Source organism: Nicotiana sylvestris, chromosome 8 (genome assembly GCF_000393655.2).
Source record: "Nicotiana sylvestris chromosome 8, ASM39365v2, whole genome shotgun sequence".
In the NCBI taxonomy this organism is placed as follows: Eukaryota; Viridiplantae; Streptophyta; class Magnoliopsida; order Solanales; family Solanaceae; genus Nicotiana; species Nicotiana sylvestris.
In genome coordinates, this window is record NC_091064.1 from 2477514 (window position 1) to 2549602 (window position 72089).

The 72089-nt window shown below is 35.4% G+C and overlaps 6 protein-coding genes and 1 pseudogene across 6 annotated transcripts; 2 read left to right on the plus strand and 5 right to left on the minus strand.

The window, feature by feature from the left end:
• The window catches only part of LOC104232301 (uncharacterized), a 3932-nt pseudogene extending 1168 nt beyond the window's left edge, over positions 1–2764 (minus strand).
• Positions 2765–6020: 3256 nt separating this feature from the next.
• LOC104232299 (uncharacterized) lies at positions 6021–7998 on the plus strand. Its single transcript, XM_009785470.2, has 2 exons — positions 6021–7337; positions 7840–7998. The coding sequence occupies exons 1-2, from the start codon at positions 6171–6173 to the stop codon at positions 7885–7887; spliced, it is 1215 nt and encodes a 404-aa protein (XP_009783772.2). The 5' UTR covers positions 6021–6170; the 3' UTR covers positions 7888–7998.
• Positions 7999–21060: 13062 nt separating this feature from the next.
• Positions 21061–24784, plus strand: LOC104232298 (trifunctional UDP-glucose 4,6-dehydratase/UDP-4-keto-6-deoxy-D-glucose 3,5-epimerase/UDP-4-keto-L-rhamnose-reductase RHM1). The gene is made up of 4 exons (XM_009785469.2): positions 21061–21103; positions 21238–21377; positions 22404–23991; positions 24091–24784. Exons 3-4 carry the CDS (start codon positions 22417–22419, stop codon positions 24538–24540), a joined length of 2025 nt encoding a protein of 674 aa, XP_009783771.1. The 5' UTR covers positions 21061–21103; positions 21238–21377; positions 22404–22416; the 3' UTR covers positions 24541–24784.
• Positions 24785–25640: 856 nt separating this feature from the next.
• Positions 25641–29975, minus strand: LOC104232297 (zinc finger BED domain-containing protein RICESLEEPER 1-like). Its single transcript, XM_009785468.2, has 4 exons — positions 29790–29975; positions 26350–28378; positions 26181–26246; positions 25641–26090 (listed from the first exon to the last, which is right to left on the minus strand). The coding sequence occupies exons 2-3, from the start codon at positions 28319–28321 to the stop codon at positions 26191–26193; spliced, it is 2028 nt and encodes a 675-aa protein (XP_009783770.1). The 5' UTR covers positions 28322–28378; positions 29790–29975; the 3' UTR covers positions 25641–26090; positions 26181–26190.
• Positions 29976–31181: 1206 nt separating this feature from the next.
• LOC104232296 (protein trichome birefringence-like 42) lies at positions 31182–35945 on the minus strand. Its single transcript, XM_009785466.2, has 5 exons — positions 35618–35945; positions 33620–33791; positions 32719–32894; positions 32474–32632; positions 31182–31556 (listed from the first exon to the last, which is right to left on the minus strand). The coding sequence occupies exons 1-5, from the start codon at positions 35896–35898 to the stop codon at positions 31265–31267; spliced, it is 1080 nt and encodes a 359-aa protein (XP_009783768.1). The 5' UTR covers positions 35899–35945; the 3' UTR covers positions 31182–31264.
• A 4387-nt stretch (positions 35946–40332) lies between these two features.
• On the minus strand, positions 40333–42078 carry LOC138874478 (uncharacterized). Its single transcript, XM_070152937.1, has 4 exons — positions 41773–42078; positions 40765–41460; positions 40525–40674; positions 40333–40362 (listed from the first exon to the last, which is right to left on the minus strand). The coding sequence occupies exons 1-4, from the start codon at positions 42076–42078 to the stop codon at positions 40333–40335; spliced, it is 1182 nt and encodes a 393-aa protein (XP_070009038.1).
• Positions 42079–47215: 5137 nt separating this feature from the next.
• LOC104232295 (uncharacterized) lies at positions 47216–50831 on the minus strand. The gene is made up of 3 exons (XM_009785465.2): positions 49898–50831; positions 47729–47846; positions 47216–47645 (listed from the first exon to the last, which is right to left on the minus strand). The coding sequence occupies exons 1-3, from the start codon at positions 50737–50739 to the stop codon at positions 47427–47429; spliced, it is 1179 nt and encodes a 392-aa protein (XP_009783767.1). The 5' UTR covers positions 50740–50831; the 3' UTR covers positions 47216–47426.
• Positions 50832–72089: the final 21258 nt, after the last annotated feature.

The following is a 72089-nucleotide window of genomic DNA, read 5'->3' on the forward strand; positions in this document are numbered from 1 at the left end:
TGGTAGAAGTAAAGGGACTCTGAAAGTTTCCCAACATCAAGTTCCCATGTTCTAGGATCACCTATCCAGCCTTCACCCTTCTTTGTTGGATATCCATATTCTCTCCAAACTGGATGAGGCAAAATTTGCAGAATTTCCTGAGGTTGGGGGTTGCTATATGGATCACACAAATTATAAGGTTTCTCAAGATTTTCAGCATTTCCTGGAGAACAGTAGTAGTGATAAGCCTCATAGGGGAAGTTGCTTTTGTCCGACCGATGGACACGAGTTCTATTGGGGAAGGTGTGGTAAGGTGGACATGATCTTAGGTTATTCAGATTGCACCATGAGTCTATAGCAGGATTTATGATCATCTCGCTGTATCGAGTAACGTCTGTTGTGACATCGCCATCGCAAGGTTTGCCATTGTTCTTCCAACAACCACCAATGTCCATGAGGTAAAATTGGCTCCTTTGTCCTCCACCTTTCTTTATCTCCAATGTGAATTTTACTCTGAAATTAGGTGAAGAAGGGATCTGGATATAGTTGTTAGTATAAATGCTAACTATATGGTAAGAAGCAGACAAGAAATTGGAGATTTGCATGGTGAGGAAAGGAAGATAGAATGCTACTAATGTGATCAATTTCCCTTCTTCTGGTGGAGAGAAGATAATGAAGGATAGTTTTGGGTTAATTTCACGGATAGTCATCCAACTTTTAGTTTATTGCAATAAAGTTATAAAAATATTTTTTGTAATGAAAAAATAACTCAACTATGTCTATGTATCACTTGAAACACAAAAGAAATGCCTCAAAGTGCTAAATTCGGTCCCGAAGACACAAGTAAGTGTTACAACTTCAACAACTCACCTTACATAATATTCACGCGATTCTATTTAAAAGAAAAAACAAAAACTCATATTTTGACCCTTAAAGAAAACTCATGATGTGCTACATGGTGAAAACCATCGGGTATTAGGTTGGTCGGAAAATGGGATTTTTCGTTACTTTTAAGTGGCGCCACATGAATATTATGTAAGGTGAGTTGCTGAAGTGTCCTATATATGACAATTTTGTAGATATGGCAACCTACTTGCATTTTCCGGGACTTGATTTGGCATTTCTTTGCATATTTCATTTTATGTGATATATAGGCATAGTTGAAATGATCTCAAAATAATTTTAACTAGTATACAAAATCTTCCAGGAAGGGAAACCAAAGACTTACACTTTTCATCATTCCCCTGGTTTGATAATGGTATCCACCAGAAAATCCCATTGTGGCATCTGATCTTAAATACAACATCAACCATGGATATTTTTTTGATGTCTTCAACACATGATGATAGATCCAACTTTTCTTCTTCCCAACTTCTTTCTCCCACCTCACTGCATAATATGATGTATCATTATCTACTTCTGCCTTGTGAACATCAGCATCCAAATCCCAAGTTCCATAAAAACTTCCCTTAAGTTTATTGCCTTCTTCTATTCTTGTATAGTTGTGATAAATCAGTGGCATGTTCATGCAACCTTCGCCGAAGCAAGGAAATCCGGAATCTGGTGGAAAGGGATATGCTTTTCTGCCATTTTTAGGACATATAGCAGCTAATGTGTCCATGTTTCCACTCTTGAGCATTATCATCCAAAACTGCCAAGATTTTGGCTCATCTTGGACTTCACATCTATTGCCAAGATATATTTCTTTCCATGCTGCATATTGATCAGCAGATAATGTCCATAAACCTTGAGAAAAAGCATTTGATATGCCAAGCTTGTTTTCTTCTTCATTTACCCTGTGAATTAACCTAACTTTATACATATTATACCAAGTTAGTATAGTATCCACTAATAGTGCAGTGACTGTTATGTTATCAGTACAATTTAACCTGCTATAGTAATAGAAGTAACTTGTCTTATTTTTCAACTTACTAATTCCAATTTATTATGGATATTACATAAATAATCTGATAGTGTAAAAAAACTTTTAAACTATCAGTATATAGACGTCATAACTTTTTGTTATAGAAGCGGAGGCTTGAAGCAATAATAAAGTTATCTTCATGTGACCTATTGGTCACGGATTCGAGCCGTAGAAGCAGCCACTAATGTTTAGGGCAGGCTGTCTATATCACACATTCCTCGGGGTGCGGCCTTCCTTGGACCTTACGTGAATGTGGGATGCTTTGTGCATCCGGTTGCCATTTTTCTTTTGTTACTCATGTTCTTAACCTCTCTTTTTCTCATATTCTTTTTTTTGTTTGGAGGGGGGGGGAGGGTGAGGCGGGACTTGAAAACTCTGAACTTATAGCTGTTTATATTTCTGAGGCAGGCAATCCATGGCCTGATATCCAGGCACTGAAAATATAACAATAAGAACTACGCCTCAACCTCAAGTAAGTTAGAGTCAGCTATATGAATCCTCATTGTCGATGTCGCTTCAGTTAAAGCTCATCGTCGTTCAATATTAGATAGGAGGCACTGAAAATAGATGGAGTTAAAAGTAGTAAGAACTCACTAGGGGTTGTAGAATTATCAATGTCAAAGCAGTCTGCTTCTCTGGGACTTCCCATATTTGGAGCTTCTTCACCAACCTCATTGCACTGATTCCATGCCTCAATTGCTATTCTAAGATCATCTTTTTTTCATTCCAGGGTCACCAACAGCTGATACATAATCTTGTCTACAAAAAGTTGGGCTGGAAAAGGTAATTGCAACAATAAGTAGAGCACAAAATTGCTGCAGGAGCATTATTAGCAGTTAGATAAATGTGGTAACAGCTAGGCTATTAGTCGTAGGTAGTTGGTTATCGCTAACCACAATAGGTAGAATATATAGACAGCAACAACAACAATGACCCCGTAAAATCACACTAGTGGGGTCTGGGGAGGGTAGTGTGTACGCAGACCTTACCCCCACCCCGAGGGAGTAGAGAAGTTATTTCCGAAAGACCCTCGGCTCAGGAAGACGAAAAGAGACAATATCAGTACCGCCAATAGAAATCATAAGAAAAATAACATTATGAAAATGAGAAAGTAGATGCAAAGCAAAAGTAATAGACAATACATAGACCCTGCACTATGGAAAATGAAAGAATAGTAAGACGCAACATTGCCACTAACTGACTTCGGTAAAAATCCTACCAGACTAGCCTCACAAAGGTACGAAGGAAAGACTCAACTACCTCCTAATAGACATGACAAAAAGCTCAACAGTTTGGCCTAATGTTCAATGAAGTTGGTCAAAATTATCGGAGACCGGGGTTCAAATTTCAGGAGACAAAAAATACTAGATGATTTCATCGTATTTGCCTAAATCTTGGTGTGCTTGAGTTACTATACCTATATTGGTGTGAGGTAGCAAGTATCTGGCGGAATAATCGAGGTATTTTTGACATAAAATACATTGTTGAACTAGAAGGGTTAATGTGTTGTTTACAAGTAATGCAGATATTCTCAGCAATTCTCCAATTGTTGACTTTGACAAGAAATGGTTGGTAAGAAAATCTATAATACTTCTTCGTTTGTCAGCAAGTTTAATGAAGCATATTGTAGCAAGAAAGCAGAAAACTATTAATGTGCACTTTTATGATAGTGTCACTATGTTTGTTCTGAATAAATCATAAATCTATACATTGGATTTTGTTGATAAAAATTAATAGCCTTATTTTCATTAGGTAGTCAAGCAAAATTTATGAGTTTTTCACATCACTGCACGAAACGTCTCTTTGAATCTGGCATGCTCAATACAGTATAGGTGTAATCAAGTTTTTGTTAGAAACTATGTTGCTCGAACTTTCTAAAAATGTTGTTGCACTTGTATCGGATCCTTCAAAAATCTTTGGAGGATCCGATACGCACCCGATAATGTTTTTGAAGAATCCTAGCAACATGTTAATGTGATTTTGTTATTTGCCCCTAAAAATGTGGTTTTGTGACAAAGATTTAAATGCTATGTGTAACATTTCATCTATGTTAAGTTAATGTAAAATTAAAAGGCTTAAATGCATTCTTTTCACTAGCAACTTTTTAAACACCAAATATTTTTTTTTATGTATGTCTTTTACACACCACTTTGTCTACGTGGTACGCGCTCGCTCACTCACCTGATGAAACCTTATGGTAATATAGAAGGTTGCCCATGAAAATAGAGTGTGTCAAAGGAATTAACTACACATTAAACAACAACAATAATAAACTTAGTGAATTCTACTGGGGAGCGAGGTCTGGGGAAGGTAGTGCGTACGCGGACCTTACCCAATTTTATATATATTTCGGAATATACTTATAAAAGCCCAATAAAGATGGCCTCAGAATAAACAAAAAAAAAATGTACATAAGGCACAAACTGAAAAGCACTAAGGCATCTACGCCTAGTCTTCACTAAGGCCCGACTCAGAGCCGTCAGAGTCGTCGGATCCCTCGGAACCTTCAGAGCCTTCGGCACCTTCATAAAGCTTTTTTGCCTTGGCCTCGGATCTTTTGGCTTCCTCGATCTCGGCCGACAGGTCAAAACCTCGGGCGTGGATGATTATAAACTTACTTGAAAGAAAAGAAGAGTAGAAATCTTGAACTTTAAACGAATAATGTAGCACAGAATCCCACGACTTTTGTCGGATTTTTACCTTCTATAATCGGCAATCATTTTTGCATGAAGAAGTAGGGTTAGAGATGTTTCGGTAAAATAAGATGTGGTCGCGTGTTCTTTGGGTTAAAACGAATTAAAAGGGAGGCCCGCATTCGCGTAGGGATATGGGCCTGGGGTGAGCTTCTTCTTCTTCTTCGCGTTCGCGAGATGGACCCCACATCGCTACCCCAATATATTATAGCTAATAGGGCACAAGTCTTTCATCTTTACTGTAGGATTAAAATAACAAATGGAGTGGAGTGCAAGTCCTGCAACTGTAGGACTTTTATCTACGACCATACTATAGTCATGGGCTGTCCAGTTTTTCAGCTTAAAGATCTGTGCAAGCTCGAACTTCGATTTACAGCTCCATAAATTTTATTGGGAAGATCTTCGATTCATATATTTTTTGAAAATGCTGGAAATTAATTATTTTAAGAAATTCAAAAACCAGAAAAATACTTGAGGATTTAGAAGTAAAACTTATTTAGACTTATTAAAAATTTTGTTATTGTAAAGATTAAAATTCTATGCATTGATCGTATACTTAGTTCATTTTAATATAATTACACTTCTTGTAAAGGTCGTAAGTAACCTATTGCAGGGGCTGAGGGAGATTGTTACATATGTGTTTGACTTAACATAGTGATTTTAGCTCAAACCGTGTATATATTCTAAGATTTTTATTAAATATGTACAAATTTTTAAATTTTGAGCACATTTATTTGCATTTGAAGTTATTGTCCTGGAATCTCAAATCTATAAAAAGTTCAAATCCATGCTCAGCCCTCCGAGCAAGGGTAACATATTAAACCACAATGATAATCTAAATGTGTGTGTGTGTTTAGGCGAAGTATGGTGGCAAAACTGAGGCGAAGTCAGAAATTAAAGTTTATGGGTTCTGAATTTGCCACAGAACCCATAGTTCGTCTTAGTTACCTGGTTTGCAATTGAATATTTATACATATTGAATGAATTTCCTATTATAAATACAACGTTTAAGCAAAAGTGACTGGGTTCGGCCGAACCCGCACGCTATAGGCTAGCCCCGCCTGCGGGCAAAAGCCAAAAGCATAATGACAGAATATATATCGTTATACAGTCAAACCTCGCTATAACAGCCTCGTTTATTCCGAATATTTTTGGCTGTTATATTATAACAGAGAACATATATTATAACATAACATGATCATTAGTTCCAAAAAAGTTTAACTTTTATACTGAAATGTTATTATATAGGAATGCTGTTATAGAGAGGTATGACTATACGTATAAATAAGTGTATTCTTTTATTCCTACATGATATATCTCGTGAAAGGCTTTTATTCCCTCCAAAACGGTGAGTAAATGCTAGCGGCTAATGGCTAAAACAATAGGCACAAATCAAAATTAAAGCATCTGCTGTCGGTGAATCTCACAAGAAGACTTATAACAATTATAGAAAGCAATCTCTCTTCTTTCTTTTTTTTACAAATATATTATCCAACAACTCAATTCTCTTCTCTTTTCATTTACTCGTTATAGCAAATTCTTGAATATTTGTGGACATTTCTTGAAAAATAACAATGGATGCTTTATGGAATTTGGAAGATAAATGGAAACTGTCAACTCAAGAATCTGTTGCATTTTTAGTTTGCACTTGTTGTTTAGTTATTGGTGTTTGCATGGTTACTGTTTTGATCAAAAGAAGAGCAGCAAATAGGAGAAAAGGGTTAGTAAGTCAAGAACCATGCATGGATATAGAATGGTCCGAGCCAAAGTTACTGGGGTTGAGTAGTACTACTGTGAAGAAGGTGTTGAAGAGCTCGGTAAGGTGGAGCAGCGCGAGCAAGTGGGAGGAGAAAAGAAGCAGGAGTCATACGGAGAGAGTTTCTCCGTTGCTTGTTGCTGAAGGTCAACTTGAAGGCGATTCTTATAGGTGGCAGAGCCATAATTCGGATTCGCCTGTGTGGCAAAGGCCTGTACTTTTGGGTGAAAAGTGTCAGACGAAGAGTGTTACTCCGTTATCCGTTGTTGGAGGACAACTTGAAGGCGATTCTTGCAGGTGTTTGGATTTACCTGTGTGGCAAAGGCCTATGATTATGGGTGACAAGTGTCAAACAGAGAAAGTTTCTCCTTTACCTGTTGTTGGAGGTCAACTTGAAGGCGATTCTTGCAGGAGTTTGGATTTACCTGTGTGGCAAAGGCCTATGATTATAGGTGACAAGTGTCAAACAGAGAAAGTTTCTCCTTTACCTGTTGTTGGAGGTCAACTTGAAGGCGATTCTTGCAGGTGGCATAGCCACAGTTTGGATTTACCTGTGTGGCAAAGGCCTATGATTATGGGTGACAAGTGTCAAACAGAGAAAGTTTCTCCTTTACCTGTTGTTGGAGGTCAACTTGAAGGCCGATGGCAGAGCCACGATTCTTCGTTGCTTGTTGCTGGAGGTCAACTTGAAGGTGATTCTGCTCGGTGGCAGAGCCATCGTTCAGATTCGCCTGTGTGGCAAAGGCCTATACTTAAGGGTGAAAAGTGTCAAACAGAGAAAGTGTCTCCATTGTTTGTTGTTGGAGGTCAACTTGAAGGCGATTCTTTCCGTAGGCAGAGCCACAATTCGGACTCGCCTGTGTGGCAGAGGCCTATACTTATGGGAGAAAAATGTGAGCTTCCAAGATTCAGTGGGCTAATTCTCTATGATGAAAGAGGAAGGCCAGTGCATCATGTTGACAATGACCAATTCAGCAGTTATCAGGTAAAACATAGAAATTGTTAAAAGACAAATAAATTAAAGATAGAAATTTTTATAACATTTTTAAAACAAGAGTTCAAATTTTATGCCTATATAATCAAATAAAATCAAATCACTTATTATAAAATTATAAGTAAATCTCTATCATAAACGATAATTGATAACTTGATAAAAATGATAAGTAACTTGCTATCGGAAGTTAAACACTGATAGTATAAAAATCTTTGCATTATCCATGTATATAACTTATATCCGAATTAGTTTGTGATTGCGATATAGTTGATTTATTATTCGAAATATTATAATTGTACCATGTGTTAAAATTCTGATCCATTGGTCTGGTAGCCGAAAAAGTGTATAAAAATTATTTGTATATAACATACAGAATGCATATATATACAAAAAACATACAACTTTTATATATTTTTTCGACTATTATTGTTACAACGGCTATACAACGTCATTTCCAATATTTTTTTAACTCACTTTTGCACCATTATTTCAGGAAAAAGCAGATGTTGTTGGGAGAACTACCCTTAGGGACTTGTTTTGACATTTCTGAAATATGTCACCAATTTTTGTATATGAAATAGATTTCAATTACCTCCTATTAGCTTTTGGATGGTTACTTTGAAAATGGTGTCCAATGTATTATCTATCAATTGAGAAGGAAAAATGAAGCAAATGTAGAATCCAGAATTTTGAGTAAATTAGTAGTATGTGCAATTTTATTTTATTTTTTTGGTTATAGGAAAAAGGATTAATGTTTACCTCCGAAATTGATCAAATTTGCCCTTCGTTAACTTTTGGTCTAATATTATCTCGGTTGTTAAAAAAAAAAAAACTTTTTTTGCCCTTTACCCCCAACGGGGATACAACCCGAGGATAATTTTAAATTACAGACAAAAGTTGAGGGGTAAATTTGAATTTTTTGTGAAGAATTTGGATACGTGGAGTTCACTCAGTTCACACTTAAATTACGTTAATGGCAAGAATAAATACAAGAGGATTAGCTAACAGCAAGAATATGAATTGACCGAAAGGGTAACAGAGACATTTCCCTCTATTATATGTGTTTAAATTGTTTTTACACATATATGGTTTGAACTAAAACCAATGTTTTAAAAGGAGGGGCGTGAGGCGAGGTGCTTTACCTCTGACGAGGCGAGGCGTAAGTCCTGAGACATAGGGCGTAAGTCCTGTGGATCTTTAAATTTTACTAATTTCAAGAATTTTAAGATAGTATAAAATAAAAAATAATTATAAAAATTACATTAAAATCACAAAATTATATCAAATAATCTATTTAAAATATTTATAAATTATAATTCAACTACGAATAATACGAAAAGTATGACATATCATAATATGCAAATTAGCTGCAACGTCGTTACAATTCAAACATCAAAAGTAATGTATTCAATACGAAATCTTATATGTATCTCTTAAGGAGTAATGAATCTTGAAAGAATATCGATATTATAATTTAATATTTTTCTTAAAATACTCCTTTTATTTAATATGCTTTCTATTTGAAAGAGAATTTATATAAAAACATAATTCACAATTTAAATATGATTATCTAGCATCATTTATTTTTAAGTTTCAACAAGTAAATAAAGTGACACATAATTCACCATACAATACCATGATAACTAATTATTTGTAAATAGTTACTAGCTAATACTGAGCTATTAAATTAATAAGTATTGTATCTTGTAAACGTGAAAAAAAATAATATTTAAAAAAATAATTATAAAAAAAATTATGGACTATTATATAGTAAAGAAGCAACAAAAGTTAATAAACAAATACTTTTTTAAATGAAATATTTATTTAAAATTAATTATCATAGCAGTCTTAGTGGATAACGTGCAATAATTTTTATTTTAATTATGACATAAAATACTCTCAACTTAATATTTATGATTAAGAAAAAAATAATTTTGAATAGTCAACGATTTATTAAGAAAATTTGAGGATTTACAAAGTTAGTTACATACAACAATTGCATAAAGTTTTATTAGGCGAGCCCAGTATGTTGGGTGTTGGTTGTGTCTGGGGCATAAGCCCTGATAGCCGAGGTGTAAGTCTTACGGAACTAAGCCCCACACATACTTATGGTACGTGTTTGTAATATTTGACACAAGATATTCGTGCAACGCACGAATATAGAGACTAATTAATCAAAAAGGCTTTAAATAGCCAATTTGAAAACAAGATTTGCAGAATAAATATTCAAATTCAAAAACCTAAACTATCTTAACTAATTTATCCTATCAAATTAAGATTTAAACAAAGACTCCTCCTGCGACTAAACATAAGCTATATGATGAAGTTCTTTTTGTTCCTGGCACTGCTTATCTCCCATTGTTCGATCCATCGTTCTCTGGAAGAGTATCACAGAGAGTTTAATTTTTATGCACTAAATATATATATATTTTTAAAAACACTATTATGGACAACTAATTGTGTTGCTGTGAATGTCTAGAAAGGTAGAAATACCTCTCGTAGGTTAAAGGATAAAGAAATCCATGCCCTTGGACGAATTTAATTACATCAATATCATCCAACTCTCTAATTGCAGGTGAACAAATTAAAATTAACAATCACACTGACCATATATAGATTTCTTATGATGACCAATTACTTGTCAGATCTACCCATTGGCGCAAAAAAGTTGGGAAGAACGAAAAAAGAAACTTGAGAAAATTGAATATAGATTTCATATTATGATCCAAGAGATTTGAGAAATAAAAGATAGATCTTCAAGAATTGGTCCTAGCATATCGAGTTATTTCACTACAACCACGACGATAGGGATTAATTTCCAGGTGTGAACTGCAATCGTAATAAGAAGCTCCTCGTACATTACATGGAATACTATCGGCAGAAAGTGCTGCATAGCTAATATAGCTATCTTTGGCTTGTAGTATTCGTCTGGCACCTGTATTGGAGCCTGCAATTGCAACTGCATGGTCGCAAAACATGCTTGTAAAATCATGACCAAAGTTGGTATAACGATATTTGTGATCATATGAAGATGATGATATAGGATCAATAATCATCGCTAGAACTAAAAAGAAGATTATCTTTAGTCGGAGATCCATGGTGTTATTTTAGTGTTTGTGTTCGTGTGATAATTAATGGTTAGTTGTTGTGAAGTGTGGAAGGTGAAGAAATGGAGATTTTAAAAAAATTTGATACATTATGTATTTGATAAAATCAGAAGAAAACAAAAAAAAGAACAATGAAAAGAAAGTATTTAATAAAACAAATTCATATCGCATAGTGAACCTCCATAGGAGTTAGACTAGGAATGTCATTGGTCGTCTATTGATGTAGGGTTTTACCTTCTAGTTATGCTATACCAGCCATCTATTTCGTATTTCGTATTTCGTATTCTGTATTTCATATCTCTTATATATTGTTGTTATTTTTATTATGCATTTTTATGGTACTAATATATCATCTCCTATTGCTTTTTTGAGCCGAGGGTCTCCTGGAAACAGCCTCTCTACCCTTCGGGGTAGGGGTAAGGTCTGCGTACATATTACCCTCCCCAGACCCCACTTGTGGAATTATACTGGGTCGTTGTTGTTGTTGTTGTTGTTGTTGTATAGTGAACCTCCATATCCTATCAACATATATAGATTCTCTAGCAAAATCAAAATCTGGAATAAAAAAAAATCATAAAGAAAGCATGCAACTAAAATTTCCTGGAAGTAGCAAGAAATTTACTATGAACAAAACATACTTTTAACAAAAAATTATCCTTTTTTTTTTTTGGCTTGGTTCAAATTTTCTTTGAATTCAACTTAGCCTCTATGTTTTGTAATGAAAGTCTCTCACTGGAATCAAAAGTATGTTCACATACCACAAATTAAACCTTTTTTAAATATACATGTGTGCACCCAAGTTCAAAGAGTTCTATAATGCAATAAATATTGCAGTGCACCTTCTTGTGTTAGATGTTGAATTCTCAATTTGTATGCATGTCTAGTGTCCTTTCTTGTCTTTTAATTAAGTTTTTTTTTTCTTCTTTTTCCTTTTTTTTTGTTTGATTTATTCATTCAAAATTTTCAAATTTAACACATTGAATTCCTTTATTTCCTTTTTGTCATCACAAAAAGTTATATAATTAAAAGTAATAGCAGCGAATGATGTAGCATGGTACAATAATCCCAATATTTTTGATACAGAATATAGATATATAAGTTACAAATCACTAAAATTATAAGAAAAAAATAATTTAATCTATAATTTCTAAATGGTAATGAATTCATGGTAAAAACTTAAAGGTTAAACCCATCAAATATAAATTTTAAATTCACCTCCTTGTAATTGTGCACCCATCTCTTTGGAATTCTGGATCCGCCTCTGCATAAAAGTACGTTAATATTTTAGGGATATTTTTGTCACATAACATTTAGCATAAAATATTCGTGCTTTTATAATAATAATATATATATATATATATATATATATATATATATATATATATATATATATATAAGAACGAGTGTCTCTTCTCTAAGAGTTCTTCAGGAAGTTATGTGTTTTATCTCCTTCTTGATTCCTCTTTTTGTAGTCAATCCCCATTCACTATAAAAAAAAAAACAATGAAATTAGCTACGAACTCCAATGATAATCTGTCGTTAAACCTAACTAACATAATTTCTTAATAATATATGTTATTCCGTCGCTAAATAAAATTAGTGACGGATTTTTTTTAGCTACAGAAATTCCGTGGCTAATTCCTATTTTTTTTAGTAGTGGTTGGACTTGATTTATTTTAATTGTTGCTTATTAAATGTTGGACTTATATCCTTCTAAAAATGGAAAATTGTTAACTCTTTATGTACTTTGTTTCCCTTTTCTGAAATCTTCATTATTCCAATTAGACATTAGATTTTCATCGTTTTCACTTTATTAAGTAAATTGTCATGACCCGCCACATTATCATGTCACGTAGGTGTCACTTGATATATATTTTTGCCATATGAAAGGGCTACATAAGTTAGGAAAAAGATCTTGGTAGAATATTCTAGAACTATGGAGAATTTCCTTAGAAAAGTTCTAGATATTTATGCATTTGTAGGAAGGTTCTAGAGAAATATAGAGGTTTCCTTAGGAAGACCCTAGAACCCTATAGAATTATTAGGAAAGTCCTTAGAAGAATCTAGCTGTGTAGAATATTCTAGAGAAGAGACTTAGTTGTAAATATGGAAGGACTTGTAGAACAATTATTATTTACATACTAGCCCCTAGGCGATTAGTATAAATAGGGGCATTCATTTATAATTTATCAACCAGGCAAACAATTCAAGTTCTCTCTAATACAAAGTTTCCTTGAACAATTCTCTTGTGTTCTTTCTTCCATTCTCTTAGCGATCTTGAAGGTAGTAAGGCTGAGTTGGCATAGCAAGAACATGAGCAAGTTGTGCAAGATCGTAAGCGAGTTGTCAAGTGCCGCACATGTACTTAATTAACAACTAAGGACGTGACAAAATAACATAAAAAAATATAAGGAAATATGTCGAGGTGCTTTTCCTTTACCAGCATGTAAAATCCTATGATTGAGTATTTCTGACCCTTGTGAACATCTTTTCTTAATATATTTTCTGGCTCGGCTCCGATAATGCAATTCCGAGAGGTGAATTAAGTATTCATTGCATAATGGGGGAGGCGATGACAAATGATCTAGGATTTGAGTTCTTAGTCTTAAGGTAACATGGTAGCATGTTAGACGGTTGTAATGTACAATATAGCATGTTACATTTGAATTTAAGTAGTAAAATGTTTTTTTTTAAATAAATAAAAAAGAAAAAGAAAAGACAATCACTTTAGGAAAGACACGTTACTAATATTGGCAATATTATATTATGGGCCTCTTAAACTAATATATTACTCCACTCTTTTCACTTCGAATAGAATGATGACTATCAAATCAAAGGTCAAACCTTCTAATCTTTGATTTCAATTCAGACACTAAAATGACAAAAAACTACACCAAAAAGTACTTGTAAGTTGTAAGACATAATGTTTAATTTGAAAAAAATTAATCATACCGTACCAAAAAGATTTCAAAGAGTAAACACTTAAAATAAAGAGTAAATGAGAAATGGAGGGAAAAAAATATTTGAATTTCTTTTTTTGACAAAGGGACATTGTCCCATATTGGAGAAAGAAAAAAGTTTTGATGAGTATATATACAATTGCTTTTTTTTTTTAGCTCTTAAAGAGTTAAGAAGAAAGCAAATCTCGCACCGCCGTCGTTGTTCGGCTCGACTTTGGCTTATTAATATTAACGTAATATTATTTTAATCAAATTAACCGTTTTTGTAACGGTAAATTAATTTTCCTCCGCGTTTGATTTTCCTGTTTTATTTTGCGTAAATAGACATTTACGTAATGATCGTAGTTACGCGAACAGTCATAATAATCATTCTGAAGAGTTGCACCTCTTCGTTTGAACCCAACCTGTTGACTATAAATAGTAGACCATTCCCTCAGATTTTTCTTACGAAAATTCTGAAATCTCATTCTTTCTTCTACATTGTTTTAACTACAATAAAGCAACAGTGAGTGTGATTTGTTGCCGCTATTTGTGTTCGTTAAAACACTGAGGTTTGAAGTATCGGTATACCAGTGTGTACTCCGTTCTATCCTGAGAGGAAATAATCCATAACCTCCGGTACTAGGAGGGGATTAAGTTCCTTAAAAAAATACTATGAATTTAGTGGGCTCGAATTCATTTCTGTTTCGTCTACATTTCTGATTTTATATTGTTTTTCCTTCTCCAAAATTATTTTGCCAATACATAGTAACAAGCAATTGTTCAATTTCTCAAATAATAATGTTTCCATACAAAATGAAAGAAGAAATAATTAATCAGTTTAATGAAACTGGTATGGAGCATAATTTCAGACAATAACAAATGCAGGAGTTAATTTTATCCATGGTCACTGAACTTTTGTGTTTGTTACCCAAAAGTTATTTTTCTTCTTTTGGTTACATAAAAATCATTCAACTTTGTGTTCATTACACAAAAGTCATTTTTCTTTCTTTTGTTACACAAAAATTATTTTACTTTGCTTTAGTTATCACAAAAGTCATATTTTTACATGAAAAGTCTATTATGCCCTTGTTATTATATAAACCTTCATATTTATGTAATATCTTCTATATTCTATACTATATAATATCCTTTTACCTATGTATTTTATTTATAAATAAAATAACTTAATATTATTTTATTTATTCTTTTTATAATATATTTGTATATTTAATTGTTTCTTAACGTTAATTTCAAAATATATTAGTAGCATTATTAAATTTTTCAGTAACTTTAATATTGTCACGACCCGGATTTTTCACCCTCGAGAGTCGTGATGGCGCCTTCTGGTGAAAGCTAGGCAAGCCAAATTATTCTAATTACTTAACCTTTTCCAGTTTTAAACCATTATCAGTGATGAATAGATATTATGCAAATAGCGAAAATAATTAAGCGGAAGACAAAATATGATAATTAATCGTAATACAACTGTGGAAGTCTAAATACAACTCTACCCAGAATTTGGTGTCACGGCTTCACAAACGGTCTAAAAACACTACATACAAAGTCTGAAAGATGAAATATACAATGTTTCTGAAATGAGTAGGAAACAAGATAAAGGAAAGGTAGGAGGTGACGCCAAGGCCCGCGGACGCCTGTAGGACTACCTTGGGTTGCCTGTCGGACTGAAGGCAACAATCTCACTGCAGTCCGAAGTCTACAGCACTGGGATCTGCATAAAAGAGTTCAGAGTGCAGTATCAGTACAACCGATCCCATGTGCTGGTAAGTGTCTAGCCTAACCTCGGCGAAGTAGTGACGAGGCTAGGACCACACTACCAAATAAACATGTGCAGTTATATCATAAAATAGCGAAAATAGAAGCATATAATTGCAATTAAATTGGGCAGGGGAAACATGCTTTGGGGATAACAGATAACAACAGAATATCAAGAGAATATAAAGAAATCAAAATCCAATTACTAACACGGATAGGGAAAACAAATGCAGAGTTCACTTTCGTTTCACATCTCGTTGCAGGCGTGCAACCCGATCCCATTTCATGTACCTCGTTTTAGGCGTGCAACCCGATCTCATTTCATATATCTCGTTGCAGGCGTGCAACCCGCTCTCATTTCTTTTATCAACACCAATCATAAAAGGGTCCTGGCAAGGGAACAATAATATGACAATAACATCCCGGCAAGGGAACAATAATGGTAATAATATCCCGGCAAGGGAACAGTAATGATAATAACATTCCGGCAAGGGAACAATAATGATAATAACATCCCGACAAGGGAACAATAATGAAAATAACATGTGAAGCGCAATAAACCACAATGGAGGCATAATAATTACAATACAAGACTCACGGACATGCTTGACACCAACGTATAGATACTCGTCACCATGTCTTTACGTCGTACTCGATAATTAACACGTAGCAATTAAGACACGACTCCTAATCCCTCAAGCTAAGGTTAGAACAAACACTTACCTCGATGTCACGAACACAATTCAAGCCTCTACTATCACTTTACCTCGTGATTCCACCACCAATTCACTCGTATCTAGCCACAAGTTACTTAATTACATCAATAAATGCTAAATGAATCAATTCTAATACATGAAAATGAGTTTTCTAAAGTTTTACCCAAAAGTCAAAAATCGCCTCCGGGCCCACATGATCAAAATCCGAGGTTCGAACCAAAATCCGATTACGCATTCCCCCACGAACCCAAATATATAATTTGTTTTGAAATATGACCTCAAATCGAGGTCCAAATCCCCAATTTTTGAAAAACTTATGTTCTACCCAAAACACCCAATTTTCCCCATGAAAATCATTGATTATGAGTTGAAATCATGTGAAAAGATGTTAATGATTGAAGAAAACGAGTTAAAAATGACTTACAATCGATTTGGAAGAAGAGTTGTCTTTGAAAAATCGCCCAAGAGTGTTTTGGTTTTGAAAGAGTGTGAAAAATGGGAGATTTTCGGCTAAGTATAAAAATTGCAGGTTGCAGATATGAGAATTGCGAACCCCGACCTCTGCTATGTTCGCATTTGCGAACAAAATATTGCATTTGCGACCAAGTAGATTTTCCGGTCTTCTTCGCATTTGCGATAGACCTCTCGCAAATGCGAAATCGCATTTCGCATTTGCGACTAAGGCAGTAGCTGGGGGGAATCGCATTTGCGATGGGAACCTCGCATTTGCGAGATAGTGCTGGCCTGGGCTAGTTCGCATTTGCGAGCCAGGCTTCGCAAATGCGAAGTCTGCAGGCCTGCAATACATCAGTTCAAAATCTGCAACATCCTAAGTCAAAATTTCACTCTGTGGCCTATCCAAAACTAACTCGAGCCCTCGGAGCTCCAAACCAACCATGCACACCAACCTAAAAACATCATACGGACTTGTTCGTGAGTATAAATCGCAAAAATAAAATCAACAACTATGAATTTAGCATCAAAATCATGAAATTTCTTAAGAACTTCAAACTTGCCAAATTTCTCAAATAAGGTCCGATTCACATCATTTCAAATCCATTTCTTACCAATTGTCACAGGCTCGACTCAAATCATGTATAAGACCTGTACCGGGTTTCGGAACCAAAATACGGGCCCGATACCAATGGTTTCAAACACATTTCTCTTTCAAAAAACTCATAATTAATTCAGTAAAATAATTTCTTTCAAAATTCATTTCTCGGGCGTGGGACCTCGGAATTCGATTCCGGACATACGCCCAAGTCCCATATTTTTCGACGGACCTCTGGGACCGTCAAATCATGGGTCCGGGTTCGTTTACCCAAAATATTGACCGAAGTCAAATTAATTCATTTTAAAGTCAAAATTCATCATTTTTCATAGATTTTCATATAATGGCTTTCCGGCTACGCACCCGGACTGTGCATGCAAATCGAGGTGAGACGGAAAGAGGTTTTTAAGGTTTCGGAACACAGAATTCATTTCTAAAACAAGTGATGAACTTTTGGGTCATAACAAATATATATTAGTAGAGAAAAAAATCGACAAGTACATTTCCGTGAGAAAATTCGCAGGTAAACAAACAAAGAAAATAATGAAAAAATCATATGTTAATCTGAAGAAAAATCCCTAGGTAACTCTACATGTGAATTTAGCTGGAGATATTTTTTAGGGGATTTACCTAAATAATTGGTTATTTTATGCTACTGAAATTCGGGAAAAATCGTTAAAAAGAATCGACCAAAGTTGGTCGGTAATGACCAATAACCGTCCAAAACGCGACCATTAACGTGTTGCCGGTATTTTGATGGTCGGAAGGTCCTACCGACCATAGTTGGTACTACCAACCAACTTTGATCGGTCAATTAAATTAAAAAAAAAAAGAATTGGTGAAAAAAAAAGTTGTTTCATAATGCTACTAATATATCTTGAAAATTAAAGTTAGAAAATATTAAATATACGAATATATTATAAAAATAATAAATAAAATAATATTAAGTTATTTTATTTATAAATAAAATACATAGGTAAAAGTATATTATATAGTATATAATATAGAAGATATTACATAAATATGAAGGTTTATATAATAATAAGGGCATAATAGACTTTTCAAGTAAAAATATGACTTTTCTGATAACTAGAGCAAAGTAAAATGATTTTTGTATAACAAAAGAAAGAAAAGTGACTTTTGTTTAATGAACACAAAGTTGAATGATTTTTACGTAACCAAAAAAAGAAAAGTGACTTTTGGGTAACAAATACAAAAGTTCAATGACCATGGATAAAATTAACTCCAAATGCAGCGGATGTGAATATTTTTCTTCGGCATAAATTCAGCATTGATTTATATAATAGTTTGTCTGCAACCTTTCATTGTTCTCAAAAATAATATATGCATAAGTTATGGGAGAATTTATGTGTTTATTTTCTGCATAATAATATGGAATAAAAATGCAAGTACTGGTAATACATGGATTAAAAATACAAAGATAATAGAAGTAACCCTAAAAAAAGTATAACAAACTTTTGTGTTGTTTAAAAGTAAAATTTTATGTTATATATAATTATATATAAATTTGTAACGGAAAATGGCCAAATATATTCATGTACTATCAAAAAAGATTTAAATATATCTTTCGTTATACTTTGAGTCCAAACATATCCCAGTCGTTATATTATTGGTTCAAATATACCCCTTTTCCGTTAAGTTTATCCAAAGTGGACATCCAATCTTACATGGCACTAACATTTGATGAAGTGGATGGCACATGACTTGCTACCTCAACCCCCTATGACATCCACCTCATCAAATATCAGTACCATGTAGGATTGAATGTCCATCTTAAACAAACTTAACAGAAGAAGAGCATATTTGAACCAATAGTATTACGACAAGAGTATATTTGGACCCAAAGTATAACGAAAAATATATTTATATTTAAATATTTTCTCATAGTACAAGAGTATATTTGGCACGTGCCGAATTCGTAATATAGCAAATAACCATTCAACAAAAACTAATACCTGCACTAATTTTTTTTGTTACCTGCATTATAATATTTACATTATTAATCTATGCACTAATTATCATTTCATAACTTGTCTCTAAATCAAACTGACCTCTTAGGTTGTGACTCACTGGTTAATGGAGTAGGATTTGATACCCCAACAGAAGAGGAAAAAATTAGACAATTTCTTTTCATTTATCTAGCTTCGATAGATACTAATTTTTAATATTTATGCGGGTGGAAAGTAACAAATATAGGGTGTGTTTGGTATGAACCAAAATATTTTTCGAAAAATATTTTTCAATTTTTTCATGTTTGGTTGACTTAAATATTTTGGAAATCATCTTCCTTATGAACTCATTTTCCTCCAATTGGAGGCAAATGTTTTCCTTATCAAGAGAAGAGAAAATATTTTTCAATACTCATTTTCAACATTTCCCACCCTATTCTCCATCCTTACCAACCCACCCCACACCCACCCCACCCCTCTCTCAAAAAGGCTTTTTTTTTTTAAATTTTAATTTTTTTTCCGTGACGGCCCACCCTGCTACCCCCCTACGGACCCAAATTTTTTTTTTATAATTTCAAATTTCTATTTTTTTTCATTTTTCTGCACCACCCCCACCCCACTCCCCCCACCCCCACCCTCGCACAAAAAAAAGTTTTTTTTTTTACTTTTTTCTTTTTGTAATTTTAAATTTCTACTTTTTCGTTTTTCTGCACACATCACCCCCTCCGCCCTGCCCTTCCCCCCTCCTCTCTCCGGTTTTTTTTTTTTTAAAAAAAATATATTTTCAGTTTTAGTTTTTTCATCTTTCAGTTTAAAGGTTCGAAATTTTACAAGTTCCAATGTTATGAGTTCGGAAGTTTATGTGTTTGGAAGTTTAATGGTTTAGAAATTATAAAGTTTACGGGTTCAAAAGTTTGAGGTTTCGAAAATTTAGCGGTTTGGAAGTTTATGAAATTTGTGGGTTCGGAAGGTTTATTTGCAACAAAATTTATGCAGAGAAAAATAAAACTTCAATCACAAACAACTATAAAGAAAAAAGAATTTGATTGATAAACATTGTAGGTTACAACTCTGTTTATCCCTTGATTCTTCCTCCGACTTATTTTACGTGATTCGAGGGCCTTAGCGGCGTATTTCTCGAACGTAGGATGATGCTAACCTTCCTCAGATGTATTTGATCTCCATGAAAAGGAAGAACATCCGTTGATCACTTCGGCGGCTTTGAGAGAGACAATATTTAATGTCTTTGATCTCTCTATGAATATTCCATGATTTTTTATGGAATTTCGAGATCATCTTTGAAGCATACATGTAGCCTTATTTATAGGCATAAATTAGGGTTTGGGTGAAGAAGCCACCAAGTAACCCTAATAAACTCCTAATTTTTCAAGAGTTGTTTTGAAATTAGGACTTATCTTGATCTGTTAAAATTTTAGTGTCTACAAGGTTGTTGGTTCGAAAATTTATGGCTTCATGTTCATTATATTTAAATTATTTGTGAATATTCTTGAGAAGTTATTTTCCTTAATTTGCATACCAAACACCGAAAAATAAATAAGATTAATACTTATTTTCCAAGAAAACATTTTCCTATGTACCAAACACACCCATACTCTCTAGGTGTGAAATCTTGTCTGAACATCGCCATTAAGAATAAGACGAAATTATGATACACATTTATCTCAGCTTTTTGTTCCGAAAGTTGCACCAAACCATGCTAATTTATTATGGTCAATTAATTTAATAAGATGAGAATTTATATTATTTAACCCTGATTAAATAATAGAAATTTATGTGTAAACACATATGATAGATCTATTAATTTAATGTAAGCATCGTATAAAATATATTTTCATCGAACATGCACTCTAATTGTTGAATCCCAACCTTGGAGTAACAATAAGATTGTGTCACTGTGACATATAAGTCACTGTTTCGAGCTGTGAAAGCAGCCACTAATACTTTCATTAGAATAGACTATCAACACATACTCGGGAAGTACGTCCCCGAACTATGCGTGAATATGAAATGTTTTGTGCTCCGAGCTGGCCTTTTTCCTTACTCCAATTTTCATTCTTTTTATATGAGTGGGACCCATTGAGTGGTAGTTGGTAAATATATGGAATGAATGAAACCCATCCATCAATCTTTCCCTATTTCTCAGCAACAAAGAGAAGCCGAAAAATTACCGTTGTGACGTAATTTTCCTTACCGTTTCACCATTTACCGTTCACTGTTTCATCATTTTTACTCCCCCTCTCCCTCCCTCTCTGTTTTATTCTTTGCCTGAAATCTGAAAAGGAAATAATTTTTTTAATTTTCTTTGTTACAGTGAATCTATAAATAGAGAAAAACACGCTACTTGACTACAGCCTTTCTTTGTCTGAATCTCAAATCTCTCTTTCTAAAACCGAAGCAAACGACGTAGTTTTTCCCCTCATTTGGGGTGGATCCTGATCTGAATTTGAACTAGTAAGTTCACCAATTTCTCTATTATTTTTTGCATGCTTTAATTTCTATATTATAAATTTGTTACCAATTTAATTTTTTCGTGATCGGGATTTGAACCGGTGGAAGAAATGATCTTCGATAATTAATTACAATTTGAATAGAAAAAAATGATCTCCTGTGTTTAATTTATTGATCTCCTGTTGTATTTTTGAATTGTATTTTACTGATTTCCCGTGAAAATGGCCGTATAACTAAAATTACATTTGAATATGGATTGGATCTGTTTATGATTTGATACTTTTTGATCGATTATTAATTTGGCATTGTTTAATTCATTCAGATCTAATAGAGATCAGCATTTGAATTGCTCATTATTGTTGTGAAAGTTTACTAATCATGTCGGATCTAATGATCTGGGGTGGATTTTTTGTTCCATTTTCAAATTGGTGCTTGTTTTATTGTTATAATTCATTGAGATCAAGGGTTGAGATTTAGAGAAACCTGATTTTACTTAAAAGACAAATTTTGGAATGAAATGAGCACGAATAGAGTAGAATATATACCAACCCTGGCTAGTTGTGGATTGAGGAATAGTTGATTGATTGATTAGTTAAACAAGATGTCTTTTTTTCCTTTCTATGTTGTGTATATCTTTCTTTTCATCCCATGCTCAACTTAAACCGAAAGGTAGAGATAATGAAGGGTGGAATCTATTTTATGACGGTAGTGGATGCAGGTTAATTTTGTAAATACAGATATATAACTTATCTGATGTTGAGGATGACTGTTGTAATTTGTACCGTCTTGGTACCTTTTCGATAAAATCTTACCTTATCAAAGAAAAAAACTTCTCTTATGTTGAGGAGTTGTTAACTCTGAAATGCTTTTGTTGGTTTGTAGTTGTTGACTCGGACATTTTTGCAGTGGTTTGTGCCGTTAGCTATGCAAATGTTGGCTTGAATTTTGTTCTTTTCTTTTGAGTATAGGTCTACTGGATCCGAGTTTATGATAAAATCTTAACATTGATTTGGAATTTGTCATTTGTAGAAGCTGCAATAAGATGTCAACATACACCCCTAAGAATATACTCATTACTGGAGCTGCCGGATTTATTGCATGTCATGTAGCCAACAGGCTTGTCCGGAGCTACCCTGACTACAAGATCGTTGTGCTTGACAAACTTGATTATTGTTCAAACTTGAAGAACCTTATTCCTTCCCGATCTTCCCCTAATTTCAAGTTTGTTAAGGGGGACATTGCCAGTGCAGATCTTGTTAACTACCTTCTCATCACTGAGTCCATTGACACTATAATGCACTTTGCTGCTCAAACCCATGTTGATAACTCTTTCGGTAATAGCTTTGAATTCACTAAGAACAACATCTACGGTACCCACGTACTATTAGAGGCCTGCAAAGTTACTGGTCAGATCAGAAGGTTTATTCATGTCAGTACAGATGAGGTTTATGGTGAGACTGATGAGGATGCTGTTGTCGGAAACCACGAAGCCTCACAACTCCTTCCCACTAACCCATATTCGGCCACAAAAGCTGGGGCTGAAATGCTTGTTATGGCTTACGGTAGATCATACGGTTTACCTGTTATAACCACTAGGGGGAACAATGTATATGGTCCTAACCAATTCCCCGAGAAACTAATCCCGAAATTTATACTTTTAGCCATGAGGGGGAAGACTCTTCCTATTCATGGAGATGGTTGTAACGTTCGTAGTTATCTTTACTGTGAGGATGTTGCTGAGGCTTTTGAAGTCATTCTACACAAGGGGGAGGTAGGTCATGTTTATAACATTGGAACTACAAAAGAGAGAAGAGTGATCGATGTTGCCAAAGATATATGCAAACTCTTTAACATGGATCCAGACAAAAGCATTGAGTTTGTTGAGAACAGACCATTTAACGACCAGAGGTACTTTCTGGATGATCAGAAGTTGAAAGAGTTGGGTTGGTCAGAGAGGACCTTGTGGGAAGAGGGTCTGAAAAAGACTATTGAATGGTATACCAAAAACCCCGATTGGTGGGGGGATGTCTCTGGAGCATTGCTTCCCCATCCTAGAATGCTGATGATGCCCGGTGGAATAGAAAGACATTTGGATGGAGCCGAGAAATATGATTCAGGATCTTCTGAATTCTCAGCAAAGTCCAATGAAACCAAAACGGTAGCTCCAGCTCCAAAGAGCAGCAACGTGCCTCAGAAATCCCCTTTTAAGTTTTTGATCTATGGTAGGACTGGGTGGATTGGCGGTTTGCTAGGGAAATTGTGTGAGAAACAGGGGATTCCTTATGAGTATGGCAAGGGACGTTTGGAGGATCGTTCAAAGCTTTTGGCAGACATTAATGCTGTCAAGCCGACACATGTATTCAATGCTGCTGGTGTCACTGGTAGACCCAATGTTGATTGGTGTGAGAGTCATAAACCAGAAACGATTCGTACAAATGTTGCCGGTACTCTTAACTTGGCAGATATTTGCAGAGAGCACGGTCTCCTGATGATGAATTTCGCCACTGGTTGCATATTTGAGTATGATGCTAAGCACCCAGAGGGTTCCGGTATTGGGTTCAAGGAGGAAGATACACCCAATTTCGCTGGTTCTTTCTATTCAAAGACCAAGGCCATGGTAAGCGCTTACTCCTTACGACTCTGAAACGCAAATACAGTGTCAATTTTCTGATTGAGACATTAATATGTTTTTTCTTTTTTTTTTTCTTCTACTAAGGTTGAAGAGCTTTTGAAAGAATATGACAACGTTTGCACACTCAGAGTTCGCATGCCAATATCTTCAGATCTCAACAACCCTCGCAATTTCATTACCAAGATTAGCCGCTACAATAAGGTGGTCAATATTCCTAACAGTATGACCATACTAGATGAGCTTCTTCCGATCTCAATTGAGATGGCAAAGCGTAACCTCAAGGGCATATGGAATTTCACGAACCCCGGTGTTGTGAGCCATAATGAAATCTTGGAAATGTACAAGAAATATATCAATCCAGAATTTACTTGGGCCAACTTCACATTGGAAGAGCAGGCCAAGGTAATTGTTGCAGCTCGCAGTAACAACGAGATGGATGCATCCAAGTTGAAGAAAGAGTTCCCTGAGTTGCTACCGATCAAAGAGTCGCTGATCAAGTATGTGTTTGAACCAAACAAGAAAACCTCTGCATAAAAAAGCTGTTGATCTCAAGGATTTTGTATGCTATTTTAGCCATTATTCATTTTTGGTACCCAGAATTCTCTTATTGTTTTAGATTATTGTTAGTGACTAGAGTTTCCTCGGTCGTTATTCCTTCTTTTTTTTTTGGTATGAATTCATAATATTTGTGCTTTGTATGTGGAAGATTTGGATAGGCTGCTCCCCTGTATCTGTTGTTGAATCTGATATATGGAATTTTGAACTTTTTCTAGCTCAATCATTTTTTTCCTTTTCGCAATGATTTGTTGCTTTCTACTCGAATTTTAGCGGCAAAATAACGAAATAGAACTTCAGGTGCTAGGTTGAATATATGTAAAATCCTACAAAGTATTATAACCATTAAGTTTTGGACCCATAATTTCAAAGGACTCTAGGAAAAAAATGGGCAAATAGCCACCTTTTATAAAATGGTAACGTGCACAAAGCATCTTGTGTTCACGCAGGGTCGGAGAAGAGTCGCATCCCAAGAGCCTAACCTATTGCAAGCAAATAGCCACTTTTTATACCGCTAATAAAAAGTTAGCTATCATCTCAAAACGAACCAACATTTAGCTACTCCTTAATGCAAAAATAAAATTTAGACAAAAAAAATCCCAAAAGCTTTTATTAGTGAAACTCTAGTATATTGTGCTGGATAGAGTCGCCAATATGGGTTTGGCACGCTAGGTTAGGATGGACTGTGCTAAGATTCTTTTAGCTCATTTAAGAATGAGGCTTTTTAGCCTGGCTCAAGTAAGCATGTGGCTCGTGAAACTTGATTGAGGTTGGGCCGAGGCAGTCCGTGGTCCTAATAAAAGGTATTTCATTGAAAATATAAAAATTAAAAGCAAAAAAGGAAACACAATTATCTCTATTCTTATTAGGTTTGACTGATATTAGGTATCTATCTGCAACAATGTCAAAGGTTATTAAATAGAATAGTTGAGATTTTAGATTGAAAACATAACAGATAACCTTTAAGACAATGAGACAAAGCTACAACAAAATTTGTACTTGAAGCCAAACTTAGAATTAACATCAGCAAACTTGTACTAAGACCAACAAACCAATAAGAAGACAAATGCAGCTAAATTGTATTGAAACCAGCAAATTAATTCTTCATTTTTAATGCCTGGAATTGGAGCGCGAAGAAACCATCTTTACGTGGAATTTTGATGTCCCTTTGACTCTTCATAACAAATGACAATTAATTTTCTTACTTGCCTAAAACTTATTAAAAGGGACAAAGGTCAATTTCTTCCCATCTGAACACGACCTTCCCTCGACACTCTTCTCCTAAGATAACTTGTGAAAGTTCCAGTTTATGCAGGGGAAAACCCCCACGGTGGAATAACATATCTTGACTACAATCAACATTTACAATTGAAGAAAAGGCAAGAAAATCGAAAGAAGTTGATCTTAAAGCAATACAGTCATATTTAAGAAGATCTACTCAATATGCACTAAATTGGATATTAAGTTTAAAGTCATCAAAAGAAATCAAACACTTGTGTCCTGATTGAACGATCCTCCAATCAGCAAACCTTGCAAAGGGATAAACTCTAAATTAGAAGATCGACACACACAAGAAAGGCTTGGAATAGGAAACAATTTGTGAAGATAAGGAAACATACCATAGATGCCCTACTTTGATTCCATTGAAAGTGGCACGGCAGTATAGATGTGAGGTGAGTTGGTTTCTGGTAAGTGAAGTACAACCATCCATTAAAAATTTAAAAATAAACCATAAGAATATTAGCACCTAACGATAGGCAGAAGTAAATGTAAATCAGATGAAACTACCTTCAGTTTCCGTGCGCAACCAGTCCTGACCACAAACCAAGGCTTCTCTAGCAGCTGGATTCAGTGAACTGCGATCTTGGTCAAGCACCTTGCCTCTGTTATTGAATGCTACCTCTGGCCCAAGAGTGGATGCAGGAACTCCCAAGATATCACGTGCCATCATTGATAATATGGGGTACCTTGGTGTGTGAACTTTCCACCAATTCAATATGCTGAAATCATAATTGCGTGGAAAGACTGGCTCTTCCAAGTATTTCTCAAGATCTGACGTTATGTTGTGGTTTTGTGAAGTTTCATGGAGAAATTTGTCAAAACCTCTAAGTCTGTCCCTTGTACCACTAGAAATATTGGTTAAACTGCCAGAAGTACCAGCTGTATCTGGATCAAGCGAAGATGAGCCCATAGCATACTCATTTGAAAGCTCCCTTATAGCATCAGATATTTCTTTTATCTGATTTGAGGCATCAGAACCATAAATCTGAGGATAGTAATACTCCACCAACTTCATCTTGAACCTGGGGTCCAATATTGCTGCTACCGCCAAAGTCGAACTGCACTTACTCCAATACTTATCAAACTTTTCTTTCATCTTCAGCGCTATATCACTAAGAAAATTATCAGGATTTTTACACCAATCAATCAACTGGATGTGAATGTCACATATTTCAGGGAAATATAGATTCGCAGTTGAACATTTATTTGCCGTGAAAACATTAGTAACTTCAACAAAAAGTTTTATATAGCCCGCAATAGCACTAGCATGATCCCACTCTGTTTCAGACAAAGCGAAAGTGTAGGAAGGGTCGCGCTCTTCTAGTAGACAGAAGGCTCCTCTATAATCTAAGGCAGCTTCAAGCATCAAGTATGTTGAACTCCACTGCTGTCCACAGTCAAGAATCAAAGGCCTTTCACCACTAATCGCAACTTGCTGAGCAATCTCATTGAATTTTCCTAGGGCTAATTGTGAACTCTTAACATGCCTTATGCTTTCTCGAACCTTGTGGATCACATCTCGAAGTGCTTCCATGAAATCAAAAATGATTGATTTCAGTAGCTGCACTGCACAACGCACGTCAAACAATTCACCATTCTTTAACAGAGGCCTGTTTTGAGAAAGCCAGTCCTTGATTCTAAAAATCATCTCATCATAGCCCGTGCAATGATCGAAAGTCATAGAAAATAACTTACGATCAATGGCCCAGTCTGTCAAACTTTTTATAACAACTTCTGAAAGTATGTCATCTGTGTGAGAAGGATCAAGTGTTACGAAATTCAGCATTTTCTTCTGCAGTTTCCAGTCTTCATCAATGTAAAAAGCAGTTAAACACAGATACCGTGCATTTTCAGATGAAGTCCAGATATCAGCAGAGAGAGTAATTCTTCCATGCAAGTTATGGATCGCCTCATACACCTTCTGTTTCTCTTTTGCATAAATTGTCATACAGTCAAGTTCAACAGCACTGTTAGTCAAAGTCTCAAATAATGGCTGTAAGTTCTTGACAAATATTTTGAATCCAACATGGTCAACCATGGCTAAAGGATAACCATGTAACATAATCATACGGGCAAGATCCAGACGGCTCCGCTCCTGATCAAATCTAACACTACCAAGGTTGATAGGCATGGTAGCTTCCTCTTTCTTTACTTCTTGATCAAACTTAAAGGTCACAGGGTTAACGGTTTCTTCTTTCCTTTGCCCTTCTTCATAAGTGACAACTGCAACAGTAGTTTCTTTTCTCTTTCTCTTTGCTGCAAGTATTTGGGAAACATCATAGTTGGATCTTTTTAGACACCGCAACAAATGATTCCTCAGATGAGTTGTTCCACTGTTACTCGATCCACTAAGCTTCTTTTTACAATGTACACAAACAGCATAACAGATATCTGCCTTTCTAACTCTTTCAAAATGGTTCCACACAACGGATGTCAACCTCTTTGGTTTCTTTGCTGGGGTCTCAACTGGAATTTCCATGGCATGGATGAAGCTAATTAACCAATCTGTTTTCACTGAAATGGTTTGGTCTAAATGCTGTTAAATGACAAAACAACCATAACCAAGTTTCTGATCAGGATCTTTTTTGTTTTATCAGGACAACAGCAACCAAGTAAAATGCAATGGCAGAATTTTAAGGAAGTCAAAAAGGTTTGTACTTCAAAATCATTAACCAGATCCAGCATCTGAAGAAAGGAAAAAAGATGCAAACTCAAATTTTGAGCCTCATAATACTATCCTAATCATTGTAGACATGCTGTAGATCTTCATCTTGTTATTAAACAAAAAATTGTTTTAAATGTTATGCACTCAATCTTGAAAAAGACAACCAGCCTAATAATCATCACAACTCTTTCAACTGGAGTCGGTTTGTTTATCTGATTTATGCTCTCTCTGTCTCTCTCAATTATCTGATTATGATCTTTTTCTTGTGCGTGGATATAATAACTCATATCTTTTGGGAGGAACATATTTTTCATAATGAAACAAAAACAAAAAAAAATTGTGAGCAATATAATGGTAAGTAGCCTATACAAGCGCCGCTGAAATAAAAAAGAAGGATATACTTAATTGACACCGAAGCACTGATTGTACAGTTCAAGTATCCATAAACCACGCACAAACAACTCATGAAGTCAAAAGCATTAAATATGCAAGTTCTTTTGCAGCCTAAGCTCTAATATAAAGAAGCCAAAGACAAGAAGAAAAAAAGAGAAAAGAAAAGAAAAGAAATCTCATGTTATTCGGCTGAAAACAGGTCTGATAGAAGTGGTATTCCCCTAAAGAGCATCGGTAGGGGCTTGCAACATAGACTCAACGGGTTCAGCTGAACCAATTTCTTTTTACCCAGAGCACAGATAATATAAAAAATCACTAAAATTCAACAAATATTAAGTTCTGAACCACTAAATTCAAAGGTACAATGGATTCAGTGGTCATAACACAATAAAGGTTGAACCAATCAAGTTTAAATCTTGGATCCGCCTCCGGACCATACGTGTTCACAAAATTCACGACAATGTTGATCCACGATACTCGCAACAGTGGCTTTATACTGACCAAAGTATATGCATATCCTCACATATTAAAGTTCATAACTAGAGCCATTTACAACATCCAAATGATCCAAATTCCCAATCAAATCGAATTACAAAAAAATTGCAAAACCAGTTTCAATAAGCACAAAGCCACACAATAAGACATTAAAAAAACAACTTTGCCTTAAAAGTCAGTCGAATTAATACAGTAAATCAACTACACCTCAATCCCAAACTAATTGGGATCGGCTATAAAAATCCTCAAAATCCATTCCACTTATTCGGCCCCAGTATATTAAAAAGAAAAATGCACAAAAAATCTATTTTTGCGAAGAGTAAAAATTAAACGAGATTTTCAAAATTGAGCTCAAATTGATTCACTTGAAATTTATTCGGGTTGAAATGCGAACCTAGAAAGTGAAGAGCTTTTCGTTGACGTTGTTCAGAGAGAGATCCGATCAGAAGATCCGAGAGAAAATAGGGTTAGGGTTTGGATTGGATTAGAACGGAGAAGAGAATATGAACCGGATGTTGAGACCGGGAACCGGGAAGATCCGGTAAGAATGGCCCGATTGCGTGATTTGGGATTTGGGTGGTTCACACATTTGTGAAGTCCGTTTTGAGGGTTAGCAGAAATTTGGGTCGGGTCGGGTTAGGTAAAATGGATCTTCTCTTCTTATTTTATTTTTGAGATATTTTTTTCTTAAATTTCTTGATTTTATTGCTATAACAAATATTAGTCTTGTAACTTGATAATTATTGTCTAGGATTTGGTTAGTTTAATACTAGTATTAGAAGATTTCTACGGATAATAATTCTTCAAAACTAGAGTTTAAAATTAGAAAGTTTTTCTTTTAGAAAACTAGCAAAATCTTTAGTAAATCACGTGAATATTTTAAAATAATAGAATATTGTGGAACTCGAATTAAAAAGTTCAATAAAATGAACAAATTATGTGTGACCTTATTTTGTGTTACTTATGTTACATCATATTGAAACATGTTATATAAACTTTTTGTAGATTTCATGAATTTCTTGAATATTTTACACAAGTTTCCTCAATTATTCGTTTACCGATAATGGTGTGATTTTGTAGAAATGACACCAAGTAGCCACTCTAAAAGGCTGTTATTTAATAATTCGTCAATATATCCTGAATGTCCTGAATTATCCTGAAGTTAAATTTTTGCTTCAAAATTTCAGGACAAAATAAGTACTGACAAATCTCTAAATAGCATCCCTAAAAATAGATGTTTGTGCACCTGCAATTTTGCGCAAACTGTGTAGGCCTGCTATCACAGTTCAACCTATGTTTGGGTTTGGATATGGAACTGGAGAAGTTTTATAGTTTTATACTTCTTATCCTACATTAATATCTACCCCATCGGGTAGAGGTAAGGTCTGCGTACACACTATCCTCCACAAGCCCCACTTGTGGGACTACACTGGGTTGTCGTCGTTGTTGTATCCTAAATTAATGATTATTTAACAATATTTATCATGGTATTATTTTTTACACATGTGCGGACGTTGGTTTTCTTAAATTTTATTTACACATATTTAGTGAATGTTTTTGGCGAAGCGGCGTCAGATGACACTCATTATATAAGGTTGTCTCAGCTCTACTCAAATAAAGATAAAATCTTCTTACACAGGAGAGGGAAGCCACCTTGCCATAACAACAACAATAACAAACCTTACCCCTACCTAGCGTATTCCATAAGTAGGGTCTTAGGAGGGTATTGTGTACGCATACTTTACCCCTACTTAGTAAAGATAGAGAGGTTATTTGCGATAAATCCTCAGAATCACCTTGCCATAAGGTTTCATTTATATATGAGTGAGAAATTTTTGTAAGAAAAGAAGAATACACTAGCTTCAGAAATTATTTCTGGAGCAAGATTGTGTACAATAGTTCATTCCAAGTATCTGGAACTCCAGCTACACACCAGTGACTGCAATCGATTTCGCCATTCGCATATCTTGATGGATGTCCATCTTTTCGTAGTTGTGTAAGCAGTGTAATATCAAGTAAATATACAGATTTTGTCATGTTACTTAGTACATTCTTCACCACTGCCTCTCCTGGATATCTGTCACCTGGATAATTTGACCCCTCTATTGGCTTTGTTTGTCCTCTGCAGTCCTGTACCATTGGTTCATTCCAGTCCTTGCCACTGAAATAAGGAAATTGAACCAAGTTGAAGAACCTGGTCTAAATTAAGTTTTACAAAGTAAACATACTAAATGGAGAGGTTAATTTCAATTATGGCCACTGAACTAATGTGCGTCACGTGATCCTACTGTGTTTTTTGCACGTGACTAGGTGGACAGTTAATCGGAAGGGGGTGCACTAAACTCCCGCTATGTGCGGGGTCTGGGGAAGGGCCGGACCATAAGAGTCTATTATATGCAGCTTTACCCTGCATTTCTGCAAGAAGCTGTTTCTACGGCTCGAACCCGTTACCTCCTGGTCATATGGTAGAAACTTTACCAGTTACGCCAAGGTTCCCCTTCACAGTTAACCGGAATCTAACTTCAATATATCTTATAAAGCGCAATATTTGTGGTCACATTAATGTAACTGAATTTTACCAACTATAACAATAAACTCACAAAACTACTTTTTGTCGCATTAAAGTAACTGACTTCATGCACTATAACAGTAAATTTATCAAAGTGTATGCACTATACCAACAAAACCTACATATCAAGGTGACTTTACTGTAATAATAGGTAATATTTTGTGTCTTTACTGTTATAATGAGTAAAGTTCAGCTACTTAATGTGACAAAAAATAGTTTTATAACTTTACTGTTATAGTGTAGGGAGTATTGCAATATTATGGATCCAAACAAAGCATTTATGATGTCGAGGTTCCTACACCCAACCCCAAGTAGCTCGCGATTGAGGCATAGTAGTTGTTGTTGTATTACTGTCGTTATAGTGGATAAAGCTCAGTTACTTCAACGTGTCGAAAATAGTCACGTGACTTTACTGTTATAGAATGTTCAAACTTGCAAGAAATTCTATCCGGTGGTTCGTCGAGATTAAAATGTTTAGGGGGAAGAAGAAAATCTGTCTGATAACTTACTGATAATGAACAGCAGAAATTCCTTGGAAAAACACTTTGGTCATAGCAGGATCAATGTTGGAATCAATCCAATTGGCCCAAGTAGTCAAAGCAATCTTGTATGCTTCCATATGGTCCATCTCCTTGTAGATTTTGTCACCAACTTGAAAATAGTCCCATCTGCAAGAGAATCAAGAAACTGTGAAATTTTCGGCAATTAGAAATACTGAAGTCTGGTTTTCTATTATGTTGATGAAGAAGCGCACGTTTGTAAACTGCCGGTATGTATCCACCAATGGTAGCTGTTGAAGATTAAGAAATCGACTCCCTTCCACTGGTCGCTCCTGCTGAGAGAGTCGAGTTTGAGAACTCGACCTGCTTCCTCGACCACTAGGTCAATGAGAAATCCATTTTTCAAGAATGTGACTGTGAACTCGAACTCCTTTCAAATGCAACAAAAAGAGCATGAGAAAGAAAAGAAGGATACATTTTAAAAGTTAAAAGAAAGTTGCAGGACAAGGAGATGCTGTAGGCATAGAATGAAGGCAGAAGTTGATGCTTCATTTGATCAGACAGAGACAGACCATTCTACATTGGCTAAGAATTCAAAGAATGATGGCGGTTCAACATTTCAGCATTAGCCATAACCATTATATATGCAACCGAGCCAGAATTGAAGATCAATCACATGTTGAGTCACTTCCAAATTCCAATCTTTTCATTACATAAACAGAGTAAACGACTCGTGTTAGACATTCATAATAAGTTCTGGTTTGCACTTTGTACTGAGTTGAATGCGGCCAGTATTTGTCTAGAGGCTAAGTAGGACGCTAACAATTGGTTTCCGAGCAGGATATATGATCCATTCGCTATTAACACTATAGATCTGAAAACATGCTAGTGTTATTAGAAAGTGGGGTTGGATCATTTAAATCACAAGAAATGCAGTAAATTACACGTGTTTTTGAAAGCTTTCGTCAACAACAAACCCAGTGTAAGTCTGGGGAGGTAGTATATACGTAGCTTTACCCTACCTTGAGAAGGTAGAGAGGTTGTTTCCGATAGACCTTCAGCACAAGGAAAGTTTTGAAAGCTTTCGTCGTGACATGAAAATTAAACAATTGATTTTTCTATCATGAACTTTAACCTGTCAAATAATTGACTCACCGGGAATGAGAGAACAGAACGATTTCTTGTTCTATCAAATGTGTAATTAGAATTCGGAACTGCAGCGTGAAGCATGCATGCTAGTGATTGCCATTGATTATTGCTCAAGGAATCACCCACAAACATGAAGCTTTTGCCTCTGAATTTTTGCAGAAGATCTTCGCCATTGAACCTATGCGTTAATCCAAAATAATTCATCAAACAAGTCTTCAATGATAATAAATTACTAATCGAAATGGCAAACTATAAACACTCATTTTGAAGCAGGAAAAAAAATCCTTTTTTATCATAAATAACAACAATTATCGCTACGCCTCATTCCAAGCAAGTTGGGGTCGGCCAGATGAATCTTCACTGACCATATTACTGCACTTAAGCTCATTTTAATCTAATATTTTTATTAAAAAAAAAAAGTAAAAGTACTAAAAACTTTCTATATTTTCTACTGGCATATATATCTCGCCGACTAAAAAACTCCTAGAAACCACAGGAATTTTTCTTTATCAATAATCTTAGAAAATTACATTAAATATGCCTATGTAACAAAGCATAATCAATTCCAATACCAGAATAAAATATGAGATTGCAGTAGATTGACAGTTAGGTAATACTAGTCAGACCATGAAAATACTCTTTAAATACTAAACAACTTAAGTTAAATAGCAAAATCTGATTAAATTAGGATTTAGCTGAACGATTGATTGCAGAGGAAGGGTGCATTATACAAACAAATAAAAATAAATATAAAAATAAAAATAAAAAATAAAAAAAGGCTAATTAACATATCCCAATTCTCAGACGTCATAAACTCTCGATAACAACTAGTATTAAATATTAATTATGGTTAAGGATCATTTTATGTGGCATCTTTTTATTATTAATCCTTTCTGAAAAAAGATATATTTTTTATATTTAGAAATAATTTAAATGTAAATTTCTCATTTTACCTTAGGATGTGTTTGGTACGAAGCAAAACCCAAAAATAACCAAACACGAAAAATATTTTTCTTGATAAATTATATTTCATTTGAGAAGGGATAAACAACTAGCTTTGCTTATGTTTTTCTCCAATAGTCTATTCGAAGTAGTTTCTGCATTTTAGAGTCTTGAATAATGAGACAAACTTTTTTTCCTCAGAAAAATATTTTCCTTTAATATCAAATAGTACACTTAGGGGTTATTTTGGTACGCGGGACAAGGTGAGATAAGGTGGGGGATTAAATTTATGCTGTGTTTGATTGACTATAAATTTATTCCAAATTTATAATCCCGAAATAATTTAGTCCGCGTACCAAACGATCCCTGGCATGCTATTATAGCCAAAAAAAATATCCTAGCTGATTTAAAATCACAAGTTCCATATCCGTCCATTAAAATTGGGACACATGAATAACAATTGTTAATCCCAGAGAAACTGAACAACCTCACGGCTAGCCAGTTTTTGGCTTGGTAATTGGAAAATAATCAATATTTATAAAGTCATTAAAAAATAGCCACTATTTTGCTGCAACGCGAAAAGTTACAACATAATATACTGGAGATTAGTGCACTGGTATATGAACTTCCAGCATATAACACACGGAAAGTTCAAGCATAATATAGTGGAGATTGGAGCACATGTGTTCGAACTTCCAGCATATTATGATGGACCAGCATATTATGATGGACCAGTATATTATGCTGGAACTCCAGTATATTATGCTGGAATATTTTTCGGATTTTGAACAATATTTTCGTTCAGATTTATCTTTAAATGAAAAATGGTTAAATTTCGATTAAAGATAGTATTTTTCAATTACCACTTGTAAATCTAGCTATTTTTGAATTTCACCCCTTTATCTTCGCTCGGTAGAGATAAGGTAAGGTCTGCATACACGCTAACTCTTTACAGATTTCACTATGTCAGATTATACTAGGTATATATATTATTATTATTATTATTGTTGTAATCCAGAGTGAAACTGAATTTAACTGGAAAAGAGAAGCCATTGATGTTACCTGGGAAGGTCACAGTCTGTGGGCTGCCATCTGTACTTGAGGAAATCTTGATCATTTCTGCCATTTTTGAGGCAATTGAGACCTGGGTCTATGAATGGACACTGTAATGAATCATAAAGTGGATAAGAATCGTCAAAAATCCAGCTTCCTTCAAACAAATTACAGTTTGTCAATTGTTGGTGTTCATAAGATAATGTTATTAGAGGAAGAAATACAAGAATAAAGTATAAGTTCAGACAAGAAAACCAGCAGCTACAGCTGGTTCTTGTTTTAGCAGACATGGAGAAACAAGTTAGAACTCAAAAGCTAACAAATAGTGAGCTCTCAATGAGAAAAAAGAAAAAGATTTACCTTTTATAAACAAAAATATTTACACAATCAGGTCACTTATTAGGTAAAAATAAAATAAAAGGCAGCCCGATGCCAGTGGGGAAGCCACATGGTTATAAGGATCCATTCGTCGAAAAATTGTACTGTGTATATAAATAAAATATTACGTTTTAGAAGTATATAACACATATTGAACACCATTTGTCGGAATTTTTATCACTTCTTTTAAATTTTGAATACACTTAAGTAAATTCCTAACTTCCCCACTGGCCGATGCACAAAGCATTCCGCATTTACGTAGGATCCGGGGAAAGACAACAGTTATTAGGTAAAAGAAACAAAAGGCATCCCGATGCACAAAGCATCCCGCATTTACGTAGGATCTGTGGAAGGGCCGCATCTCAAAGAGTGTGATATAGACAGTCTACCGTAATGCAAATATTAGTGGTTGCTTTCACGGCTCGAACTAGTGACCTATAGATCACGGAGATAACTTTACCGTTGCTCCAAAACTCTCCTTCATCGGTTATTTAGTAATGATAGATAAGTTTTTGTAATAAACATTGTATTACCTAATAAAAATGGCAATTAATCTATTATTATAGATTAAATTACACTAACAATGTAAAAGTCTTTAGTTGATAGTGTATATAACTTAAATTCGAATACATAAATAGTGTAAGAGAATTCATATTATTAACATATATTACTTAACATGTTATAAAAGGTTATACGTAGAAATAGATCAGAATTTAAAGTTTATGAGCTTTTACAAAAACTTCAAGCTGGATTTACTATCAAATATTTATAAATATTTTTGTGGATTTTATAATATAACGGTCTTCTTATATAACAGTTATTCACAATAAAAAATAATTTTTTTCTCGCAATCGATTCCTATGTTATAATATATATTCTCTATAACATTATTTTTCTATAACAGCCAAAAAAATATCGAAATAAGTAAAGCTGTTATAGAGAGATTTTACGGTACAGATATAAAATCTAGGCAAAAGCTAATATGTTCACGTGAATCCATAAGTAATAAGCTACATCCTTCTCTAGTTATTGATTTTCTTCTTCTATGCACAATAATTTATAATTATTTTTTAAATGATCTAGTTGTGTAAAAATATTTTCTCTAATCAATTTATAAAAATTAAAAAGAGAATGTGTTGTTTGTTAATGAATGTGTGTCTAGATTTGGTGTGATTAGTTAGTTGTCAGTTGTCATTAGTACTAATTAATTAGTGGGATTTTGGATTACAGTCTAAAGCGCACTTAGTAAAAAGTAAACCACTCAACCCTCTGGGGTTGGCCCGGTGGCAATTGACTTGAATCTTGGGGTTTGCTCCCTTTCAAGGTCTCAAATTCGAAACCCACTGAGTGCAAACAATTTCTGAAGGTCATCGAACTGAGTAAAACCTAAATTAACCGTGATGCACTTGCGGAAAATTCCTCGCCGAGAACCTGTGCACCCCGAAATTAGTCGGGGCTCGAAAAAACTCGGACACTCGATGCAAATCAAAAAAAAAAAAAACAGTAAACCACTCAATCTTATTCCAATTTTGAGTGAGTGCTACATTTCGGACAAAATTTTCTCAAACTTCTCACGTTTTTCACTACTTTCGGCGAAATAAAACAGAAAGGCAAAAAGAGTTCCTCAATATTAACGACAGAATCTTTTAATGCAAATGTCAGTGTCAAAATTTCTTACACGTTATTTAGAAAAACAAATACTACTATAATTATCTATAATAATAAGTAAAAATAATAATCTAATAAATAGTAAGTGGTATAAAAAGTTTATTACACTTCAATCAAGGGGCAAAGCTCTTCGTCAAAAAGTTATACTCCGTATATATCGGGTAAAATGAATTTTTTGGTTAGGCAGAATGACTTCCTAATCACTTAAACTTGTCGGGTATTAAAAGCCGATACATAAACTTTCTATTTTCTCATTTGAACACTCGAACTCATTTTTTCCGTAATTAATAAACACATCTGATAAGAGACCATGCGCGTGTATATTACACATACACATACGTGTCCATCCAGTCAGCAAATGACCAATGGATGTCTTACACGTCAAGGGTGCGAACCCTAACCCAACAGATCGGGTCCCCTCTTTCATTACATAGACTGAACCCCCTCCCCTCATTTTAACATCTCTCTGACCAAACCCTTCCATGTTCATTTCAGAATTTTGATGATCGGAAAAGGTGAAATGAATCTGGAAAGTGAGGGAATCATATGTAAGGCCCATAGGCCATCATAGTAGGCACGCAATAGGCCATCATATGTAAGGCCCTTCTCGCCATCGATGAACTCTCCATAAATTCGGAAAACCTCGTTAAGAATGGCACTGATCTGCTCATCGCTGAATTTGACCCTAAGGTTTACAGCAACCACCAAAGCTGTCATTTCCTTGCAGTTAGGGACCCCATCGCCATTTGCATCAAAATTCTGGAAGATTCTTTTCACTTTCTCCAGTCGTTGAATTCCAGAATCTTCCAGATTCTTTTCACTTTCTTCAACGTTCAAAAAAGGACTTGTTTATGGTGGTGAATATGGAGTAAGGTAAGCCGTGCTGGATGAACTTCCAAAATCGATCATAATCACTCACCCCCTTCCAAAATCGATCATAATCACTCTCCCGTTTTTTTATTTTTATTTATTATCTGTTAATCTTGTTCTGATCGAGCTTCGTTTGGTCCAAGTGATGCAAAACATAGCTTCAACTCCACAAGGACAAAATATACAACTTTCCATCATTTTCACGGTCTGAAAAAAAAGTATTAAAAATGGAGCTTCAGATTTTACAAGAAGGAGGAATGGAACTTCGATTTAAAAAAATGGAGGAAGAGGGTATTTTAGAAGGAATGAATAAGAAGATACTTAAATACAACCCATTTTGTACTATTGGGCGTTGGGAAGAGGGATTTCATGCTCCTGTGCGTCGTGTTCCTGACGCGACCTGCTGATTAGGACCAACTGACATCACATGGGCATGGCCAATGGCCAAATGTATTTATTAGTTACAGGAAAAATTAGTTCGAGTATTCAAATAGAAAAGTTAAAAATTTATGTATTGGCTTTTAAAACCCCGTCAAGTTTAAGTGGCCAGGAAGTCATTCCGCCTTTTGGCTATGTATATATTGTTGAATACCTTTAATATAGGAATATATTCTAGTGTTGTGGTAAAGCGAGTTTAAAAACTAATTTAAATCATGGGTTAAATCTCAAACGCGACATTCTTGTTTTTTTTTTTTGAATCTGTTGTATATTTTTCTGTAAAAATAGCACGAGCTAGCCACTTTTCGGACTGGTCATTCAAAAATAGCCAACGTTTGCAAAGTCATTGAAAAATAGCCACTATTTTGCTGCAACACGGAAAATTCCAGCATAATATACTGGAGATCAGTGCACCTGTGTATGACTTTCCAACATATTGTGCTGGAACTCCAAGTGCTCCAATCTCGAGAATATTATGTTGGACCAGTATATTATACTGGAGTTTTTTTCAGATTTTGAACAGTGTTTTCTTTCAGATTTATCTTTACATGAAAAGTGATTAAATTTCGATTACTTTTGAAACTGTGGCTAGTTTTGAATGACCACTTGTAAATTTGACTATTTTTGAATTTCTCCCTATTTTTCTGGCATGACTACGATATAAATTAAATTTTAATCATAATGCAAAATTTTCATTACTATTCTTTTAATAATTTCGTTTTCCTCGATTGAAACAAGATTAGTCGCACCTAGGGAAACTCTTGCTTTTTCTAAAACTCTCTAATTATGATTATCACTACTGAAGAGGCACGGCAAAGAACCTCAGAAATTTCCAAATCTATGATATTGCCTTCCAGTACAGAGGCTTTTCTACAAAAGTTATGGTAGAAAAATGAGCAAATAACAAATCCACAATGAGGAAATTAGATTTAAATCCTTTTTTGAAATTATCAAAAAGTCTATCAAACACAAAGCATTACTCAAATGGTCATCGAAAAATTTTAAAAAATAAATGGAGTGACCTTTTGAGTGTTATAAACATATTTTAGTAACTTTTCTGTTAAAAACAAAAAAAAATACTCTTGACTTTATCAGGTAATTTCGGATAGTTGAGTGATCATCTGAGTAATGCATTAAACACAAGAGTCAGTGAGAAAAAATAGAGCTACTCATAAACGATGTTTCTAACGATTAATAGATACATGATACGTGTCCTTCATATATACTGTTATTATTAATCATAGGCAAAATACCGAGAATGTACCCGCTCCTTTCTTTTTAAGGATACATTCACTTCCTACAGGGTTTTCAGTGAGAAGAATTTCATGATGTGTTTCAGTCATGTGCTTTGAGCATCCACAGTCCATAGTTCATTGCAGTTCGCTTCCTTTCACTGTTCCCTGCTCATGCAAATCAAAGGTTAGATTTAGGAACTCAAACTAGTTTGGGTCCCTTGTTATGATAGGAAGGATGAATAAAGGCTTTCCTAGTCCATGCAGGCAACATCTGCTTCTTGCGAGTGGTACATGGTCCCTTGTTAGTAGTCACTTATCAGTAAACACCTTGTATTTCTGAACAGACTGAACCCTGGCCTGGCAATTTTCTTTAAAATACCCATTGTTCCCACAGTGGGTACATAGCCAGTTATCAGGGACAGTGACATACTTGTTGTGAGGGTTGTAAGGAGTTTTCTCCCTTTGGAACCTGATGCCCTGCCTGTTTCCACTATTGTTAAGATACATGGCAGTGACAACATCTAAGGACCAGGTCCACTTCAGAGATTTCTCAAGATCGATTCTTACTTTCTCCAATTCAGCTTGAAGTTGCTGGTTCTTCTTGAGTTCACTGCACAGACTGGATTTCACAATGGTTAATTTCTTTTCAAGCTTGATGTATGACTCACTAGCTACTTCCTTCCCTTTCCCAAGACTCACATTCCTATGTTCTCTATTGAGTCCCTCAATAGTTTCCTTTAGATCGATGCATATTACTAAAAGGTCATCCCTCTCTTGCTCAGTAGTTGCAATTTTTCCTTCTAAGGTGTGTTTCCCATTGCTAAGACATTCTATTGTTTCTTTTAGATCAACAACTACTACCATCAGGTTGTCTTTCTCATTTTTCACACTAGTTATCTTTTCATTCAAGACTTCCTTTTCTTTTTCAAGATTAGCTATGGTCTCATTTAGGTCCACCACACAGACCACCAGATCATCTCTTGATTGTTCGGCTTCTCCTAGTTCTATGGTCAGGGTGTCCTTATTATTAACAAGGCTATAATAAGCATCAATTAGGACATTCGCCAACGACCTTAGCTTATTAGAAGAGTAGGATTTCAGATTTCTCTGAATATCCCTGAAGTTTACCCCATCGTCTTCATCATCATCAGCCTGAGCCATCAGCGCGAACAGTGAATCATACTTTGTTGCTTCAATTTCCACTGCCATCATGAAACTGTTTTCTGTATCTGGTTCCCTTTCGGATTCACTAGAGGAGTCTCCCTAAGTAGCAAGAGGCTGCTTAATAATATTGTCAGCGGCACTTTTTCGATTGAATCATTTATCTGGAACCAGGTTCCTTTTTGCTGCTTTGTCAGGATTTTATTTGTATTGCTCCTATTTCGCGAGTGGGCAGTCTTTAATGAAATGCCCTGGCTTTCCACATTTGTGACAAAGATCGTTGTTCCTTGCTTTACTTGAACTGCCCCACTTTGGTATACCACCATTTCTTCGAACCATCTTTTGAAATCTCTTAGTAAGATAGGCCATGTCACTATCTTCATCACTTGAGTCACTGCTTTCAGCTTTGAGTACCAGATTCTTTTCCTTCTTAGGCTCTCTTCTTTCACTATCTTTCTTTCTTTTCATCTCGTATGTCTTCAGATTTCCAATAAACTCATCCATAGTCAGAGTTTGTAGATCTTTAGCTTCAGTAATGGCATTTACCTTACTTTCCCAAGAACCACGTAGAACACTTAGGGTTTTCCTTACAAGCTTGTTTCTGGGAATGACATCTCCAAGTGAATGAAGCTCATTTATGATGGAGGTGAATCTGGTGTACATATCTTGTATAGATTCATCATCCTTCATCCTAAAGAGCTCATACTCTGTGGTGAGCATGTCGATCTTGGACTGTTTGACTTGAGTAGTTCATTCGTGTGCAGTTTGCAATGCTTCCCATATTTCTTTGGCAGTGTCACAAGCTAAGACTCTATTGTACTCATCAGGTCCTGTGCCATACATCAAGATTTTCTTGGCATGATAGTTCTTTTCTACAGCTTTTCTGTCAATTTCGTTGTACTCTTTTCTGCCTTTCAGCACCATTGGCCCTATTTCTTCAAGCTTCTTCATGGGGACATGTGGACCATCACAAATGATGTCCCACAGTTCTGAATCTTCTACCATCATAAAATCATGCATGCGAGCCTTCCACCAGCCATAGTACTGACCATTGAATCTGGGAGGTCTGTAGGTTGATTGTCCTTCCTCAAAGTTGGGTGGAGCAGCCATTGAGATCCTTTCTAGGTGTTAACCTTTTAGAAAGAACCTGCTCGGATACCAATTGTTAGTTTATATGAGTCCACCAAACTGTAGAGTACCTGGTCCTACATGAGATAATGCTAAGAAAGCTATGGAAACTGAAAGTAAAAAAGACAAGGAATTTTTACATGAAAAAATCCCACACAAGGGGATCAAAAAACCACGACCTACTCTTGTAGGATTTTAACTTCAGTAACTTGCAATCTTCCTATTACAAGCCACTTTGCAATAACCCTATTACAAAGACTTCAATTAACTTGTGATGCTCTCACCACAAGCCACTTTATAACTCTCCTAGTTACAAAGGCTTTAAACTTATGACTATTCCTAGTCACAACATAAACTCGGAAGTTTACGAATTTTTGGTTTTTTTCCTAAGAAAGCAAACTAGGAAATGCAATGAAGAGCAAATAATAAAATTACAACTCAACTACGGATGTACATAAACTCTTTTAGAAACCGATCCTTAGTGGAGTTGTCTTCTTGTTCTTGACACACCAGTGACTTCAATGCCGGATAAACACTGTTATGCTTGAGAGAGTATCACTGAATGCACAAAGGATGTTGTACCTTGCACCAGGTTGTTATATCACAAAAGACATCACAATAGATAGTGATGTCAATTCTTGGTACACGCTTCTTCCCAATGAGAAGTGATTGTTGTACTGTCTGCACAACCACTTCTGTGCAGTTGCGTTCCAGCTGGATAGTCTACATGTACTTATATCAGAGAACACTAACGAACCAGGTCCTTGTTGTGTTCCTCTTCTGTAACAGTTGCGAGATGGTCACCTTCTGCTGCTACGTTCCAGCTGTACAGTGACTTGTACTTCTGTCAAAGAACCCTAAGGGACCAGGTCCTTGTTGTGTTCCTCTTTATAATGATTGTGGATAGTCACTGACTTGTACTTGTGTCGGAGAACCCTAAGGGACCAGGTCACCAGGTCCCTGTTGTGTTCCTCCCTGTGGTCATTCATTCATTTGCTGATTTTCAGACTTGGACCAGGTCAGTTGAAATATATACCATGTGGGCCAGGTTCTCTATCTGGTTCTTCACAACAAGTTTGTTAGATCATCAAAACATAAGAAACATAAGGCAAAGACATTGATAACCCATCACATACCTATTTCATTCCGGTGAGTTCCCGTCCTTGGCCTGGACATGCCTTCTTAGTAGCGGAGGGAGTGTGTGGCGATTGTCCTGATATAAGGTTGATGTTGATCCCTGTTAGGTCACAGAGTTAGATGATCTCTTCTTGTGTTGTCACTTCGATCTTTTGTGATTCAGCTTGTACTGAGGTTAGTCGGTGAGTCAGCCCATTGAGGTTGTCCTCATCTGTTCGGACCTCGGCGCAATAAGCATTGTGGATTTCGTCCCAAGTGGTTGGAGGATACTTCATCAATCGGCTCAATAGTTTTCTAGTTGCTCTTGAACCATCTCTGCTCAGCCCGTTCTAATAAGTTGCGACTGCCATCCTTTCAGATACATTTGGCAGAGTCATCCTTACTCGGTTGAACCAGGTGGGGAAGTCCCTTAGTCCCTCACCCAAGGATTGCCTGATAGCAAATATGTCATTTACTCTCACCTAGGCTTTCTTGGCTCCGGCACAGGCGGTTACAAACTTATCGGCCATTTATTCAAAAAAATTTATGGAGTGGGTTGGTAGCTGAGAATACCATGTTAATATCCCTCCTATGAGGGTTTCACCAAACTTCTTCAACAGAATGGAGGACACTTGTTGTGTTCTTTCATCTGGTCTCAGAGTGTCTTGTTTTCATTCTACATTTCTTCCATTCCTTTTTAGAATGGCAGCGCGGGCGTTTATCACCTACACTATCAATAATGTTGTAAGTTATACATGTCATTGGAGGGAGGGTTTGGTTGCACTACTTATCTGTTTGTTGTATCGTGCAAGTTCTTGCGACTTCCGCAGTCATGCTTGGGGCGGGTTTGTTGAGGATGCTTGCTAGCATGTTGATTAGCCATGCCTCGAGGAGTTTCTTCACAGCTGGGGCATCCCTTCCTCTGTAGACGTGGAGGCCCCTTTAGCGCTAGGTTTTGTTATGCTGCAGTGTGGGGCGGTGACCTTTGCCGCCTAGGGGATGCGCTAGGCGTCGTGTCCTCAACTACTGTTTCACAGCTCTCATTGATGCCATTTAAGAGGTTGGTTGGGAAGCCTCATCTCGTCCTTTCCTCTTGGTTACTTACCATGTAGGGTTTTGTACACATAATGAAATGAGATCTCGGAATTTTTTGACATTAGTGGCCTGCGTTAATTGTAGATCCAAAGAAAAATAAAAATTTAACTAAGAAATCTCCACATACATCGCCAAATTGTTTGACAAAAAAATATAAATCTTGGTTCAAATAATTAAATTTATGTAAGTAAGGGTTAATCTTAGCTAACAATAATATCCCTATATGGGGTTTTTAAAGAAGCAACAGATATTACGTAAGTCTGGTCGAATAATGGCGATAACATGCAATAAATACTTTAGAAACCAGATGTAATAAAATAGCATTCAATGATAAAGATCAACAACGACATTTAAGTAAATAGAGTAAATAGGTCATCCAAGAAATAAGAGTGCTTATCGGGCGGATCAGACAGATAATTACGCTTAACGGTGTGGCTTATCGGTTATCGAATTATAAATGTAGTAATATGTTAGACATCCAATAAGATAACGGACGGATTGGTATCGTATTAACGATTATCGGGCGATTTATCGGCTAAACCAAATAGAAATATTTTGAATAATCATTCAATCAATACTAAACGGTTTCAAATCAATTCCATATTTTTAATACCATCTAAGATCTAACAGTATTTTTGAATTGAAGAGTCTTCTTCCAAGTTCCAATCTAGTTCATATTCAAGACTACTCATACACGTATGAATCAATCAAACTTTCAGTAATATTCGTTCTTCACAAGAAATCCAAATTGTAAAACCAAAAATCAAGAAAATCGGACTTTAATTTGTTAGATACATGCAAAAAAGGACATAAAACCAGACAATTAAGCTATTACGGATAAAACCATCGGAAAATTCAACAAATTACTTCAAGTTCTAGACTACGATATGATCAGTCAAGTACTTCCAGTTCATTGCACTATACAAAATCCAGTTGAGCATCCTAAACATGAAGAAAACTAGTGTAATATAAAAAAAATTAACGGTTTAACAATTTACCTGATAAGAAAATTGAGTAATCCGTCTCCAACCCGTTAAGCCGTTAATTATGAAATCTCAATCTGTTCACCATCCATTATCCGATAATCCGATGACAATAAACCAATAAGCCATCGCTTCGGTTCGATTTTGAACAACCATACCAAGAAAGGAAGGAATAAGTGGATGTTCTTCGTGACAATGAGGAATGATAGACAAATCTTTGAATATTCGAGTTATTCTCGGATCTAATGGTAAAAAAAAATTGGACAAGAATCTCAGCGAAATGGTGATGTTTGTATCTTAGCAAGTGAGAGCCGAATCTTTGCGTCAAAGTCATGTGTTCTTTACAAATGAATATCACATGTCCCCTATTATTGTCTTTTTTCCTATTTATATAATACATGTTCCTAAGAAACCCTAATAGTATAAGTGCGGAGAATATCCACTAGAATATTCTCTTTAATATCCTATATTGAAAACTAGTCGTTATGGCTCTGTCAACGATGCTCGACCTCAACCCTTGTTGACACCTCGACTACTACGACGCACGTTGACTCTTCGACCACAGATTTCGCTGCTCTTGGGCCATTTAGACGAACGACAACTTGGGAACTCTTCCCTTAATACTATCTTGGCTCAAATATTCTAAAGACAAATTTTGACCCATACATTAATATTAATCTTCTAAGATCAAGGATTAATAATTTCAATAAAAACATCACTAACCCGGATATAAGGGTAACTCTTTTAAGGCGGGAGCAGGGGCTATAATCGTTTTGCCTCGGTTTTTATTTTGTGTCCACAATAGACTTTGCACTCCCTTTAAGAAATAATAAATGAAATACATATTTTACTATAACATCCATTATAATAATAGCATTCCAAACAATCTCGAGAAATATTTAGGAAATGAGTAGTTAATGATAAAGATAAAATTGGAAAAAAATTTGTCTTTCTCTTGATTTTCTAAAATGGACAAGTAAAAGTGCAAGCGTATTTTTAGCATAGTGGATAAGCAAAAGTGAATGGAGGGAGTATTTTAACTGTCAGGTTCACACCCACTATAAGAACTTACTTGTCCCGGGTGTTTGCGTCAACCTAATAAATACATGACATATGTTTTCACAAATGTGGTCATCACTAAATAAATAGTCAATTCATACACATTTTCACCTTAATTTAGCACTTAATTATGATAATTAGTATAGTTTAGTGTAAACACCTAGTGCGGGTAACAGTCACGACAGATTTTCAGTTTATGTTTTCATCCAAATAATCCAATGTAAACCTATAAAAGTGAAACAAGTGACTATTAAACAAAGGAAGGTCCTGTGGGATGCTAGTCACTCCATCTGTTCTGTCTCAAAACACTTAGAGATGGACTTTGTTCTAGCACTTAGTTTTTATAACACAATATAGAGACCAAATTCTAGCATCTACAACTTCTAATAAAAATTCTAGAACACAAAGGTGAAGAATCAACGACTGTTCGAGCAATTATTCCAGGTTCAGAATGAGAAGTAATGATATATCGTATATTCATGGAGAAACTTTATGATATATTTCCTGGCAAAACGCGAATATTTGACATTGGTACATTTCAGTTTTCAGTTGAAAGTCATCATACATTTTCTGCAATCTCGTTAAAGATGTAGGACCTTGAATCAAGGAAAAATGTGTTTTGATCGGAGACGCATTTACAGATTTTCTACCTGTATGCTGATCGACTCGTCTGATTCTGAAGAAGCGTTAAGAAACAGTTTGACTAAGTCTTACAATGTCCTTCAGTAATCGACTGACAGAAGCCTTTATTTCATCTGGTATCACTAACTGGGGAGGAACCGACTCCAACGCATACAAAGTAATAACCCTCATCACAACAGCCAAGTGTAAATTTGTCATATCGCCTTTCCACACACTCTGATTCACAAACTTGCATGACGCTTTTAAGGCACATTTGCGGCATACCTGAAATAAGCACATGATTTCAGATCATATGGGGAATCGAGAGGAAGGTGGGAAGAATTTTGAGAATATCCAGGAAGACTCACATTATCTTCTTGAATTCTGAAATATGTACGCAACCTCTTAGCAGAAAAAACAGTCTTCTTTGCAACAGAAGGGCAACCAAAAAGGGCCACGTTCTTCAAGTCACTGCCAGACAACCATCTGCACAACCAAGTCAATAGATTAAGGATCTGAATGAAGAAAGCTAGGGGATATAAAGTAGTGTTTAAACCAAAAAAACATCTGAACAAACACCCCCCCCCCACCCCTCTCCCACAACACGATACAGGCCACATGTGGGAATTCGTCAAAATGAACTGTTTCAAAGCAGATGATAGACAGCATAACAAACCCAAAAAAAAAATGACCATAGTGTATGTCTGTAACATACACTCACACACGTTACTTATCCCAAAAAAAAAAAGCTCGAATATTACACAGACTTTCCCCTTTAATATTCACTTATATCAGTACTTCCCCAGTTCCCCAACAAGCAGTTAGCCTAAGTTAAGGTCAAGATCCTAAGACCAAAGTGTCAAATTAAAGACTCATTTGATTCTTGTACATCTATATTCTGATATCGTCTCATTAGAAGGTTAATATTTTTCCAGCCAAATGGTGGCTGTATTTTATATTCTTAGTACTTCCGCTAATTGATTAAACATGAATGAAGGGCAAGAATAAAGGTGAAAAGTAAAATTTTGTCAGTTTTTCCTTTTCCCTTTTCGAGCACCAATTGAACCTCCAGGTCTATGGTACTCAACACACTTCGTTATGTATTAATCTTTTCCTTTGATAAATCTTCTTTATGTATCAATCTCCTCCGTACCTTTCTCCCCATTACTATGATAACAAGATTTTTGTCACTATCAAATAAGTAATAACCACTAGACAAGAAAAGGAATGAAAAAAAAAGAGGAACAAAAAGGAAACACGTGCACATCTGAAATTGAAATTCAATGAAACCAGTCCATATCCCACGACAATAAAAAAGGGTTATAAGTCCTATACTCCCGGAATTGATAGATTTGACTTTGAAATTGCTCATTGTCATGCTCTATAAGGTAATCAGAATCTGATCTCTTCAATCCCACCTAGAAATATATCCTTAGTCTAAACTGGCTAACACTGAGCTTACCGGCTTAGTTTGTAATTGTACAGAAATGGAATTTTCACTTCTAATTAATAGTAAACTGATCATTTATTGAAAAGTTCAGCATTGAAGAAAGCTCAAAAAGATTTTTCACCTTGAATTTTACTGGAAACATAAATTCCATATGTTGATAGCTTGCTCTAAAAAGGTTACCTTGAAAGTAGTCCTAGTTGGAGATTCTACAAAGGAAATCATAGTGCAACACGGATTGGTCTATGTTGAACCAGTGTTTATTCTCAACAATTGGCAGAGAATTAGGTGTATACAATTTGTCGTAGAGAGCATGTGAGGAACAGAAGAATCAAAATATGAGTGCAAGATTTGGAAGGTGGAGGAGTCAGCATTTACAACTGAAGAGACCTCCGGTACACTGTAAAATAGCATTTTGTAGGAGATAATACAGAGTAAGGAATTCTAATATACGCAATTAGCATTATTAGAGCAGTGAAGTAAATTGAGCAGAGAGAAGAGATGATTCTTCCACTAGACACTGTCCTCTAAAGCCTTTTGTATTCTTAAGGCTATTATATCTGCTAAAGATTTATGCTAGACAATTTTTTCTATAAAGGGAGGCATTCTTAGCTGTTCAGTCTAGGGAAGCTGCGTAAGATGAGTTCTTATATGTTGGATGATATGATGATTTCATAGAGCATTTTCTCTCCTATTCTTTTCCTTTTCTGCACATGTAAAGAAGCTGGGGCAGGGATAAAACGCTCTAATCATATCGCTTAAATCAGCACATATCTATGTCTCTTTGCATTTTATGATGAGAAGTGCACTGCTGAAGTCTGCCGACATTTTCCTACACTTGAGATATCCGAAAGAATGACATATTTCTAAACACTGCAACATAATCAATGTTTCAGTTTACAAAAACTATTGTTTTTTCCACTAATTAGCAAACTGAACTCTGTCAAAGATGTCATTCTTGAAATATTTTGGTTGATCAACAAAACACAAATTAGACAATGATAAACTTCAATAAACAAACATAACAGGCAGAAAACTAATCGCAATCAATATGGAAAAACGGGTAACTGTAACTAAAGTTGATCCTTACTTAGCAATCTCTTGGTGATCTCTACCAAACTGCTCAGCTGCATACTTCACAAAATCGCGGGCATAACTACTCTCGAAACAAGTAATGTCAAACCTCTTCCTAGGCAAAAAGTTTGAATCTTTAAAGTACCCTTCATTGTATAAATGTGTCACAAACATCACCATATCAGGTGAAAGCTCTTTGTACACATTATGATCCTCCATAGTCAACGGCGTTGACTTTCTTGATTTCACACTCTTATTGTCCTTCTCATTCACAAACAATTCATGTAATTTTTTGCTCTTTCCCTCATTTTCACACACCCCATTACCACTTCTAGCCTCCATAGTCAATGGCGTTGACTTTCTTGATTTTACATTCTTACCCTCCTCATTCACAAATAATTCTTGTAAATTTTTACTCTTTCCCTCATTTTCACACACCCCATTACCATTTTTACCCTCCTCCTTCTTCCTATTAGCTTTTTCATTTTTCTTCTTCTCAAGCAAAATCCTCACTTCTTCCTCCAAGTTTCTTAATTTACACTTCAGTACCTCATTTTCACTTTCATCCTCACTTTTTTCTGATTGTTCAGATTTTTCTATGAGTCCGACAGCTTCTTGAAAGAAAACACCCAATGATTTTTTGTGTTTCTTTTTGGATACAATTTCTGAATTGGCTGATTCTTTCTGTTGAGACTGAGCTGAAAGTGAAAAGGGTCTCAAAAAATATGATGAAAATTGTGCAGATTGATATGGGGTTGAAGAGTTCAAGCATGTTGAGGCTATTGGGTTTAAGGGAGGTTTATGGAGTTGAAGAATTTGTAAAAAGTGCCATGAATTGAATTTTCTGAGGAATATCATTTGTGGGTTCTGGTTATTTGTTCAATGAACCATGGATGGGCATTGAGGGAAGAGGGGTTTCTGCCATTAGAGGGGTTTTAGCTAAATTCAACGACCGAGTTAGGCTTTGGTTTCTTTAACCAATCTTCGGGTCATTTGCGCAAATGGCCTTTTTGAGGTGGAAATGGAAATGGCATCAGATAGCCACTTTTAAGATAGTTGTTTACGTTTTAGCCAACAACAACAACAAACAAACTCGGTATAATCCCACAAGTGGAGTCTGGGAGGGTGATATGTATGCAGACTTTATACCTACCTTGTGAATTTAGAGAGATTGTTTTCGATAGACTTTCGATTCAAGGAATAGTGAAAAGAAAGCAATAATCAATAGCAACAACACGGTAATAGGAAACCGAAAGCAAACAGCACAACATATATAATAATAAAGATCCAAAAAAGAAAATACAAGAATAGTACGAGTACTACTAAAAAGCCTAGGAGAAACTCTCGACTACTTGTCAACCTTCAACCCTAATACTAAACCTTCACACTTTTCTATCGAGAGTCACGTGTTTACATCTTAGCTAGCGATTACAAATTCTTTAACGGGCAAATATTGTTTCTTCTTCTTCTCCGCTTGCTCGAAATTTAGGACACTGCAGTTTTTCATTTCAAAACTTCATGATATTGTGTTCTTGTGTTCAGTTCAAAACTTCAGGATATTATGTCCTTAATTTCAGGTTCTTAATATAGTTCAAAAATCGATATTGTATCCTTAAGTTTATTTTTTTAGTTCAAAAGTTCAGGATGTTGTATTCTTAAGTTCAGTTTTTCAATTCAAACTTCAGGGACATTGTGTAATGAAGTCCAAACTGTACAATTCAAACTTCAGGCTAGTGTCCTGGATTTTAATTGCTGACGTTCCAACATCAGGCCATTAGAGAAAAAGAAAGAATAAGGTGAATAAGAAAGAAACAACAATAATAATGACCAATTTGATATAGTTCTCTTACGATTTGAGGACTAAATTGATGTATATTTTCATGAAATTGTATCCTTAAGTATGGATTGTAGAGAAATGACACCGAAAAGTAACGATAATAATAATACTGCAATAATATTATTTGTGAATGGAAATACACCAACTGGCTTGAGTCGTGTTGGGGACTGTCCTAAGAAATTATTTCAACAGTGTGAAATGTTCTCTAGGATTAAACAAGCTTACCTCTATTTTATTTAGAGGATACAGAAATCAACAAAATTAAATATTATACAAATCCAGCTAGTAGGAAAAAAAAAGGAAGAACAACTAATGTGTAATGTTAATTAAATATTATAGAAAAGGAATTAGAAGGAAGAAGAGAGAGACGTATGAGAAGGATTTCTGAGGATTGAAATTGGCTTAAGAGAAGACCCTTTTATAGGCAAAAAAGCTTTTTTCTTGCCATTTGTCAAGTATGATTGTCAAGACTTGCATGCATCTTGCCACATGGATGGACATTTGTCCACTTTACTTGCATGCATCTTGCCACATAGATGGACATTTGTCCACCTTTTTTGAAATATCACAACAGTTCCCCCACATAAATTCAAAAAATTCATAAAAGAAGAGTAAGGTTTGCTGGATTTGTATGGTCCAAATACAATAAGTTTGGTGTCTTCTGGACTATGAACCAAACTTAGATCAATAAAATTTAACTCACAGAATTACGGGTAAAATATAATATTTTTATGAACCAATAACTTTTATTATAAGTCAGAGATTTTATCAATCACATTTCGACCCCCGGTAATTTTGCTGTTCAACGCGGTTTTGCGCCCAATAGGCCATGCGCGCGCCTGGTTATTCAAAAGAGCTCTAGAGACTAGGCCAAAATCTCATAGGAGCGGCCCACTCCACTCTCATATAGGTGAATTCATTAAGTGTATACTGCTTTTAAATACACTATTCATAAGGACTATGAATTTCATTAAGAGTTATAATTCAGCCTCTCAATTAGTAGAAGTCAAACACTCTTTTTAGTGCTTCAGTGCCAATATCAACTTGTTATTACCTATATGAACCTACTTCATGAGATCTCCAATCACATAGGTTGGGTTACCATCTCTATTGACAACATGTCGGCCTTAACCCCATCTCTTTTGAGGTTTGAGATATTAATTTTCTTCCCACGGGTTTAGTCAGAGGATCAACCAAATTAATATCTGACTTCACATAGTCAATGAAAATTATTCCATCTCTCAACAACTGTTTTATGACATCATGTCTCAATTTCATGTGTCTACTTTTACAATTATAAGATTTATTCTTTGCAATAGCTATTGCCGCTTGACAATCACAATGCATAGTCATAGGAGGCAATACGTCCTTTGTTAAAGGGATATTAGCTAAGAAGTTTCTTAGCCACTCAGCCTCAGAACCAGCTAACTCCAGAGCTACAAACTCTGATTCCATAGTCGATCTAGCAATGATCGTCTGTTTAACTGATTTCCACGATATTGCACCACCACCAAGGGTGAATACATAACCACTAGTGGATTTTGTCTCATCTGAATCAGAGATCCAGTTTGCATCATTGTACCCTTCTAAAGTAGAAGAAAATCCACTATATAGGATACCATAATTCATGGTTCCTCTCAGATATTTCATTAGTCTAGCTAATGCAGATCAATGCTCTCTATTGGGATTATGAGTATATCTACTCAGTCTACATACTGCATAGGCTATATCAGGCCTTGTAAAATTCATTAAATGCATCAGACTCCCAATAATTTGAGCATATTTAGATTGAGCAACTGGGTCACCATTATTCTTTTTCAACTTAGAGTTAGCATCAAAAGGAGTGCCCACGGATGTGATATTAATATATTCAAACTTCTTAAGAAGTCTCTCAATATAATGTTCTTGTGGGAATATTATTCCATCTCCACTCCTTATAACTTTAACTCCCAATATTGTATTTACTTCACCAAGATCTTTCATATCAAAATTAGCAGACAAAAATAATTTTGTACTTTGCACAATATTTAAATTTGTACCAAATATGAGTATGCCATCAACATATATACATATTATCACATAATCATTGTCTACCACTTTAGTATAAACACATTTATCCACCTCAACTGAAGAAAAATCGTCTCTCAGTAAGACTTGTTCAAATTTCTCGTATCATTGCTTAGGAGCTTGTTTAAGGCCATAAAGAGATTTAATTAATTTACAAACTTTATTTTCTTGTCCAGGAATGACACAGCCTTCAGGTTGAACCATATAAATCTCTTCTTTTAAATCACCATTTAGAAAAGCAATTTTCACTTCCATTTGGTGGATAAAAAGCTTACGGATTGAAGCTAAGGTAATTAAAATTCGAATAGAAGAAATCCTAGTCACTGGTGCAAACGTATCAAAATAATCTATATTTTATTTTTGAGAAAAAACTTTTGCTACTAACCGAGCTTTATATTTATCTAAAGATCCATCAAGATTAAATTTATTTTTGAAAATTCATTTACAACCAATAGGCTTTGCACCAGGAGGTAAATCAGTTAAAATCCATGTATTATTTTTCTTAATAGAATCAATTTCAACTTTTATTGTCTCTTTCCAATATTTAGCATCTGAAGAAGATATAGCTTCAAAATAATTTGATGGTTCATTATCGACAAGAAAAGTTTGAAAATCATTTCCATATGAAAAATATGCTTTCCTATGCCTTTTACTCCTTCTCAATTCCTCATTAGAGGTAATTTCACTATTTGTTTCAACGGGTGTCTGAAATTTTTTATCAAATAGTGGAAAAATATGTGCAAAGAATTCTGCATTCTTTGTCTCAATTATAGTATTGCAATCAAGCACATCACTTTTAAAAACAAGAAATCTATATGCAACACTATGTTCAGCATATCCAATAAGTATGCAATCAGCATATTTTTAGATTCATACGGAGTTTTGCCAGTTCTTCTATGTGGTATTCTATTTTGTAAGTGACATGCAGATAAAATAGCTTCACCCCACAAATTATTAGGAGCATTAGAACTAACTATCATAGAGTTCATCATCTCTTTCAATGTTCTATTTTTCCTTTCAGCTACTCCATTTGACTCAGGTGAATAAGGCGGAGTTATTTAATGAATTATTCCATTATTTTCACAAAAATCATTTAAAGATAAATATTCTCCACCTCTATCTGATCTAATTCTCTTGATTTTTCTACTAAGTTGATTTTCAACCTCAGTTTTATAAGAAATAAAAGCATTAAATGCATCATCTTTATTTCTAAGCAAATACAACTTAGTATATCTAGAAAAATCATCAATAAAAGTCACATAATATCTTTTACCACCTCTAGTCATAGTCTGCTTCAAGTAGCCTAAATTAGTGTGAATTAAAAATAATAATTCAGTTTCTCTATTTATGGAAAAACAGGTCTTTCTAGTACTTTTAGCTACTTGTTAATATTACTTGAGTTTAAACCAGATATTAATCCTAGCGACTGCATTTTCTTTATATACGTGACATTAACATGTCCTAGTCTAGCATACCACAAAGAAATTGACTCAACCATATAAGCAGAAGAAGATGCATTTTTATTGCTAGTATCGAAAATATTTAGCACAAATAAACCATGATTACAATATCCATTGCCCACAAAAATATCATTTTTGGTCAATACGACCTCATTATTTTCAAATAAAACCTTCACTCCAACTTTTCCTAATAACCCCACAGAAACCAAATTGGTTTGAATATTAGGAACATACAATACATCACTCAATGATAGAGTTTTACCGGATGTGAATTTGAGAAGAATTTTTCCTTTCGCAATAACACGAGTTGTTCTTGAGTCACCAAGATAAATAGTTTCTTTTCGGTCCTCAATTTGGGTAGAAGACAAAAATTTATTTTTGTCTGCACAAATGTGCCTAATAGCACCAGAGTCTATCACCCAATCTCTCACATTGACCACATTATTTATTTGGGAAATGACCGCAATAATTATATTATCTGCTTTAGTCAAATTTAATTTTGGCTTAGCGAGATTATCATTTATCCCAACTCTTCTTTTGCATTGAGGTGCATTTTTCTTGAAGGTTTTAATATTAGCATTGGATATGTAACCATGTCTATTCACATACATGTGTTTGGACATTAGTGTCTGCCAAAGTTGTGGATGCAATAACGTATTTGCAACACCATGAATATCTGGCAGGACAGCTAGAGCAGTAGCAGTAGAGACAACACCAAAATTGGTAGCACCATCAAAAAATTTTGTAGTAGTATTACTTGCCATAGTTTCTATTATTGTAGAGAAATGACATTGAAAAGTAACAATAATAATAATACCGCAATAATATTATTTGTGATCGAAAATACACCAACTGGCTTGAGTCGTGCTGGGCACTGTCCTAAGAAACTATTTCAGCAGTATGAAATATTTCTCCAGGATTAAACAAACTTACCTCTATTTTATTTAGAGGATACAGAAATCAGCAAGATTAAATATTATACAAATCTAGCTAGTAGGAAAAAAAGGAAGAACAACTAATGTGTAATGTTAATTAAATATTATAGAAAAGGAATTAGAAGGAGAAGAGAGAGACGTATGAGAAGGATTTCTAATGATTGACATTGGCTTAAGGGAAGACCCTTTTATAGGCAAAAAAGCTTAAGGCTTTTCTTGCCATTTGTCAAGTCTCTTGTCATTTGTCAAGTATGATTGTCAAGACTTGCATGCATCTTGCTATATGGATGGACATTTGTCCACTTTACTTGCATGCATTTTTACTACGTGGAAGGACATTTGTCCACCTTTTTAGAAATATCACAACATGGATCACAATTCAACATGGGCATATTTAAGTAATATCCATCTTAATTACATTACAGTATATTTATTTATCATTTTTCTGAATTCGTATTTGTTACGCATTGTTACTGCATGTAAAGAATCTCATTTCACATGCATGATCTTCCCGTTGACTATATATTTTATCATCCTATAATTTTCCTATTTAGAGGCCGAGGGAAGGAGAAAACCAATTCATCCTCCTAATAACATTATTTACTCTTAAATCAAATAACAATAAAATTTGTACGTGGTTTTAAGAATACGTGGTTTGATTCAACATAAATAGTCAAGAATATTAAATAAATAAGTTAGAGACAAAATAAATGATCAAACCAGTTTTAGTGTTATGGCCTAGCTCGATGTCACGATCCAGATTTTTCACCCTCGGGAGTCGTGATGGCGCCTACTAATGGGAGCTAGGCAAGCCAAATCTTAACTACTTGCTGCACTTTCATTTTTGCTTCTTTTAACAAACACAAGTCGATAATATGATAAAAGCGGAATTTTAAATAAATAAGTGGAAGTCAACAATTATATATCTTAAGGCTACGTCTATTACAACTTTTAAAAACCTCAAATACCCCAAAACCTGGTGTCACAGTGTCACAGACTGTCTAAGAGTTACTACATACAAGGTCTAAAGAAATACAATACACTATTTCTGAACAAAGGAAATGAAACAGGAAATAGAGATAGAGGGAGATGCCAGGGTCTGCGGACGCCTGCAGGTCTACCTTGGGTCTCCGAGTGGACTGAAGGAAACCCTCCAACTACTGTCCGAAAGTTGCTCCTGGATATGCACACAGTACAGAGTGTAGTATCAGCACAACCGACCCCATGTGCTGGTAAGTGTCTAGCCTAACCTCGGCGAAGTAGTGACGAGGCTAGGACCAGACTACCAAATAAACCTGTGTAGTTCATATATATATATATATATATATATATATACAGCAGAAAAAATACAGAAATAACCAGTCAATGTGGGAGGGAAAAATATGTTGTGGGGGAGATAATAGTTCCGAATAGAAAAGCATCAAGTAAGGAAAGAAACAACATAACTAGAATATCAACAAGGAAGCAGAAATCAACAATTTGCACGGCAACACCCTTCGTGCTTTTACTCCCGTTCTCACCAAAATAATACACGGCATCACCCTTCGTGCTTTACGCTCTTCCTCACCCAAACAACAATCACAAGGCAAATGGGGTAAAGGAATCTATAACTTCAAAGTAAATCAAATAACAACAAGTAATGAAAGAAACAACATAACTTCGATAATATGATAAAAGAGGAATTTTAAATAAATAAGTGGAAGTCAACAATTATATATCTTAAGGCTACGTCTATTACAACTTTTAAAAACCTCAAATACCCCAAAACCTGGTGTCACAGTGTCACAGACTGTCTAAGAGTTACTACATACAAGGTCTAAAGAAATACAATACACTATTTCTGAACAAAGGAAATGAAACAGGAAATAGAGATAGAGGGAGATGCCAGGGTCTGCGGACGCCTGCAGGTCTACCTTGGGTCTCCGAGTGGACTGAAGGAAACCCTCCAACTACTGTCCGAAAGCTGCTCCTGGATCTGCACACAGTGCAGAGTGTAGTATCAGCACAACCGACCCCATGTGCTGGTAAGTGTCTAGCCTAACCTCGGCGAAGTAGTGACGAGGCTAGGACCAGACTACCAAATAAACCTGTGCAGTTCATATATATATATATATATATATATATATATATATATACAGCAGAAAAAAATACAGAAATAACCAGTCAATGTGGGAGGGAAAAATATGTTGTGGGGGAGATAATAGTTCCGAATAGAAAAGCATCAAGTAAGGAAAGAAACAACATAACTAGAATATCAACAAGGAAGCAGAAATCAACAATTTGCACGGCAACACCCTTCGTGCTTTTACTCCCGTTCTCACCAAAATAATACACGGCATCACCCTTCGTGCTTTACGCTCTTCCTCACCCAAACAACAATCACAAGGCAAATGGGGTAAGGGAATCTATAACTTCGAAGTAAATCAAATAACAACAAGTAATGAAAGAAACAACATAACTCGGATATCAACAAAGAATCAGAAATCAAAAATGCACGGCATCACCCTTCGTGCTTTTATTCTCGTCCTCACCAAAACAATCATATAATAAAAATGTGCACGGCATCACCCTTCGTGCTTTTACTCTCTTTCCTTACCATATAATCAATAAAATCGGTACGGAATGGTACATCGTGCGGTACGTCATCACCCTTCGTGCTTTACACTTTTTCCTCACAATAACAAACAATGCACGACATCACCCTTCGTGCTTTAACTCTCTTCCTCACCCAAACAATAATCACAAACAATAGGGTAAGAAAATAAAGGAAATTTTGCAATAAGAATCCCGGCAAGGGAACAACAAATCACCAATCAAATCCCAACAATAGAACAATAATTAAACAATTAAATTCCGGCAAGGGAACAACAAATAAATCAACAATAGCCCGGTAAGGGTGACAACATAAGGATCTCTTCTCTTTCTCAATTTTACTTCACAATTCACTTCACAACTCGAGCCAGTGCTCTAGAGGTTCGATTATCGCTTATACTTTCACAACTCATTTCACAACTCGAGATAATGCTCTAGAGGTTCAATTGTCACTTATACTTTCACAATTTTACTATACAACTTGAGCCAATGCTCCTCAATGTTCATAGGTCACAATTCTTTCCACAAACTTTATACAACAATTAGAAATCTTCACCAAGGCATGAATAATACAACGAAATCATGAAAATCACATTATAAGACTCACGGTCATGCTTGACACCAACGTATAGATACTTGTCACCATGCCTATATGTCGTACTCGACAAGAAGCAAATAGCAAATAGGACACAACTCCTAATCCATCAAGCTAAGGTTAGACCAAACACTTACCTCGATGCAACGAACACAATTCAAGCCTCAATTACTGTTTTACCTCTTGTTTCCACCACTAACTCGCTTGTATCTAGCCACAATTTGCTTAACGATATCAATAAATGCTAAATGAATCAATTCTAATGCATGAAAATAGGTTTTATAAAGATTTCCCCAAAAATTCAAAATTCGACCCCGGGTCCGCTTGGTCCAAACTCAAAATTCGGACAAAAACCAGATTACCCATTCCCCCACGAGCTCAAATATGTAATTTGTTTTGAAATCGAACCTCAAATCGAGGTCCAAATCCCCATTTTTTGTGAAAACCTAGTTCTACCCAAAACACCCAATTTCCCCCATGAAAATAATTGATTTGAAGTTGAAATCATGTTAAAAGATGTTAATGATTGAAGAAACCTAGTTAAAAACGACTTACAATTGATTTGGAGAAGAAAGGTTATTTGAAAAATCGCCTCTTATGTTTTGGGGTTTTGAAAAGTAAAAAATAACTGAAATGTCCATTTAAATATACTCCTCTCATACCCTCTCAGAGGACCACATAAAAAGGATTGCGGCCACGGAGCTCCTCCGCGGACCGCATAAAATAGAATGCGGCCGCGGAGCTCCATCGCGGACCGCAAGAAATAGAGCGCGGCCGCGGAGGCTTTGCCTTGCTCACCGCGGACCGCACAAATCCTACCTCGGTCGCGGAGCACCCACCGCGGCCGCGAAGTTTCCACCGCAGACCGCGAGACCTGGCTTCAGAGACCTGCAACTTCTATAAATATGCAACTTTTTTCCCAAGTTTAAAACTTTCCGAAACACATCCGAATCACACTCGAGCCCTCGGGACTCCTAACCAAACACACGTACTGTCACGACCCCAACCCCCGGCCGTGATGGCACCCAACACAATGCTAGGCAAGCCCGACCAACTAACATCTCACAATCTCTTTCTTTATAATTCAATACCAATTTTCGGGATTTAATACCAATTTAATATAAATAGAAGTATGAATTTAACAGATGAAATGTGCGGAAACCATAATCACAAAAAAAATCTTTGTAAAACAGCTCACTGATCCGGTGTCACAAGTCTGAGCCTCTAATACAAGGTTTCAACAATCTAATACAGAAATATGTCTAAAATGCGGAATCATAAGTGGAGATAGAATGAGAAATCGGGTCTGCGAACGCCATGCAGCTACCTCGATAACTCCGATGAAGACAAAACGGTAGAAAAGCTCGCTCTATGCCTCAGGAATACCTGTACCTGCACACATGGTGCAGGGAATAATGTGAGTACTCCGACCCAGTGAGTAATAACAATAAATAATGGCTGATAGTATGAAATCACGTAAAGGCACTAAGCAGTTCTACATCAAAACAATAAAATCATTTAAGCAACAGTGAATGGGGAAATCATGTGAAATTCTTTAAACCAGGTAAAACAGATATAATCAGTATAAATCAGCTCCTCAAGCATTTCAGTTCATTTATTCGTTCTTATCCTCAGTTCTCAATTCATATACTTCTCACGATAACCGAATCAAATATATATATATATATATATATACTGTTGCGGTGTGCAGCCCGATCCATTTATCGTTGTGGCGTACAGCCCGATCTATAATAATAATAGTCGACTGTGGTCACTGGGGGTGTGCAGACTCCGGAGGGGCTCCTTCAGCCCAAGCGCTTTATATTTGTTGTGGCGTGCAGCCCGATCCATATAAGTAATTGTTGCGGCGCGCATCCCGATCCATAATGTGTATAATATATATATATATATCTGCTGCGGTGCGCAGCCCGATCCATATTATATAAAATATCCTCACTATTGGGTCCTCTAACCCTCTCAGTCATTTAAAAATCATAGCCTCTCGGACATAATGTACGGTCGGGATCTCAGCCCTCATATCTCTTCCTATTTATGATTAACATTTCAAAAATTTGGTTCATATCATTCTTAAACAATTGGAAGCATGACTGAGGATATAAATTCTTTAACCAAATAAGTGAGGAAAACCAGTCAAAAATCCCCTAAGGGTTCTACAGGTCGGCACAAGGCCCCAAGTATGGCAACAAGCCCAATTCACAATAATAAAGTATATGTCTCAATCAAAAATGTAGTAAAATATCATTCGGGATGGACCAAGTCCCAATCCCTATAGCATTGAACCTCACGCTCGTCACACAACGTGTATCTCAACTTAGTATAGCACTACGTTGTGCAAATCTGGGGTTTCAAACCCTCAGAACATCATTTAAAATCATTACTCACCTCAAACTGGCCAAAACTCTAGCTCGCTATGCCCTTGCCTCTCAAATTGGCCTCCACGCGCATCGAATCTATCCAAAATCAGAACGAATAGGTAACAATATGCTAAGGGAACATAGCCCAAGCAAAAACAATAAAACAAATATCAAAAATCTCGAAATTAGCAAAACCTGAGCCCCGGGCCCACGTCTCAGAATCGGGTAAAATTTATATTTTCAGAATCCTCATACCCTCACGAGTCTAACCACACCAAAATTATCCAATTCCGTTACCATTTGGTCCTTCAAATCATTATTTTACATTTTTGAAAGTTTTCACAATTTTCTTCCCAAATTCCATCCCAAATCACGAATCAAATGATGAATTCAATGATAGATTCATGTACTTTAGCCAAATCTGAGTTAAAATCACTTACCTCGATGAATTTCTTGAAAAAGCCTCAAAATATCGCTAAAATCCGAGCTCTCTAGGTCAAAATATCAAATAAAACCCAAAACCTCGTATTTATATAGAGTACCCTTCAGGTCTTCTCACCGCGGGCCGCACCAAATCGACTGCGGTCCGCACCAATTGATTGCGGTCCGCACAAGCCAGCACGGTCCGCGTGACACCTACGGCGCCCACGCCCGTTTTTGTGCAGTCCGCGAGATGCCTACTGCGGTCGCGCCCCTTCCGCGCAAGCCGGCGCGGTCCGCGTGACGCCTACCGCGGTCGCGCCCCTGTAGTCATCTTGGACCTGCTACAGCTGCTGCAATTTTTCTGTTATATTTTTCAACTCCAAACTTCCCGTTAGCCATCCGAAATCACCCCCGAGGCCCCCGGGACCTCAACCAAAAGCACCAACGCATCCTAAAGCATCCTCCAAACTTGTTCCAATCCTCAAAACACCTCAGACAACATCAAATTATATCGAATTCAAGCCTAAGAACTCCAAGAACTCTTGAATTATGCTTTTGATCAAAAAGTCTATCAAATTTCGTCCGGATGACCTGAAATTTTGCACACACATCCCAAATGACACAACGAAGCTACTGCAACTCTCGGAATTCCATTCCGACCCCTATATCAAAATCTCGCCTATCAACCGGAAATTGCCAAATATTAATTTTGCCAATTCAAACCTAAATCTTCTCTACAACTCCAAAATCCATTCCGATCGCGCTCCTAAGTCACAAATCACCTCCCGAAGCTAACCGAACCATCGGAACTCACATCCGAGCCCTCTAACACATAAGTCAACATCTGGTTGACTTTTTCCAACTTAAGCCTTCTTAGAAGAAACTAAGTGTCTCATTTTTTACCAAAACCACACCAACCGCAAACCAATCAACCCGATCACATAAAGCACAGATAACGAAGCATAAATAAGCTGAAATGGAGGAAGACGGAGCAGTTACTCATGAGACGACTGGCCGGGTCGTCACACGTACTAACTGAACAACATCATACGAACTTATCCGTGCGATCAAATCGCCAAAATAAGCTCAATAACAATGAATCAAACCTCAAAATCAAGAACTTTTTCTCCAACTTCACCAAGTATCAAATTTAGCAATTTAGGTCCGAATCACGTCAAACGACATCAGTTTTCAACCAAAATTTACAAAAATGACTTAAACCATATATAAGACCTGTATCGGGCGCCGGAACCAAAATACAATCCCGATACCATCTCTTTCTAATCAAACTTCATTTCAAATTTCCTTAAAAAAATTCAGAAAATAATTTCTTTTAAAAATTCATTTCTCGGGCTCGGGACCTCGGAATTCGATTCCGAGCATATGCCCAAGTCCCATATTTTCCTACGGACCCTCCGGGACCGCCAAATCATGAATCCGGGTCCGTTTATTCAAAATATTGATCGAAGTCAAATTTATTCATTTTATAGTCAAAACTTATCATTTTTCACAAAATTTCATATTTAAGCTTTCCGGCTACGCGCCCGGATTGTGAACACAAATTGAGGTAACTCTAAATGAGGTTTTCAAGGCCTCCGAATATGAAAGTTTTGTTTTAAAACAAGTGATGACCTTTTGGGTCATCACACCCGAACCTAGATTGAATAGTAACCTTGTCCTCGATCGGACCCTTGGTTCGAGCTCAGTTGTGAATGACGAACGAAATAATTAAATAAAAAGTTTAGCAGTAGTTAGAAAGCAAATAAATAAACTTGAATTGCTTTGATTTTTATGTTACAACTTACAATGTGTGTTACGAAAGAAAAACTTCCCCTTTATATAGTAGGAGAGTTTCATCCATGATACAAGTCTTAAAAGGTAAAAATCTTCCTTTCTCGTTAATTACTGATCCATAACTGACATCAAGCGAGATATGCGTCGTGATGTCCAGTTTGGTACGAATATCACGCCCTCTATTCGTCGTGTGTAACCATTTACCGTGTTTTCCAAGGTCATACTCGATAGAAAGGTGTGGAGGTCAAAAATTAGGATGGTGGGTTGATAGCAGTCTAGAGTTCTGCCTTGTCTTACCATTAGTAGTAATAATATGGTACCTTCTTATTCCTAGTCCCTTGTTTCTATACGATATGTCAGTATTAGTAGTAAGATTGACATTATTCTTGTAGTTTCATATCCCTGGATGTCTATCATTATTTGTTGTATTATTTGCTTACACTATCTTATTATATTATTGTTGCTATCTCTATTGCTCCATTTTTTTTACGTTCTTGAGTCGAGGGTCTTCCGGAAACAACCTCTCTATCTTCATAGGAGGGTTAAGGTCTGCGTACACACTACCCTCTCCAGACATCACTTGTGGGACTCCACTAGGTTATTGTTATTATTGTACTCCCCATGGTCACTTTTACTTGCCACATTTTGACTTTTTACGCCTCTTAAGAAATAATAAATGAAGTGCATAATTTACCATGAGACCCATATTAATTGATGCTTATTTTATTGGATTTGAGAAAATGATTTGAAATAAATAATAAATACTATGGGTATAATAGGATAAAATTTGTTGTCTTCTCTTGATATGCGTAAAGTGTCAAGTAAAAGTGAAAATCTAAAAATGACCGGAGGGAGTATATTATATTAGAATTTTCGTATTTTAGCAACATAGAGGCTATTTTACAAATTAGTATACTTACCCGCGCGATGCGCGGATCGTTTCAAACAAAAAAGAGCAGAGAGAGATATTAGAAACAAATGTATATTGCAGACTAAATTTATCGACCGCATTAAAAAGAAATTAAACCAAAAGACAAATAAGTGAATTCTATCGGGATGTCTCTATAAATTTGTAGTTAGGGACCACCAATCTCCAAGAGGTGTTACAACATACTTGAGAAATGATACATCAATACTTCGTTTTAAAAGGATTAGTCCACATGAAAATGCATAAATTTTTGACTCAAGTACAAACATAAAGGACATTACATTTGGTTCAAATCTTATTCCACATCCAGTCACAAACGAAGGTTAATCTGGGTGCACCAACTTGCACAAAATTCTATTTCAAGTAGCTCCAACAGAAATCACATAGTGATTTTAATCTTGATCACTTCCCATACTTCAAAGTAGGCCCATGCACAGCAAATAGGACGTGTGTAATAGCAAATATGATGGTTAAAAAATGGCATGGAAAAATCATCCCTCGAGATATACTCAAGTCCAAAATAGGACACTACAATTTTCTTAAGAAATAAAGTAATAATCAACAAAAATATTGTACCTCTAATCAATAGTTTAACGTAAAAATAAAAATACCAATACTAAGGAGATACGTTTGATTAGATTTTCATTTAATTTTGGCTATTTACATTTTTTCCAAAACGAATACATTTACTTTTTATGATAACACACATTTTACCTAAAGTCTATATTGTCAATCAATAAGAGTACAGTCTAAATATTAAATGATCAATACTACGTAAACGTTTCAATAACCAATGTCTTCTGAATATCTCATCCTATTTGAGGAATATCTTCCTCTTTTCTCTCATCGAGAGAAAGGAATTCACATGCATCGATCACTAAATCATCACTGAATCCGACAATATTTTATCATGCCAAACACTTCATCCAAGCACACGCATTGGCTGCTCTCTATCAAAGCATTTGCAATCCTCCCGATATTTGTAGCAATGACACTCATCATATCGACTAATGTATTGTCATTGCACCTCCTCTTTATGGGCTGCTTTGAACGCGGCGATGAAGAAGGCGTTGCTCTGAGATAAATCTTATACACTACCATCACATGTATTGTCCATGCTGGTTTAAGATCCATTTGAAGAATTTGTGCCAAAGATGACATGCAACTTATCAATGTTCTCAATATGTTTTCCTTCATGAATTTGACATCAATATTTGGCTGAGAAACACATAAAAAGTACAAAGTTTAGGTTGCTAATATAATGACAATACTAAATCGTAGACAAACTTCCATTAGTGAGCATCTTTTTAGACACGAATTTATACTCATAAAAAAAGTAGTTATTTTTTGATTTGTTGAAGCAAAATAACACTCCAAATACAATCTGATTCTCTAAACTAAAGCCATCACATTGAGCTCTCACAGATAAAAACATCAATTGGCATTTGAATCCTTTACAATAACGTAGCTAATAGATCTCTAGTCATTGTAACATATTCAAGGTCTATAATATTATAAGGCAAGCCGAAAAGGGAGAAGAGAGAGGAATGACAATATGATAAAGATGCAACAACTGATGGTTTGATGAAATGTTTGATTGTTTGAAAAAATATGTTGTACACAAACCTTATAGTACTTAAAGGACCATCAACTTGAATTGGCACTTAAACTCTATCTTCATGACTCATACTCGGGCATGGTAAAAAAATAACAGTATCTTCTCACTTTAATGAGTAGCCTGCAAAATAACAATATGCAGACTAATGTATTTACTACTTCTGAACATGATTGATGTACTTTGGTTATTTAAGAAAAGCTAAAAAAAAGTCACCTTCACAATTGGGGTGATGAACTTTACCAAGAAAGAAGGAACTTTTCGCAAGGATCGTCAAAAAGTGTGGATAAAATTAATTAAAATACCCATTGCTCTAAATGAAGATGTAATGTGCATAGATAAATTGAATGACATCAATAACCAAAACCTAATATGAACCAGCAAATGGCCTTGAAAATAGTCTCTATATACAACAAAAAAAGACAATGAAGTAAATTAAGCAAAAAACAATGTAAGGAAGATGTTGCAACATTGTAAGTAATAAATATAGGTGAAACAAAGTAAACTCGATTGTACTTCTGACAAATACTTCAGCATACACAGTGCAAAGGCAGCCCAATATATAAACCTTACACGTAAGCTTACTCTTTGAACTCAAGAGATATACATGTATATACTATATAGAAGAAAAAAATATATTTAAAAATTTACATATATAGTTTGCAACTCAGACTATACATATGCATACTTAAAAAAGCAAGGGACAAATTTAAAATAGTGTATGTCCGACATAAATCACATGTGTCTTTGTTATTAACTGTTGAACATCTTCAGAAAAATAAACTAACCTTGCAATATTCCCATCAATTGTCCAACATGCAACTTAAAACACCTTATACTGATAATAGAAAAGTCGCATAAAAAATGCCAATTACATATCAAGAATAGAAGATAAAAATATTAAGAAAAAGTAATTTAATAGAAGCGTAGCATTAAAAATTAGACATGCATAAAGAATTGGCATGTTTTTTTAAGGATTCAGGACATCAGAAACTTATCATTCTGGGAGTGTCAACCAATTAATTCTAATGGACTATATAAGCTTGTGAGAGTGAAGTCGTCACGAAAACAAACCTGAATTTCCAATAATCATTTTATGGGTCATAAGAGCACGAGTGTTTTGATAGATGCCAGTGGCACAAACCTAAAGCACAAGTTGAACCAAAACAACCATACCATCATTATTCGCATGAAAGAGAAACATAAAAGCCAAATTCTCTAACCCTTCCTGACATATATAAGCTTTTTCTCTAAATAATTTTGGACAATTTACTTTTAGCTCATCCTCTTTAGCAGGAGAGGAAACCTTTTGCAAATGACTAATGTCAAATTAATAGATAGATAAAAAAAACTTGCTCATATCATACAGTAAAAGCATCAGATATATGAACTTAATAACCAGAAACCTTAGAAAAATATCTCTATCTATTCATTAATCTCTTGTTTATGGCTCTGAGGAGCCAAGCTACAAAAGTTCATTTGTTGCTTCTCTCATTAGGTCAATAACTTGGTTGTATCAAGGTTAGTCCTTTATCATAATTCCATGACACTATCCAAAATAGCTTTCTCCGTTGTCTCTCTAAATTTGTCCTGTAAAGGTCATAGGTTATCATAACAGTAAAATCAAATAAAAATTCTAATGTCCCTTATAGTTTTAGGAGCATAACTAAATTTTGCTATATTTTAGTAAATCAAGATGTAAGAAAGTTCATCCGCCTAATTACTATGAATAGCTAATGTTAACTTTAACAACTGTTGATGCAATCTCACAGCTTCATCAACAATTTCTTTATAATTTTTAGTATAAACACTCACATAACCTCCTGTTTGTTAGCTGAAAATTGAAATAAATAAACATATCATACTACAAATCATGTATTTAATCATCATAGCATTATCAACACAGATATGCAAATAGAAGAAGTATAGATACAATAACCTGAATTGTTCCGGGCAATGATAGATAAAGAGACAGATTAGAATAATCACCCCTAGATGAGAAGACTTAGCACACAACAAATAATAAAACTGTAACCATGCTAACTTTTTGTCTTCACTCACATGAGAGAATTGTATTACGAAACTACCCTTCATATTATATAGAGAAAGATTTACTTATTATGGAAAGACAACAAAGGAAAAGGAACCACCAGAACTAACCTTAGACCTTCCTCCAGTAAGATTAAATCTTGCATGTGCGCACATGCAACAACGATTTTTATTGAATCTTACACACAATGCAAACCGTATGAAAGGTAGAATTTTTCCTACATGTGAACTTTTCGGAGTGAACATGTTATGATAATAAGATAGAATTGAGACATTTATCTAATGTTTTGGCAATACAGTATCACCAACAACTTAAACAGAAGAAATAAATAAACTTACGAAATTTCACTTTCAGATATATCAAATTCCTAGTGTATACATGCACAATCAGGGAATGATTACTCTGAAGGATAGTGTTGCATTATTCCAAAACTTCATTAGTAAATTCTTTTAAGCATTATAGATTTAGTATTCGCATCTGCGCGTTGTATTTTTTTAATCAACATGACAGATTTGTTGCTATCCATCTCTTCCTATTGGGAACTGACCCTACAATCATTTCAGGAATCATCTCAACAATTATTTCCTAGTTGGTTCATCAACCTCAACAACAAAAATAGTAAATTCAAACGAAGATACTTCACATAAATAGAAATAAGGATACTCCACATAAATGAAAATTCATACACAATTGTGAAAGTAACGTTAGAAACAAAAAGAGAACTAAGGGTATTACACAATTAGTTTTACATGGAAAGTTTCATTGTATTAAAAATTGTCGAAAATTTATGAACTATAACAGCAGAGAAGAGGAAGTATAAAAAAATCAATTATGAACATGTTACCTCGATTTACTGTTGACTATGATCTTGAGATTATTTTTTTTGATTAGTAAACTATGAATCGGAGACCTTCCTGAAGTACAATGTCACGACCCAAACCCGGTCGTGATGGCGCCCAACACTAAAGCTAGGCAAGCCTGACCATCACTAGCTCTCAATTCGATAATAAATCTCAAATCGACAATTTAAGGAAAAATGTAATAATTTCTGAATAATAATAATCCAATAATATTAATAGAATAATTACGAAGATAATACGAAATCTGAATAATCACTCCCCAAAGATCTGGGTCACGAGTCTAGAGCCTCTAAACAAAACTGGATAATAATATCTGAATGAAATATAAAGAGTAGCCAGGTCCTGCGAACGTCAAGCAGCTACCTCAACGACTCTGAAAATAGCTGGAGACTACGAATGCTCAGCTAAGCCTCCGGTGTACCTGAATCTGCACACAAGGTGCAGGGAGTAGGGGTGAGTACTACCGACTCAGTGAGTAATAAGCATATATAATGTCTGAAGGTAGGAAATCCACGAAATGCCACAAAGCAAAGCTAAAACTAACAGTCCTATACCTTAACTACGAACTAACAGCAAAGCAATATCAAATATAGTAGTCAAGTATCAGGTAAAGATGCAATGCAGTGCACATGAATCCGCTGCGGCATACAGCCCGATCCATTTAACGTCGACGGCGCTCACTGGGGGTGTGTACAGACTCCGGAGGGGCTCCTTCAGCCCAAGCGCAATATCATTATATCACTGTTGCAGCGTGCAGCCCGACCCATACTCAGTCCACAGTATGCATATGAATCACATAACATATTCAATCTAAATTTTTTCCCAGTTTCCAATTATTAAGGTGAATATAATTTAGTTAATTAATTTCAGGAAAAAGGTGACTTAGCATTTAATAACCGTGATTAAACACAGGACTGAGATTAATGATAATGCAAATCATGCTATCACAAGGATATTCATCCTAGACGGATGCTACAGGTCGGCACAAGACCCCAAACATGGCAATAAGCCCAATTATCGACAATACAATGTGTGTATCAGCCGCCAATAATTATATTTAGCTCTCCGGATGGACCAAGTCACAATTCCCAATCATATACGATCCCGCACCTACCATGGGGTGCGAGTCACGCCCTAACATAGCGTCACGATGTGATAAACCGAGGTTTCAAACCCTCAGGCCATCGTCTATACAAATTACTCACCTCTAACCGGTCGTAGACTGGTCCGCAATGCCCTTTCCCTTTGAATCTCCGTCTACGCGCGTCGAATCTAGTCGAAACCACAACGAATACGTCACTATAGGCTAAATAAACATAACCCAATTGAAATTACTCGAAAAACACTGAAAATCGCGAAGTTGGTAAAACCCGAGCCCCGGGCCCACTTCTCGAAAAATTCTGAAAATTACATCATCGGATTCCTCATCTCGCCACGAGTCCGTATATATAAAGTTTACCAAAAACGGAGTTCAAATGGCCTTTTAAATCCCCAAAATTCGTTTCTAAAAGCTATTAAAAATATTGAATAACATGTCCTAATTAGGCTAGAGAAAAATTTCATAATCTTAGCCAAACTCAAGATCAATTCTTGATCCAATTAATAATAATAATAAGTACACAGTTACATGTCAATCAAATAGCCGAAACACTGCCACTGTGCCTTGTGCCAAAAATATCATCTAACATTTTAATCTAATCATTATCACATAATTACCTTTAATCATTGAATGTTATACCTTCTACGTTTCCTTCTTAAATATAGTACAAATTTCATATAATAGTTTCAGATTATTTTACAAACAGATTTTCATGGAGACTTCGCTCAAATTTCCAATTCCATATCTCATCTTTAGTTCTATACTTATTAATTATTGTCTCCCAATGATTGATATAATCATTACAAACTAAATTATATGCAAATTACCTGATTCTAATTCCCAGGTTTTCTTCTTTGCCGCTTTCGAGTTCTGCTTCTCTTTGTTCTAATTCCTTGTTTTGTTTTAATTTTTAAGTAAGACCTAAATAACTCATTTTCCTATACTTTAGGTATTTGTACATAGGCTAATAAGGAAAATACGTGAAGTTCAGCCCATTTTTTTTTTCTATTTTGTCTCAGTTATTTTATTATCCAACTTAATATGTGTAATAGTTAATTAGGTTAACTAACCATTTAAATAAATTTTAAAACTCTTAAGTTAATCCGTATATATAAAAATTTGGGTTATTACATACAATATGTTGCCGTCGAATGCCATACATTCAAAATGTAGTAAATCTAAGACACAACATATCATTATTAATGCCATATATATATAACGTGTGTGTGCGTGTGTCTGATGAACAAAACAAAAAACTTAAGAAAATTCAATTACCGGGAATCTACAGAAAAGAAAATTTGATTTAACGATCCAGAATTTCCCACAACTTTTAAATTCCATTACCACGAGTTGCTTGAAATTTTTGGATTTCATGAACTGGTGTAGCCATCTTAGCAATTCAAAATAAAAGAAATCACTACTATTGTTGAATCAACTTGCAGAATACTATTGTTAAAGAGAAAGAAGAAATCACATAAAATATTATTTGCGTAGATAAAAGGCAATTATGGAATTAGGTTAGTGATGAAGCTCACGTTTGGGATCGTGGGATTTTTTTTCTTCTTTTTCCCCGTTTTA

What these genes read in the sequence shown, in the direction of transcription:
- LOC104232299 (XM_009785470.2), top strand. Translation starts at nt 6,171, where the DNA reads ATGGATGCTTTATGGAATTTGGAAGATAAATGGAAACTGTCAACTCAA. An exon ending in ACCAATTCAGCAGTTATCAG is followed by an intron (nt 7,338 to 7,839) that starts GTAAAACATAGA and finishes CCATTATTTCAG; the next exon opens with GAAAAAGCAGATGTTGTTGG.
- LOC104232298 (XM_009785469.2), top strand. Translation starts at nt 22,417, where the DNA reads ATGTCAACATACACCCCTAAGAATATACTCATTACTGGAGCTGCCGGA. An exon ending in ATTCAAAGACCAAGGCCATG is followed by an intron (nt 23,992 to 24,090) that starts GTAAGCGCTTAC and finishes TCTTCTACTAAG; the next exon opens with GTTGAAGAGCTTTTGAAAGA.
- LOC104232297 (XM_009785468.2), bottom strand. Translation starts at nt 28,321, where the DNA reads ATGGAAATTCCAGTTGAGACCCCAGCAAAGAAACCAAAGAGGTTGACA. An exon ending in GTTGCGCACGGAAACTGAAG is followed by an intron (nt 26,247 to 26,349) that starts GTAGTTTCATCT and finishes TTCACTTACCAG; the next exon opens with AAACCAACTCACCTCACATC.
- LOC104232296 (XM_009785466.2), bottom strand. Translation starts at nt 35,898, where the DNA reads ATGTCTGCTAAAACAAGAACCAGCTGTAGCTGCTGGTTTTCTTGTCTG. An exon ending in ACAGACTGTGACCTTCCCAG is followed by an intron (nt 33,792 to 35,617) that starts GTAACATCAATG and finishes ATTAACGCATAG; the next exon opens with GTTCAATGGCGAAGATCTTC. An exon ending in ATTTCTGCTGTTCATTATCA is followed by an intron (nt 31,557 to 32,473) that starts GTAAGTTATCAG and finishes TCCTTATTTCAG; the next exon opens with TGGCAAGGACTGGAATGAAC.
- LOC138874478 (XM_070152937.1), bottom strand. Translation starts at nt 42,078, where the DNA reads ATGCTCACCACAGAGTATGAGCTCTTTAGGATGAAGGATGATGAATCT. An exon ending in CTAAGAAGGAAAAGAATCTG is followed by an intron (nt 41,461 to 41,772) that starts GTACTCAAAGCT and finishes CTTGCTACTTAG; the next exon opens with GGAGACTCCTCTAGTGAATC. An exon ending in AGTCTGTTCAGAAATACAAG is followed by an intron (nt 40,363 to 40,524) that starts GTGTTTACTGAT and finishes TTGCATGAGCAG; the next exon opens with GGAACAGTGAAAGGAAGCGA.
- LOC104232295 (XM_009785465.2), bottom strand. Translation starts at nt 50,739, where the DNA reads ATGATATTCCTCAGAAAATTCAATTCATGGCACTTTTTACAAATTCTT. An exon ending in GATCACCAAGAGATTGCTAA is followed by an intron (nt 47,847 to 49,897) that starts GTAAGGATCAAC and finishes TTGGTTGTGCAG; the next exon opens with ATGGTTGTCTGGCAGTGACT. An exon ending in TCAGAATTCAAGAAGATAAT is followed by an intron (nt 47,646 to 47,728) that starts GTGAGTCTTCCT and finishes TGCTTATTTCAG; the next exon opens with GTATGCCGCAAATGTGCCTT.